This window comes from Xiphias gladius, chromosome 8 (assembly GCF_016859285.1).
Source record: "Xiphias gladius isolate SHS-SW01 ecotype Sanya breed wild chromosome 8, ASM1685928v1, whole genome shotgun sequence".
NCBI lineage: Eukaryota > Metazoa > Chordata > Actinopteri > Istiophoriformes > Xiphiidae > Xiphias > Xiphias gladius.
The window spans coordinates 18717077-18789165 of NC_053407.1; the positions used below are offsets into that span (position 1 = coordinate 18717077).

The window sequence follows — 72089 nt, forward strand, 5'->3', positions numbered from 1 at the left end:
ATCTTTCTCTTTTCCAGCTCAGGGTCCATTCAGGATCAACACTGTGGTCAACGGTGAATAATCGGAACAGTCTATGTTGATCTTGATTGGGATCTGTGCTGTTAGAACTGGCACTAAATCATGTATGATATCAAGTTTCTAATAAATGACTGTGACTCACCCACCCATAGAGAGCATATACAAGAAATATCCAGAATAATTAGCCGGCGGCTCTTTTTCCACTGATTGTCATCAAACAGTCTCTCCACATTTTGCTCTACTCTTACCCATCTACTGTTAATTTTTGTGATACCCAATCAGGCAAACACACACACACACACACACACACACACACACACACACAGACACACACACACACAGACACAAACACACACACACACACACACACACACACACAGACGCACAAACTGCATCTTTCTCATACCATCTAATGAGGTGATGACCAACCACTTGTTATAATTGCTTCAGTCTCCTTTTAATTTTCAAGCTTATTAATCATATGTAGAGTTATTTAAGAATGCATAAATTAATCTTAGATTAAAAAGCCTATCAAAGCCTCAAAACAATTAAAGAGTAAGGTAAGATTTCCCCTGGGCTGCCACTTTTATTTTAATAGAGTGTTCAGGTGATTATCATACTTTGATGCAGCACTGTGATTAATGCAGACACACTTTTAAATGAGCTGTTCTCTCTTGCACAAAAAGGTAGAGTGTGCATGAGCCTGACAATGACCTCACTGACTTTTTGGGTACTTGTCCCATTTCCCTGCCCAGGTTTGGTTGAAACACACTCGAGACACACCACTTCTTTTCAGTGACTGAGGCTGTGAATGTAACATTTAGTTTGAGGATACGGATTTCAAATAAATCTGCAGGGTTGATGGGACTGGGTTAAGAATTTTAAGGGTTTTATTTGCAGTCTCTGTAACAGTTGAAGAGTCATTTTAATTCATTTCATTTCAGGTTGAGTTGTTCACACTGGCAACAAAACTTTAAATTTATCTAATAGTAATAATGACTTTTAAGTAAGAGGTTTGTGTTGACGACATTCGAGGTTTAACAGGCAATACCCATTCAATAATCAATAGATGGACAGATGGAGGAGATTGCTATTTAATTATTTGGCCGCTCTTTTGACGTGAGCAGACGCCTCAGGTTGGACCAACGTCTGTTCACTTACATGGACCTTTCCTCTCAAATAAAAAGCATTTTCATTTAAGATTTAGCCTCCGTGTTTTTGGCATTGATCTCAGTTACTATTGATCCTGTGTATTTAATCCCAGTGGCAAACAGATTAGCGATTGTTAAATGATGATCATTACGGGACAGAATGAAGTTGAAGAAAATTACAATTTTAGCCATGGAGTCGGTGTCATGCAAGTTTCCATTTTAACCCACAAAATTTAATCCCACAAAAGAATAATTCAAGAATAATCATACAAGAATAAAATTCGTAAATTTCATATTAGTCATTTGCATTTTAATCTGCATTTGTCAGCTGTTGTAAAATGGAATTACCGACTCCACAACAGTTTTTGTTGACCAAACGTATAAAAATAATAACAATAATAATAATTATTATTATTATAATTTTTTTCAATTATTATTATTATTATTATTATTTCGGAATTTGTCGCCAAACATATGGATGGTGCCAAAGCATTTTCCTCTCTTAAACAATGATTGTGGAAGAACTGTCATCGCTGCTGCGCAGCTCCGTCCCTCTAGAGTCCAACGGGACCGACAGGAACATGTCCTGTCACCTTCATCAGTATTACACGTTGCTCGGCTCCGCTCGTGTGCCACGTGAAAATGATTCATCCAAACCTTTATTGACTTTCAACAAGTTAAATGCCCGTCTGTTGTGGCGTAGGGCTGTCTGCATTGTTCCTCTGTCTGATCTTTTTTTTCTTACAGCTTTGGTGTGTGTGTGTGTGTGTGTGTGTTTTTATTTTTTTTTCTTTTCTTTTTTTTTTGCTCAGATCACACAGTGACCTTTAGAGCAGCTGGTTATTGTCAAAACGCGTGTAGGCGAAGTGTCGCCTGTCAACGGTGAATCCGTGGGAACCCCGCACATGATGCAGGCCTGCACGCCCTGACTCCATGCACACAACAATGTGTCGATGGGTCCCCACTGTTTTTTTTTTTTTTTTGGTTTGTTTTTTGTTTTAGCGGAAAGCCAAATCCCACTGCAGCCTCCTCTATTCATAATGTCAATAACATTTGGGTTTTTTTTTTTTTTTTTACACACACAGAGAAGTGCAATAGAATTAATTAAACGCATTATGGTCAGCATGATAGGCTACAGAGTAATGAAAGATTAATGTGGATGTTCTTTTTTTAATTTGGAATTTATTTAAACACGGGGGCCTATAGGCTGCATTGAATAAAATGTTTTGTAGCTCTTTTTTTAATTGAATCGTTTCACTTTCCCCTTTTGTAGATAGCACCGCATCCACATGTGTAGAACTGCAGGCTGCCATAAGACCAAACACTCAAACCATGATCATTGGTCATGAATCTATAGTTAATCCAGGCTGCCTGTCTGAGTGGGAGTGCCTTGCCCTAAGTTTTGCCGTCACTTGATTGCTGTCGGTGTCGTAGAGGGGGGCTGTACCACAGTCTGCAGGCCATGTGGGCGCTGCTGCTGCTGCTCCTGCTGCTGCTGCTGCTGCTGCTGCCGCCGCCGCCGCTGCTGGCGCAACACAAACCGTCCGCACACACCGACCGCGGCGCAGAGAGAGAGGAGGACAGTGAGCAGGAAGGAGGCGGCGCTGCGCGGACAACTGCGTCCCTCTCCCAAAGCAAACAGCCTTCCCTCCTCCGACACAGAGCTCGCATCGCTCCGACAGTCGCTCGATCGCCGCTCTGCCGTTCACGACTGAGGGGAGCTGCGCGAAACCTGAAGGTGAGTTTTGGAGGCGGATTCGGGCAGAATGGAACAGTCCGTGTTTAGGCTGTTTTATGAACTGCCCTGACTTCAACCTACCTTAATACCTTAATAATTACAAGGTTTTTTTTGTTTTTTTTTTTCTTTTAACGCACAGTCCTTTGTGCTCATGATGCTCTTCAGAAATTTAAACCCGCAGACAGTTGTGTGTTAACAGCTTCAACAAAAACTGAAGTTGCAGGCGAATAAAATCAAACGGGGTTTTACGTGCATGTAATGTACAATTTTCCCGTCTGCATTATGTCATAAACATTGTTTAATAGAGGTCTGCTTACGTTCTTAAGGATTTGTCTCTAAACACACAATCATGTTCATACAACTTCATTCAAATGCAGGCCTTTACCTGCCTTATCCTCTCTTTTTCTGTGTTTAGCAGCTTGAACTACCTACTATGAAATAATGAACTTAAAGCGTGTATTAAATACTTACTATTAAGTTCTGCTTGAGGCTGTCATTACAAAAAAACACAACCTCACATGCTCACCTCCAACGCCGTCTCTGCAGCCTCCAGGCCTCCGAGGATGGACTCCATACCTGCGGGGCGAGACTCCAGCTCCTCGCCAAGCTCCAAGCAAGAACTTTCCTACCCGAGCACCAACAACCTGAAGCCCAACCAGGTCGGAGAGACCGTGCTGTACGGAATACCCATCGTGTCTTTGGTGATAGACGGCCAGGAGAGACTTTGCCTGGCACAGATCTCTAACACCCTGTTGAAGAACTACAGCTATAACGAGATACACAACCGGCGCGTGGCGCTGGGGATCACCTGCGTCCAGTGCACCCCCGTCCAGCTGGAGATCCTGCGGAGAGCCGGGGCCATGCCCATCTCCTCCAGGCGCTGCGGGATGATCACGAAACGCGAGGCCGAGAGACTTTGTAAGTCATTTCTAGGAGCTCATTCGCCTCCTAAACTTCCAGAAAATTTCGCCTTTGACGTGTCCCACGAGTGCGCCTGGGGGAGTCGAGGCAGCTTCATCCCGGCCAGATACAACAGCTCCCGGGCCAAGTGCATCAAGTGCTCCTATTGCAACATGTATTTTTCCCCCAATAAATTCATATTTCACTCGCATCGCACGCCGGAGTCCAAGTACACGCAGCCAGACGCAGCAAATTTTAACTCCTGGAGGCGGCATCTTAAATTAACCGATAAAAACAGCCAGACAGAGATTTTACACGCGTGGGAAGACGTGAAGGCCATGTTCAACGGGGGTAGTCGTAAGAGGACGCTGCCAGGCAGCGGGTCAGAGTCCAGCTCCCCGTTAAAATCACAAGGACCCAACCGTCCCCGAGAATCAGCCGAGATACCCGCAAAGATCCTCAGCTGCGAGGACAACCGCGGCGGCATGACGAGCACACGCAGCTACCCAGTCATCCCGGTGCCCAGCAAAGGCTTTGGGATGCTGCAGAAGATCCCGCCGCCGCTCTTCCCACATCCGTATGGGTTCCCGGCGTTCGGCCTGTGCCAGAAGAAAGAAGACGGTATAATGGGAGAGCAGAGCAAGGCGGGCCTCCCGGGCGTGCTGTGGCCCGGTACCAAGGACAGCGCCTACCACTCCTTCCCCATGTTCTGGCCCGCGGCGGGCGCGCTGCCCATGCCTCCGTACCCCCAGGCCCAGCACAAACCCACGCCGGAGCTGCTGTGTCCTCCTCGACAGACTGACATGGACATATCTGAGCACAGCGACCGGAGCACCAACACGTCAAAAGACAGCATGGTTGAAAACGACCGGTGCTCCAGCACGCAGTCCGCGCGTAACGACGACGACAAGTCGGGGGACGAGGCGAGGCCGCTGGAGGGGATGGCGCTGGCCCCCCGCAAAATCAGCTACGTCTCCGCCTTCAGACCCGTTATCAAAGACGCGGACTGCATCGCCAAGCTGTACGGCAACAGGGGCGCTTACAACGGGTGCCGCACCGGCTATTTATCGCCCGATTTTTTAAGCGAGAGCTCGAGCTACCGCTCCATGTCGCCCTGCGTGGACAGCGAGGGCGAGCCGGACGTGGATGTGGAGACAAACAAAACACCAGATGAGGAGGAGGAGGAGGAGGAGGAGGACTCCCGGCCTCTGTCCTCGGTGTGTCCTCGAACTCCTGCCGGCCTGGCGCACAGTGTTTCGCCAGACGATTCAGACTCAAAGGGATTGCAGGGGAGCAGTCTGGCAGACTCCCAGAAAACGAGCCTACACGTGGCCCAGTCCTCTGAAAGAGAACTGCAGAGCAAGCAGTTATCAGAGACCCACATAGCCGCGTCTTTTACTGAAGTGAGTGACTTCTAACTGAGAAACACTGGCGACAATACACGCTGTAACATTTCTCCGAAGTTTTTCCGCAACTGCCTTTGTTTTCCTTGGTCTGTGTGTGTTTCTAAGCAGATAAATCGTTGTGTTCTTTTGGGGAAATTTGTCTTTTATGTTAAAACAGTGTAACAGCAGCAGCAAACAGCATGTGCACAGCATTTAGGGGGAAAGAAAAACCATAAATCGCTCCTTTAAATAAAAATATACACACTTCAACTTAGAGTATATTTTTAATGATCAATTTTAAATTTCATTTTAATTCTTTACTGCCATTTAACCACACCTCTTGTAACTTTAAGAGCTGAAAGAAGTGGTGATTCTTTCTTCTTTAGGTTTACACACCGGAGAGGGCTGAGCTGCAACAAAGGAGCAGTTCCTATCAGTTCAGACCTGCGAATTACCAGACTGGAGTTCTTACGACAAATGGTCAGACGTTTTTCCTTTTTGTGCTTTTGTTCAAACAGTTAGCTGTTGAAAAAAAAAAAAAAAATCGAAAACGGGGAAATTACATCGATTTATTTTCTCTTAAGATGAGAGTGCGAGTAAAGAGGAGCCGTCTTCTACAGTGGAGGAGATCGAAACGAAATCTTGTAATGAACAAAGCAGCGAGGAGAACCAGCGAGAGCCGGAGGATGGTAAGACACACCGAGGTCAGCCGACAGGATTCGTCAGTGTTATAAGCTGTTTTAAGACATAGGGAGTCTACTTTTTTTTTTTTTTTTTTGCAGATAGAGGAATATAATTTATTTTCTGTGTATTCAGGCGAAGACGCGCTAGCCAGAGCTCTGCCAACACAAAGAAACATAGAAACTCTGGCAAAAGGTAAGACAGTGTCTTACTGTTAGATAAAAGGATTAACAGATTTTGTTATTATTATTATTGTTATTATTAATATTATTATTATTATTATTATTATACTAGCTATATAAGATTTCAAGCTAACATACATTTCACCTATTTTATTTCGCATAATAACACCAAATGTTTTAAAAGGAAGGACAATAAGCCTCCAGGTTTAAACCTTGTCGTATTGTAATTTTCCATAAAAAACAAATTTCAGCAACGTCCCCTCGTTCATCTCCATCTCCTTCCAATTTTAAGGCCTTGGGGCCAAACACTTGCAAATCCCACTGTATTTCTGACTTGGATCCACCTTTAATTAAGTGTCACTTGCAAAAACTGAACAATTTCTTACCGGGTTTAAACTAAATGAGACAATGCCTCTTTTTTTTTTTCTTCTTTTCTTTTTCTGTTTTTTCGCCTTGAGCTAGATGCTGTGGGATTTGTCCCAAAAACATAAGGGAGGGTGTGGTTTTTTTTTGTTGTTGTTTGTTTTGTTTTTTTCTGCAGGCCCAGGAAGACCTGCTCTGATTTTTCAGTGTAAATGATGATGATGTCCTCGTCACTGTCGTTGAAAATAGATAACCGACCTAGAAGGAAGCTGATACGAACGCCCTTTTTTTTTTTTTTTTTTACCTTTCCTCCTAAAACATCCTCTATTTCTGTCTGCTTTTTTAGAGGAACTACAGAAGCAGCTGTTAGAGCAGGTTGAGCTGAGGAAAAAGCTGGAACGTGAATTTCAAAACCTGAAAGGTAAGCTAAATTCTAGCAGTGATTTCATAGACAGACTCCAAAGTCTATCTGGCGCATGTGAAGTGTTCTTCCTCTGTCACGTTTTTGTGATTCAGGCCAACGCATGACCCTTGACACGCCATGACCAAATCCACCTCAACAGTGGCGCGCATGGGTTCTCTCTGCTGAGCAAAAAGCTGTTAAAGGGCGCAATTCAGCTGGTTCAGGGACGCCCTCCTCTGGGAAAATGTGTTTTCAAAACCCACGTTATCACTCATTTGAGAGGATTATGACTTTAACCTTGTGTCCAAAATTATCCACGCAGGCTTAGAAAATAGTTCTCTGCGGGGAAGAAAGTGGAGCAGCGGATGTTTTGGGGCTCAGTTTCATTTACAGAAAAACTGATACAGTGAATACAAATGACTTGTTTTAAATATATATACACAGACATTTATCAAACATTTACCAAAGCTTAAATGTCAAAAATGTTGAACACTGTCACCTAATAGCTGAGGAGACTGTCAGTTTTATTAACCTGAAATATCAGAATTGATATTAAGATGTTTTGAATGCCAACGCAATGGAAAATGTTACAGGAAAATTTCCTTTCAGAACATCTGGATGTATACATAACCTATGCGAAGCTACTTAAGACTCCAAAGTGGTGCTGCACAGATGATATTTCTTAATATGAAAATGAATCCATGCCCAGGAGAAGCAACTGACTGTATGGAGTGCATCATGTGACTCTCGGGACAAAACACCTCTCCCTCTCTGACTGCTGCAGTATTTTTTAAACTGGCATTAACTCCTAAACACCCTGCATCTTCTCTCCAGAATGCTTAAAAATGTCTCACCCTCTCAGCTCATTTCACACTCTGTTCGGGTAGAAAGCTTTTTGAGAATCTCGTGATAAAATGGAGAATGGACACTGGATACTAAGGCCAGTACTCACTGAAAAAAACAACAAAAAAAACAATCATAATATTCCAAAGATTTCTAGTTGGTAAAATCTCCATTAAGAGAAAAACAATAGACTCTTTCATGTGGTATAAAGTTATTTAAAAACTCTTTATGAAAATCGAAAAAAAGATTATTTGATCACTTCAGGTTTTTTGAGTTGTATTTTGGAGTTCTGGAAATTATTGTCCCATCAATTTCTAAAAAAAAATCTAATATCAGTTCCCAGTTCCGCTTCTTTTTTGAAAACTTGAAGCTGTGTGGCGGATCCCACTCACACCCACAAATCCACATTTTTCTCTATGCATTCACTGGTAGAATTCGGATCCAGCTATTAGGAGTTTGGCGAACACACAGCACAGTCTAGTGCCAAGACAGCACAACTGGTTTGTATGTAGCACTGGCTCCAATCTACAATTATTCCACATTTTTATTCCACTGGATACACTCTAAAGAGCCAGTGAGGTGGGCTGTACAAGGATCAGTGATCATCTGCAAACAAGACAAAATTAAAATACTGACAAAAGCAGGGTGATTACAACATCAACAAAAATGTCCCAACAGTTTTCTTTCTCAGGTAGTTCAGTTAAATTTAAAAAAAAAAATGGGCATAGTGTGTCATTTTTTTAAAGTTACACTTTATAGCTAATGTAAACTCTCATTGCTCCATTGATTCTAATTTTATGGAAAACCAACAATGAGATTAAGTCTCAATGAGAAATACAGATCATTTACACTGAGATATATATATATATATATATAAAATGCTTAGTCCTAATCTCCACTGTAAAGCACCAATGTTTGCATTTCCACACCCCAGCATGACATGCAGTCGCTCCAGTTAGGAGGCCTGGAGTGTGGACATGGAGTCGGTACCTGGGTTTGTTGCATTAGCTTGAGAACAGCGCCCTGTAGAGGCGGGTAGACCTGCGGACCAGTTCCATCCACTGCGCGTTGTCAATGTTACCAACCGCATAAAAGCAAGGCTTCATCCAGTTAAACTCGACGCGTCCCTTGTTTATTTTGAAGGTTCGTATGAGTATTCATGACAAATGTCAGAGCTAAATACTCCTGTTAATTACAGTTATCAGTGTTTTTAGGATGGATGGACCGGTTCAATTACCACGTTTCCTCCATGAAATTAGGCCTGTGTCGACGTCTTGAATAGAGGCTCCCCTGCCACATCACTGACCGAAATCTGTGCCTGCCATTTGTTCCTCAGATAATTTTCAGGATCAAATGAAAAGGGAACTTTCCTACAGGGAGGAGATGGTTCAGCAGCTTCACATCGTCAGAGGTGAGAAAAATAAAGCAGAGGGAGCGTTTGCAGCTCAAGTGCCTTCATTTTCTACCCCTGGGTTCACAGACTCGCTGGGACATATTTGCCGACGTGATTGATGACAGTCTATGCTCAAAATGGTCTGTGTAGACAAGATATCACGGATTTGTCTGGGTTTATCTGTGGGGGATCATTAAGTGTGTTCTTTTTTTATTATTATTACTATTATTATGCGTAGAACAGTTTGTTGAAATCACTTGAATCACTTGCACTGACGTGGAAAACACTTCCAACTGTACTCGATTTCTTTCCATTTACTCCTGATCAGTCTAAGAGCGTCCGCATATGAATCACACAGACACGGACCTGCAACCCAGTGGAAAAGACAAGGAGACGTAACATTTCTCCCACCGATTTAAAACAGATTACCGGTGCTCACTGTGCATCTCGCACGCGTGGTCCTCCCGTCTCTCTTCTCTTGCGCGGCGCCTTCGTTCAGCGAGTTGGACCAAGAGAGAGGAACTCGTCCCTCTTTTTTTTTTCAGCAGAAGTTGAACTCTGTTGAAATTAGTTATACGTTCAGGGGGAGCAGTGGCCAGGGTGATGCTTAGACAGACCTCATTTCTGCACCCAGAGGCCCACACTCAAGACAATTAACTGCCACACACCCAGACCACAGACTGCACAAGGTCGATCCGAACTTGCTTCACCACAAGTTTTTTTTTTAAGCGTTGAATCAGTTATTGCTCTATTGTGTATAACACACACACACACACACACACACACACACACACACACACACACACACACACACACACACACACACACACACACACACACACACACACACACACGCTGTGTTTATATTGTATACAAAACTTCTACGCTATTCAATTTTCAATAGGACCACTTTACACTCACATGCAGGGGCACTATTGATGGTTTCATCTCCTTCCTCATAGAAGCTCACGACGCTTTGCACCATTTCTCCTGCAAGATGTTGACTCCTCGCCACTGCACCGGGTCCTGCTCCTTCAAATCTCCGCTGCTGCCACCCTGAGTGGGATCACTCTCCACATTTATACGACAGAGAAACAGAGGACGCATCCGCAGCTTCGGCCACGCAGCAACCCATTGAACCCCCCCCCCCCAGAGACACTCTGAGGGCTCAAGTCGAAAGTACACCAACTTGTAATTACTTGTAGGCTGATATTTTAAAACGTGTATCTACACCCTCAGCATTTATGTAACCATCTTGCAGACGGTGAAATTTGTTTTCCTGAAATGATACAATTGATGATATTTATTATTTGTGGCAAAGTGCAATGACAATGTATGTATCTTGTAATAGCTGTAATAGGTTGTTATTTCGGTTTTCCTTTTTTTTTTCAGTAATAGCGGCTTTGACTAGACCACTCATTGTTCTTTATCCTCACGGTTTTGTGAATTAGCCTACTACTTTTGCTGTGTTCTCCTCTGCAGGCCAATAGCTTATTTTGGATGTTATGCACTTTAAACGAGTGATGGGAATTACAAATAAAAAGCCCGTGCATTGAAATAGGCCAACAAAATGATTATTTGCAGCGGTCAAACCATGCCTGCTTTGTTTTTTTTCCTCTTTTTTTTTCCTTTTTTTTTCTCCTTTTGCTTATTTGAAGGCTCTACAGACACAGACGTTATTAGGCTAAATTAGTGCACCCGCGACCTTGCAATTAGCGACATATTCTATTAAGAGTAGCTTATTTGTTCATGTAATATTTGTTTTCATCGCTAATGAATAAATCGTTTTATTCAAAAAGAAATGTGGACTCTTGCCCTGAGCAGTCTCAACAGGAATGCATCCCTTCCCCGTCGTTTTTGCTCTAAACGCCTTATTCGCGAGATGACCCACACACTGCTGTACAAATTGATCCAGCCGCAAAATACGAGGCCACGAATTGTAGTCAGACGAGGCTTACATTTACCCGTTTATGTCAGGCGAAGCGAGGAATTTGCTTCCCCACTGAATTTGTGAGTGCGGCTTTCACCTTTGTGTGTCGGATTACTGAGGCTGTCCACGAGAAAACACTTGGGGTGTCCGAGGCTGCCCCATAGAAAACAAATACATGCAACCAGCGATTATTAAGAATGCAAACGTATGTCATTTGTGCTTAGTTAGCCATTAATTTTCTGCCAGTTGACTAATGTACAGTGGTGGAAGAAGCACTCGGATCCTTCACCAGAATGTAAAAATACTCCATTACAAGTAAATGTCCTGTGTTCAAACTCTTACTTAAGTAAAAGTGCAAAAGTACCATCGGCACTACTTAAAGTATTCGAAGTAAAATTACTTGTTCTGCAGTAAAAGGATCCTTGACTGACATATTTTTATACAATATATTACATTATTAGATTGTTAATACTGATGCATCACTGGGTAAACAGCATTTTACATTTTACTGATCGAGGTGGAGCTGTTTTTTCAACTACTTTATATACTGTTAGATTGTTTAGTCCAGTGGTTTCCAACATGTGGACCCACTCCAAAAGGTCACTAGATAAATCTCAGGGGTCACGAGATAAATAATGGGAGAGGACAGAAGAAAAAGTTCTCTTTCATTCTCAAACAGTCCAGCTATAAAACCAGTTTAGAGGGGCGGGGGCATCTTGGAACAAAATATTTAATAAGCTCATCATATTTGTGTTGTAGCCTACGTTAAATCTTATCTGAAAAGTTTTTATAAACGTAATAAAGTACAAAGCGGCCTACAATATTTCCCTCTGACATCTAGTGGAATAAAAGTATGTAAAACAGAAAATGGAAAGGCTCAAGTAAAGTGCCATACAAATGTAGATGAGTCGTGCTTGAGTAATGTAGCCTATTTCGTTACTTTCCACCACTGCTAATCAAATGATCAATTGATAATTGCCGTACTGCTTTACAGCTAGTTTTATTCTTGTATATTTTTGTAAGCACAGCAGCAACAAATGAAATGGGATGTCAGTGGTGTGCCTAATAAGTATATTCAGCACACGGGTACAGCACTGTGTGCAGTTCAGTGTGCTGCGGCAGCGCCCCCTGCTGTCTGCCGCCGAGAAGCGACAGACTATTTTGAATCAGCTCAGTCCCTTGAGGATGGCTGTTACGCCTGCGCAGACAGTATAACAAGATGGCGGAGAGTGCGGAACTGAAGGTAAAGCGAGCCCCTACATTAGTTTGACAAATAGACGTTTCACACAGCGAGGTTTTAATTTCAAATCATAGCACCATTGTTACTTGACAGTACAGACCCGAGGAGTGTTGTTATCAAAGCATATAATAACAAAACAGCAAAGCAGAGGAGGCCAGACAGACTGTTAGCTGTCTGGCTAGCTCGTTAGCATTAGCTTTGTTATTGTTGCAGATGCTGCGTTAGGCTGTCCCTGCTGAGCGGTTCACCTGCAGATAAGGCCACATATCGCTTTTAGGAAAAGACGAAAGCCACAGGCATGTCAGTGTTTTAAACCCAACAGCACTTTAATGTTAGTCACTTCACAGTATCAGTAGTTCACCGGGCGAACCGCAGTGCCTGTTAAAAAACGGGCTATGTCTATTCCCTGGAAGGCAATCGCAGTTTAGCTGCCATCAACGTTTGCGTTATTTCTGACCACATATGTTGGTAATCCTTGAAATATGGTCACTGTCCACAGCCCAGGTAGCTGTCATGTTGGCCCATGTTGGCGGTTACTGTTCAAACACAGGGGATAAAGTAAATAATATAAAATTAAGTGCTGTTTAAGTCAGATGACACTAGCATCAGTCAGGCGCTGTTAGCTGCTTTACGCTATCTCCTTTCACCTTCTATGATTTTCACGTTGGTAATTACTTATTAATAGACAAAAAACACTCATAATATAATCGTGAAATATTTTCAGTTTTATCGGCTTTCTTCCTGAACGAATCTGCTATGTTAAAACTCCACTTCTTTCCCACAGACATAAGCTGTATCATTAAAATTCAGTAAACAAATGTGAGTGTTGCACAGTTTAAAAGGCATTAAACATACATCCATCAAAGAGCTCAACTCATCCATTATTTATATCTAAATGTATTACTTATGTCTGGTCGTATGAGGCCATATTTTAAGCGTCATTAGGATGTTTACTGTCACTCAAAAATGTACCTTTTGCAATTCCACGCTGAGTGCTAACTAATTAAGAAGTTACATTGATAGTTAAATGGTTTGCGAATTACATGAGCATATAGGCTTTAGGATTTGCATGTTTTCTTTTTAATGCCAACATTAAGTGTTTCATTTGTGTGTGGTGCCACATTGCAGCTTTAAACACAGTTATTCACAGGTACGGACAATAGATTATTATTATTATATATAGGGTGGACATAAAGACATGATTACCAGTGCCATATAATATTAATTTTCATTGCCTCTGTTTCACAGAGGTGTCATTCCAATGCTATAGTAATTTATAAGGCTTGTGGTGTTGCTTAATTTGACTGCATTACACTGCAGGATGTTTGTTATTTTGTCGAGAGTTAAAAAAAACAAAAAAAAAACACTGTGACTAGATTGAGTTTTGTTGTAAGATTTCTGTTATTTTGAGAATCTCCTACAACAAAATAACAAGACCCCCTTATTTTATAATGCAGTGTAATACAACATCACACACTACTTTATGAAAAATTGCCAAAGCTGAATTAACCTTTCTCTGATGCTGCCTCAAGAAAATGTCTCTGTTCTTTTGGATTTCATTATTCTATACAGATACTCATGGTATTGTGTCCACACCCTGTATTTTCACTTGCAGCATGTGATGGAGCTTCATAATTCAAGGCTTTGAAGAACTAGGTCTGCTCCAAGCATATGTCAGAAATGAAAATGTTATGGGTCTGGACAATTTGCAAGATAGTGAAGGATTTTAATAATTTAAAAAATGAATCATGTATGCTTTAATAATAATGTTTTAAGTGATAAAGTCTGAAGTCAAAATGAAAGAAAGACAACTTTGTTTCTTTACACCAGAGTAGGAAAATGTGTTTCCCAGGGTGTAATAGAGCGTTTTTCCCACTTTTAATTTTTCACCAGCAAATGGTAATGAGCCTTCGAGTTTCGGAGCTCCAGGTGTTGTTGGGGTATGCAGGGCGGAATAAGCACGGACGCAAACATGAACTTTTGACCAAAGCTCTCCACCTACTCAAGGCTGGTTGCAGTCCTGCAGTGCAGATGAAGATCAAAGAGCTCTACAGACGGCGCTTCCCAACCAAAATGGTTTCGCCGGTGGACCTAGCTCTGCCCGGTGTTCATTCTGCCTCCACCCTGCCTGCTGGCCTCGCCCAGCTGGGATTTGACAGCCACGGTTCCCCTTCGCCTCTGCTGCCTGTTTCTTTAATTGGGCCTAAGCATGAGCTGAGTCTGCCTCACCTCCCCTCTGCCCTCCACCCTGTACACCCTGATGTCAAGCTCCAGAGACTGCCATTCTACGACGTGCTAGATGAGCTCATCAAGCCAACCAGCCTGGGTGAGACCACCACTTCTTGCTCAGCTCTGTGTCTAGTGGTAACACTTCTCCCTCATGGGCTTACTGATGAAGCATTGTGACCGCAGATATCTGAACCATGACTAGTCAAAAGCCTGCTCGGTAAAAGTTCAATATCAGATGACACTAGTGACTAGTGATTTCTTTAAGTTTGCCCTCTGAACATCATGTTCTGTTTCTGATTTATTTTTTCTAGCCTCAGACAACAGTCAACGGTTCCAGGAAGCATGTTATGCCTTCGCATTAACACCACAGCAAGTTCAACAGATCAGCAGCTCCATGTAAGTGAGAAAGCTCTCTGGTGCAAACTGTCTTCAGCTGTCAAAGGAGATGAGAGTGAAAAAGAAATAATACAGTGAAAACATTGTAACTGCCAACCCCTTTTTCCAGTTAACTGTTTTCATTTCATTACTGTTTTCACAATAAGCAATCAAAGTAAACTGAGTTGTTATTAAATAGACTGTTTAGCTGTTCTCACCAGTCTGACCTGACTTTTCTTTTCATTCTTTAGGGACATATCTGGGACCAAATGTGACTTTGCTGTTCAAGTCCAGTTAAGGTATGTAACTCAAATACTTTTCTTATGAGCCGAAAAAACCTTCTGTTTTAACCAAGATGTATATTTGTTGTTAAGTGAATAGGGGTCTGTGTTTAGCTTCTCGCAGTTGTGCAGCAACCATAAATAGCCATGTCCCTTGGATAGTTTTTCTCATTTCATACTTTTTTAGTCTCAAAACTTATCTGCACATTGTAGAAATGTTCCTGTGGTCTAGTCTTGCTTTCTCACTAAGACAAGAACCAGTGTGTACGATTTAGGGGCATCTATTGGCAGAAATGGAATATAATATTCAGAGTTATGTTTTCATTTAAGCACCTGAAAGCTTACAATGAGCCCTTCATATCCAAATATGGAGCAGGTCTTCTCTCGCGGAGCCCGCCATGTTGCAACACCATGTTTCTACAGTAGCCCAGAACGGACAAACCAAACACTGGATCTAGAGAGGGCCTTTTGTGTTTTTAGTTTACCTAAAGGCCACTGTAGGTTCTCCTACACGCTTGGAAAGGGAGAGGTGAGGGGAGGGGTATTCAGTTGGTTGCAACTGCATCACTAGAGGCCGCTAAATCCTACACACTGATCCTTTAATCAGTTAAAACTTTAACCTAAGTTTTAACTATAACCTAAGTCATTTATAAGAATTACAGGTGATTATCAATGAGAAAGGTAGAAAGACAATTTAACAAGACAACAGGTTGTAAAGTGTGGAATGAGGGATGCAGGGGACGCTTGTCTTCTGAAAGCACATGCTCCAAGTTATGGATATGCATATTAGCAAACTCTTGATTAAGAGCAGTGGTGGCATTTTCACCAATATGCTTAAAAATTCATGGTTCAAGTCCAGGGGGTATAGTTTTCTGAAATCTTACAGGGAAGCAAGTATAACTGCATCCATTACCTCAGGTACAACCTTGCATACAACAAGACACACTTTGTTGGCATTATTTTTACTTGAGAAAGAATACCTAATGGGCCAAAAAAAAAAAAAAAAAACTAACATTTTTTTATTTAATATTCACTGTTTGGATGAATGCCATCCTTAAAGAAGTGCTCTCCTATATCATAGATGGAGATGGCTGTACTTGACACAACTGAAATGGTAAAATAAGCAAGCAAGCCAACCTTTTTGTGAAAGTGGCAACAGAAACAAATTACTTTTGACATTAGTCCCTCAACATTTGCACTTAAGACCTATGTAATTTAATTTCTTCATTTCAGATTTTGTTTATCAGAGACAAGCTGTCCCCAGGAGGATCATTTCCCCCCTAATCTGTGTGTGAAGGTGAACAGCAAACCCTGTAATCTCCCGGTGAGTCCAGACAGTTTGTCATTAGTCTTTTTTTGGTTTGTTTTTAAAAGCATATTTTGAGTGTATCACCAACAGTCACTAACAGTCAAAGTTACTGATGTTTGATGTTTTGACTGCAGGGATATCTTCCTCCCACCAAAAATGGAGTTGAACCAAAAAGGCCCAGTCGTCCCATTAACATAACCTCTCTTGTCCGACTGTCTACCACAGTCCCCAACACAATTGTGGTTTCGTGGACTTCTGAAATTGGGAGGGTAAGAAGATCCATGTCAGAGTATTGGCAAAGTTTTATGAAACAATTTTCATAGCACAAACTGTTTTCCTCTGAAGCTTTAAGGAAGATATTGGTCACCTCAGCGTATTCATCACTTTGTTACTCATCACTTTCACCTCTTTTGTCAGAGTTTTTCCATGGCTGTTTATTTGGTAAGACAGCAGTCATCCGCAGTGTTGTTGCAAAAACTACGGGCCAAAGGAATTAGGAACCCTGACCACTCAAGGGCTCTGAGTAAGTCACTACTTGATTTTGTAGTAAAAACATAGAACTTGCTTGCCACTGCATCTGTAAGGTAGTAGTAGGAAATGGAATAGGCAGTCAGATAAATTAACTTATTTCACGTAATAACTCCTGTGCATTTTTTGTGGCCTGTTTTATCACAGCAAATTGGAAGTCCCAGGAATTAAACTTATGACCTAAAAAGGAAGCAGGTTCCACAAAAGGTCTTCAGTTCCTTACAGGGCCATTTTTGTTTCACTACCGATTCTTTACAGACATATAGAAGTTATATTTTCCTCCCATAAACCGCAACCACGGGGCCAGCCCTATAAATGTGAATGTCCGTAGCTGACTAAGTGAGCGAGTGAGTGATAAAGTTCAACCATTGTTCAGCCAAAGGCCGCGTGTCTGAGTGCTGATGTTACACCTTGAGTCAGCCAGCTGAGTCTTGGAGTTTCTCCACTGGTCATTGCTCTTTCAAAAGGGATTGGTAAAAAACATTTTTTCTCTATACGTCATCAGGGGGATGTTTACAGACGGTGTTGGCAATTTAGCGCCTTTGTCACTAGATTTACTAAGTTTTCACACCCCTTTAGCAACTTTTCTTCACAAAAGCACATGGCTACAAATCTGGCAACTTTCCATAGAAGAGTCGCCAGTGTTACCCCGCAAGTGCTAGGTTCAGGCTGTCCCTCCAATGGTTAACATCTCTATATGTCTCCTTCATTTGACAGGGACGTGAATGAGCTTCTAAATTTTTCTCTGAGTGATCATTTTACATCGCAGTTATAAAATCAGGATTTTAGCAGAGCAGCAGCTTGGAAATGGTTTGGAAGTGACAGCTGGTTAACTTGTGGTCTCAATGGGCCGCGTTTCAGTCACTATTTCGTACTTGTTCTGTTGTCTAACAACAGAAACAGAAAAACATGTAAATTAGCTTTATTGGGAATTCGGCTGTATTAAATTACTGTATATGTGAGCACAGAGAGTAGGAGAGAAGCAAACAGATTGAGGGCGGTCCAGCCACATACTAGGTTTTGACCTAGTCTTGTTGTATTGTTTACTGTATGTGGAGTGGTACAGTAAATCCCAGTGTGATGTTTGTCTTTGCATCAGTTGTATTCTTTATGTATAAATCAAGAATTAATTAAGGTAGTTTGGGTTCCTATTTAATAAATCAACATTGCACGCTTGTTTTATTGAAGAGTCTTTATTGTTGTATTTAATCTTTATGTTTTGCTTTTTCTTTCTCACAGTCAAAGAGAAACTGACTGCTGATCCAGAGAGTGAGATCGCCACCACCAGTCTACGAGTCTCTCTCCTGTGTCCTGTAAATACTATTCTCCACTATATGGCTTAATTTTAAAAAATTCTTCGTTATAGTAATTAGTTCCCAAGAACTGTATATTATTGTGCAGCGAGACAAAAAAAGAAGAAGAAGTAGAAGTTGGGGACTGTGCCGTTGCTTTGTCCTGCAATATTTGGTCATAAAACTGAGTGGTATTTTGTGCAGTATTAGAAGTGAAATGTAACTTGTGTGCCCGTGTGTTTTGTTATAAAGCTGGGGAAGATGAGGCTAACAATCCCTTGCAGAGCAATGACATGCTCACACCTTCAGTGCTTTGATGCTACACTTTATATCCAAATGAATGAGAAGAAGCCGACCTGGGTGTGTCCAGTCTGTGACAAGAAGGCACCATATGAGCACCTCATTATTGATGGGTGAGCACAACACTGCTTCATCTACTGTATGATTCCACTTTGATGGTTTGTGTTAAGCATGTAAGGTGTGAAAAAAACTGCAGATATTTGTATTGTTTTACTTAAAGCGGAAATCTGGAATTTTTTTTAAAATTAGTGGGTTTTTTTTTTTTTTTTTTTATTGTATCCATCTGTGTGGTGGAGTGTGGTCAGAGATGTTCTCCATTCTCTGCTTTTTAGAAATGTTGATTGGGTTTGTGAGATGGCGCCTGTTGTCACACAGATACTGTGAGAAAAAAAACACAGCCCCCTCATTCATTTCATTGTGCCCTCTGTGCTTGCACAGTGGGGGTACTGACCAGAGGGCTCCAGCAAAAACACATGGGATCATCGGGCTAAAAAAATTAAACCTTGTTCAGATTTTGCTCCAATGCAATCCAATAGCATGCATTCCTGGTAGATTATGTTTTAAGGGGATAATTCTGCACTTAGCCTGGCAATTTTCGAGACAGAAAATAAAATAATTGCTACCGTTTAAACTCTCTAGATTTGTAGCATCCTTCCTCATTGTATGTACATAAAGCACTGTGTAGTGCGATAAGCATTCAGACTCATGCATCTATTACTTTTAACAGACTTCTTGAATAGTATTTATTGTCTCATGAGCACCTGAAACAATACGCCCCCACTAATGGACACATTTTTTAATACAGTGCTGTCCTCGGTCTGACTGCCCGGACAGAAAGTGCTGCTTTAAAAAGTTTCAAGGTGTGAAGTCTTAAATTATGTTTTCAATTTGCCAGTGTATTGAAATGTTATCCTATTTTCACAGGTTGTTCATGGAAATCTTGAATAGCTGTTCTGACTGTGATGAAATCCAGTTCAAAGAAGATGGAAGCTGGGCCCCCATGAGGTCAAAGAAAGAGGTGCAGGAGGTGTCTGCTTCATACAATGGTGTAGACAGCGGTATGTAGCGCGCAGATCTCGCATTGTTTAAGTGAGCTCTTAATTGTGATCAGTGAGCAGACTGTGAATTCGCTGTTTCTTTTTAGATTTGTCTCGAACAGAAACGCATGAGCAGAAACGGGGATCCTCTAATGACAACAGCAAGAAGGTTGATGTGATTGACCTGACACTGGATAGCTCCTCGGAGGACGAACTAGATGATGAGCCGCCTCCTAAAAGGGCCTGTCCGTCGCTGTCACCTGTCTCTCCACCTGCAAACAAGGGGTGAGTCTCCAAACCACAAACAGGAAGTGAAATTAGCTGTTGTGTTACTACTTTTGCCACTAACCTGATGAGCGTTGTTTCCTCTCAGAGTACTGAACCTTCACAGCCAGGCCTCTCCTGTGACCAGAGCTCCCAGCATGCCCCCTGTGGAGACCAGCTACATTCCTCCTCCTCCACCTCTTATCCAGGACTACCGCCACTATTATCACACAACTAGCGACCTGCCAGGTAGACATGTCACCGGCCTTAAAAGATCAGTCAGTCTGAATACAATAATCGCATGGCCATATTAAGTTGAAAAAGTTATTGATCACAGTAATAATTCACTCTGTCCATACTGGATGTAAGACAATACCTCCCTAGTGCAACTACACTGTAAGAAACGGGGGACCCAATACACAATGGGCGATACATTCCCTAGTAAGAGCCTTCAGCAGCCTGAGTTTGCCGAATCAGTTAGGTGTCTTTCAGTCTTTGTAGCACAAAGTTCCCTCTTTTTGTTTCCTCAGACAGTGTTTACTTGCTGAGATGGTGAAGGCATATGTCCTGATAGTTTGTGTAAAACACCAGCACTAAATCCATCACATGACTATCGAGATGAAGATAACCTCTTGATTTGTGTAATTCAGTCTGTTTAAGCAGAGTTTTATCACGGGAACGGTACAAGATGTAAATAATGTCCCTGATCTCACACAGTGTAGTCGCATTAGGAAGAGATCACTTCATGGCAAGTATGGAAGAGGAGGAATGATCATGATCATCATTCCCTCAGTGTGCATAAGATGTGCAAGTTTTGTATTAGAAAAGATTCGACAAAAAAATCCATCTTTGAACAGAGATGTTTGTTGCTTGTTCAATCCATTTGTAACTATTATTATGATTAATGTATATTCTGAATGAAGTAAATAGACTGAGTCTTCTTCCTTGTCTTACAGATCTAAATTTCTTCTCCTTCCTCCAAGGCGACAATCAGGTACATTTACTCAACTGGGGCGCTATACGCAAAGTGTCTTACCTTATGAGTCAGAGTGTCCTCTTAAGTGCTGCTAAAAGTTCCTAACAAATAGTTTCCTCTCAATAGCTATTCACTAGAACAAGTTTACTTTGATTGATAGACAGATACAGTAGATTTCATTACCAAATGTTGTAGGTATTTTATAAATTGTGTCATGGGTTTTGTAGATGATCTTGTCAAGCAAATTGTGTCTGGCATCACACACCATCTGTATATTGATACTGTGATATATTATTGTCCAACAAACCAAACCTTCATCATTTGATGGGATACATCTACATGTAGCACCAATGTAATTAGCTTAATGTATGCATTTATTGCTGTGGGTAATGTGTATTGAATTGCTATTGGTATTTAAAGTGCACTTAATGAACCATCAAACAGTGCAGCCTGAAGAACAGACTTCTGGTTTAATGAATAATTCTGACGGCTGAGATACTCTGAAGTTCAGCAACACTAACCTCTCAAAGACTTAAAAGCTACTTTTAGAGCTAAAATGCTTTGTGAATTACTCCTAGACAAATACATTGGAGTCTGAAACTTAGAACTGACAGAAACCATTAATTTTCATTCATTTTTCACCCAGCTCTGCCACTTAGGAGCTACTTTTAGCCTTATCGTTTTTTTGAATACAGCCCCTGAACTGGAAGACAGTGTCAGCGGGCAGCATCGTACTTCATTATAAGCTTGGTTGTTGAGTAACGGTCACTCTTCTCTGTCCTGTTAGCATTACAACATGGTGATGGCTGCGGCAGCAGCTGCATCAGCATCCGCCTCAGAGGACCACGACCTGCTCCTAAACCGTTTCCTGCCATACGGCTCCTCTCAGATGTTACGGGAGCAGCCGGGCACCCCGGGGAGCAGCACGCTGGCAGCCACCAACGGAGGTAGCAACAGTGGCAGCACCAGTAGTTTGGTGTCTTCCAGCAGTCTGCGGGACCGCGACAAAGACAGAGAGCGAGACAGAGACAGGGACAGCCACACCATCTCAGGATTGTCAAGGTCCTCGGTGGAAGCTGCAGCAGCGGCGGCAGCCATTTATGGCTCCATATCTGACGTTATCTCTCTTGACTAGATCCATATAGAACTGAAAGACAAGGGAGACCTCGAGAACAGGAGTTCTTTGTAAATAAGGAAGAGGAAGATGAAAGAATACAGTCCTATGTACAGAGAGGAAAATCTATTTTCAATTTTACTTATCATATGTATATAAACTTAGGACGCTTCTTGTCCGGTGAGTTACTTCAGTTGATATTTTTCTGTGAATACTGAAGACTTTTTCACACCTCTTCATGTGGTCCTTTGATTATATTGTACCTTTTGTACCTGGTTTTTACAGTTTTGTTTCGATATTCCATGTCAATGGCATTATTTCAGTTTGTTACATGCACAGAACCCAATGAGGTAACACATTATGGAACATGATATTTAGAATATAAAGAAAATGGGCATTGTTATAGATGTACTAAAGGCAACAGCAAAACAGGAAAATGTGTATCACTTTCTTTATTTTCTAAATGGCATCATTTCTGTCAAAAATGTTTTGACAGCAAAAAGATCTGGCCATTTGCCATCACTGTAGATTTTTCTGTAAGACATTCATGCTGTGGTCATATTATTTTTAACAAATTATTTATAATATAAGTTATGTTGGATGTATGCTGTTTTTTAAGAAAGCATTCCCTATGCCTCTAGGAACTGTTGCCACTAAAATTACAAAAGCAAACGCTACATCCTTCTGTTGTCATAACTTCTTTTTCTCTTTTCCTCCTCATTTCTTTCACTCAAATCAAATATGAACATTTTTTTAGAGTTCAGACTGTACCTAAAATACATATAAATTGAGAATAAGTCAGTATTGTAAGAGTGTGTGAATGAATGGCGCTAGTCCAACAAGCAGCCTTCTCTCGTCATGTGAAACAATTGGACCTTTATACACATCTGAGATTTGCAATATTGTATATTTTTCTTTTAAAGTCTGTTTTATTTTGTTAAACTTAAAAATATACACAGAAAACTACAGTGAGGTGGCCAGTCGACATCAACAAATTTCTGCTCCACTTTCAAGACAAGGCTAGTTTTTGGTCCACTTGAAGTATTTATTTAATTGAAAGGCATCAAAAGTGTTCAATGAGTGCAAGTGGGTTAATGACATTTCATGATATCTTTATGTTTGATTTTAGCACTTGCTTTTTTACATAAAGGTTGTGTGGAGCAGTGAAGCGTTGACAGTTACAGTAAAAACGTCAGAGTAGTTTTCAGCTTTGCATGTGTATGCGAATTACCTGAAAGCTCACCTGTTTGGGTGATATACTGGTCCTTAGTGAGTCCACAGGATACATAGCCCTTCTTTTGTTGTTTAGTGTATTTACAGCAGCCTTTAAGATAACTGTGATAGCTTAGTCTTTGAGTGTATCACAACATCCAGTTTGGCCCAGAAGTTAAAACCATTGAAGTTATTATGGACGCCTCCCCTCCCTTTATTTTTCTTGACTTGTGCTTACAATTAGGATTATTTATTATCATATATATTTCCAGCATTTGTTTGATTCGTGGATATGCTGTCATTGTATGTGATATTCTTTTGTAATTATATAATTAATGCTATTTAAAAATGTCATTGTTTCTTGACATGCATTGTAACATTTTTTGTTTCTCAGTCCGTTTTACTATCAGATGATGTCAATAACTCAATAGAGGCTTTGATCATTTTGAACGGCTACAAGGTCTACTGTGCTGTTTGATATTTGTAAGAATTAAACCGATATGAGAAAGTGCATCTTTGTAGTTGGCACATTCTTACAGTAGAGGTATCACAAATCAGTATCACAAAAGAAAAAAAGCTGCATCGGTGCATCCTTGTTTTAAACAAACAAAACATTTTAGACTGCTCAAAACTTTGACACGGAAAATTAAATGTACTCTCAGCCGTGGGCCACACGTGGAGACCAGATACTCAGGTACTGGCTCAGCAGGTGTTGGATTCAGTCTTGAGCTTGACTGATTTGTGTGTCCTTAACTGAAGTGTAGACAGGGCATGCTATTGCTAGTCACATCAACGTGATGTGCAGTCCATGTCTGGTGAGTGTGCCAAATCAATGATTTCAGAAGATGTTTTTTTTATTACAGCTTAACTCTGGTTAGGTTACTACAGTAAAGGCCATTCAGGGCAAAATCAAGAAGGAGCTTTACATCTCCTTTCTCCAGAAGAAAAATAATTAATTATTCAATTAATAATCCATTTCCTTGTTTTGTCTTTAAAATATTAAGTATAGTTGAACTTTAAAAAAGGAATCTCAAAATAAATCTTAAAAAGGCTTTTAGCAGGAGCTCCTGCTGCTGCTTTGTATGTGAAGACATAAATTGGATAGCAAAAAGAACACTTTTAAAAGCCTTTTCAAAATGTATTTTTATTTTGTGATTTCATTTTAAAATTCAAAAAAATGCTAATTAAACTTTTCAGTCTATAGTGTCATTTTTTGAATACATCCGTTCATTTATTATAATGAAATGCTGTAAAAGCTGATCATTTGCCAGTGGCACACTCCTGGCTCCATAACAGACTGCCTTTGAGCTTAACTGCAGCACACATCAGCAGGAAAGGCAGGTCTAACTAACTGTGGCTCAGCTCCAGTGAATCTGTGGGCCAAACTAGTATGCACCCACCCACCACTGACACAAAGCCATTACTAATGGTATTAGTCACACGTATTTTTGCATGTATAGAGTAACAATGTGAACACAGGAGTACATGTGGAGGAAACATTAATGTCGGTTGCCAGTATGTGAAACACTGTGCTGGATTTGCAGACTAGGTCTGATGATTGCTCTGCCTTGGCAGGCCCAAGTGCACCCTTGTATTCTCACATGAAGGTCCAATATACCAAGAATGCGATGCCATGCGATCCTACATGTAATGGTAAACACATTAATATGTGGTTCCATGGCAGGAAAAGCCATCATGAAGCCTGTAGAGTCACCACTAATGTAACATCTGTGAACGCTGAGGAAAAAGGCACAGGGGCAGGGCTGTAGCTGGCTCTGCCGACGCCACGTATTGTTTCTGAAAATTTGGGGGGGGTTATTTTCACATTTTAAAAAAACCCATTACAAGTAGAACTGCAAATAGTTTTGTAAAGTCTTTTAAAATCTCCAGGTGGGATGAGAGATTTTCCATTGCATTTGTAAGCAGCACAGCAGCTTATCTGAAACCAGGTCTTCCAAGTGGTAGAGCTCGTGTTAAAATACAGAGACCTGACATTGTAACTACTGTGTTTATGAGACCAGAGAGCAGAGAATGAGGCAGAGCCTTATAGATAAATGACATGCAAAGCAGCTCCCTTCTTTAGACCAACATGTGAGGAGATAAAATTTGAAAAAAAAAGAAAGAAAATCAATTCAAAAACATTTAACTAATTTTTCCTGCGGATGACCTGAATTTAAAAACTTGCGTCAAAACTAGTTTTAACTGTTTCACTGCTTTCTGTTTAGCCAGGAAATTACTTCTGTAAAATGTACCACGGATTGCGAACTCCGCAAGAAGATTTGGACACCTGATGTAAAGTAAAAACCCATTTAAAGGGAAGTGTGACTCATTTTTATTTTCATGTCACCCGTTTCATTTCGAGGCGCATCTTTGGTCGCGGTATTAATGCGTCACCGCGTTGGTCATGACGTTTTTAGAGAGCGGCGCCGTTTCAGACTGGAATGGGAGCTGGCGATTTTTCCCATATTTTGATAGTTTAATCCGTGAATGGCGCCGAAACAGGACCCGAAGCCTAAATTTCAAGAAGGTAACGAGCTGTCTGTGTTCTCTCCTGCTCGATCTGCGGTTCCGGTCGGTGCCGCAGCCGCTGGAAATGTTAGCTAGCTGTCGATCGAAACCGACTCTGCCGCCGTCGAGCAGCTAGCGCGCTTAGCTTTCATTGTTGTTGCTACGATCACACAAACCACGTCTTCGTCATGTTTATTCGCCAGTTTAGTTACGAATGAAGTGTTTTGCTTTGCAGCACATTGTAGCGTTTGCGGTAGCCGGACAGTAGCACAGTCCATGGCTTGGGTTTTAGCGATGTTGTTGGCAGCTAGCTGAAGGCAGGAGCTTCATTCATGCGGTGACCGGTCGTCACTGACTCACCGCCGCCTCCCTGCTTTCTTTCAGCCGTGGATAACTGCTGCTCTCGCATTAATGTACCGCTTCATAATTGTATAAAAAAACCAACAATTGCACGTTTTAATGTTACTAGAGCCAAAGTACATGGTACACAGTATCTCAGACTTGTAGAAAATAATTATGGCTACCTCAACTGTAACTTTATTTAAAAAAATTAACGGAATGCAATGTAAATAATTAGTTGATTAATTATTGATTGAACTTTCGACAGAAAATCAATCCTCGGCGTTCCTGATTATTGTTTACCAAACAAAAAAAATTCCGGCTTCTGAAATGTGCGGATTTTGTCTATTTTACATAATTGTAAATTCAATATCTTTGGGTTTCAAAGACAAAACGTTTAATTTAGTAAAATATTTAACAGATTAATTGATAATAAAACCTAATCACAAAGACCTACCCCTCATACATCAAGTCAGGTCTTCTACTAACCTGAAGTCTGACTCTAGTAAGTCATTCAGTCATTTAACGCGATCTTAGTCCCAACGTATGTGACAAACGCATCGTAAATCTTGATTTTAATTGTCGTCCTCGGCCACCAGAAAGAGAACCGGTGTTAGTTGCTGATGTTCGAGGCATTCGAGAATTCAAATTTAAGGTGGACTAATTGTTTCTGTTCAATCTACCCTAAGCCTCGTCACGAATTTGCGCAAAAGTAGTGTAGCTGGCTTCAACATTTCAGCAGTTTGTTGTACCTGGACTGCTCTCATGCTGGTTTTAATTTTTTAATTGACCACCACCCTGTTCAGGTGAAAGAGTGCTGTGTTTCCATGGGCCATTGCTCTACGAAGCTAAGGTAGGCCATAGTTGACCCGTCTCTCTGGTCATATGATCCCCCTCTTTGTCTCTCTTTTTTTTTTTTTTTTTGACCGTCAATCCTGTCTCTCTTTGCAGTGTGTTAAGATAAACATCAAGGACAAACAAATCAAATACTTTATTCATTACAGTGGATGGAATAAGAAGTAAGTTTTTTTTTTTCAGTCGAATCACGTCTTCAAGATTTGTACAGTAAAGATTTCACAAGTGCTTGATTTCTTTCTTGGTGCTTTCTCTTCCAGCTGGGACGAATGGGTTCCTGAAAGCAGAGTGCTTAAGTATGTGGACAGTAATCTGCAGAAACAGAAAGAGCTTCAGAGGGCAAATCAGTAAGTCCATTCTCTTTTCTTTTTTTTTTATGTCCGTTTTTACAAACTTTACTAATTACAAATGCCACTGTAAGGAGTTCATTATAAGGTCCATGCAGAGGCAATTAAGACAAAATATGTTCATCATCTAATTGTCGTAGAACAGTGTAATATTATTTTAATATTCAGGAAAGCTGACCTAATGTTTTACAACACACAGAACAGTTTATGTTGTCATGGGGCATTGACAGCACAAGGGAAACAAAAACATAATAGAGATGAGGTTCGCAACAATACTCAGCTCAACAAATCCACTGCAGTTTGTGTCCTGAAGTCTCCTGAAAACAGATTAACTGACTTTAAGACGAATGGTTTATTGTTAAGTAATTGATTTTGTTTTTGTTTTCTTAATTTAGAGACCATTATGTAGAAGGAAGAATGAGGGGTGCTGCGCCGAATAAGAAGATACCTGCTGCATCGCAGAAAAATGATGTGTGAGTCATTTGTTATTCCAGCTGTCACCTGCTGTGATGTCTCCTGCTAAACAGTTTTAGAAGTGTAACACCAATTAATGTTTTTAAAAAAAATATATAATTAATATTTAACACCGGTAAATTGTTTGTTTGTTTGTTTGTTTTTTTCTCTGCCTTGTAGGAAAACCAAAAAGAACAAACAGAAGAGTAAGTATACAACGCTGGGTATTTACATAATCGACACTGTTAAAATGCATGAACTTACAACTTCCAAATTATCATTCAGCAGGTAATTTGCAGGAATGTGTTTCCATCATCATTACAGTAGAAGCTGTAAATGATCAAGAATTTAAAAGCATAGCTAGAGTCAAAGCAGGGTGTCACAATAATGTCATCGTGATAGTTTTATTACTTTTATGAGTTAAATAACGGTTAACTGTGTTTCTGTCTGTGCAGCTCCTGGAGCAGGAGAAGGGACAAGTTCAGGAGGGGACCCAACCCACCCTCCACGAAAGAAGAGGGCACGTGTCGACCCAACTGTTGAAAGTGTAAGTTCACGAATCTATTAAGTTGTTTTTAGTAATGTTTTTTTCTGGTTGGTGGTTTCTTTAATTTGCCAGTTGATGTCAAATAATACGGTGCCACACTAAAAGCAACTGAGTAAGAAGTTTAATTCTCTGTAGCTGTAGCTGTGCGTTGGAAAAGCTCAGATTCGTTAAATATTTTAGGAGGTAAAGAGCTTCCTCGTGTGCCTTATTTCTTAAATCTGTTCCTGCCTGCTCAGGAGGAGACCTTCATAAATCGAGTGGAGGTTAAAGTAAAGATCCCTGAGGAGTTGAAACCATGGCTTGTGGATGACTGGGACCTGATTACGCGGCAAAAACAGGTTAGTGACCAGTGACTTTAAAATTTCAGTTCATATTGTATATTTTTTTATATTGTTACATCATGTGTATTTTGCCTTCTTGTTTTTTTTCTTTAGCTTTTCCACCTACCTGCCAAAAAGAATGTCGACGCAGTCCTTGAAGATTATGCAAACTACAAGAAATCAAGAGGAAACTCTGACAGCAAGTAAAAAATACATATTGTTACTTTTCATTTTCTTGCACCAACATGGGCAGTGTGATAGTGTGCTTGTTTTGTCCTTTTCCAACCTCTGTGTCTCGTAAAGACATAACTTGTTTTTCTCTTCACCGCTCAGGGAGTTTGCGGTGAACGAGGTGGTCGCTGGTATCCGGGAATATTTCAATGTCATGCTGGGGACGCAGCTTCTCTACAAATTTGAGAGGCCACAGTACGCAGACATTCTGGCCAACCACCCAGATACATCTATGTCTCAGATCTACGGTGCTCCTCACCTACTCAGACTCTTTGGTACGGAAACCTACACAAGATCACACTGTGGCATTATTTATTGTAGAGATTGGCAGCTTTAATGTGGCACATAACAGCACAGTTAATGAAAAACACATTTCCTAGACTCTTATCAATAATGGCATCAGGCTCAAAAATCATTGGGGCTATAATGAGAGAAAGGAGAAGTGAACCCCAAAATGTAGATCCTCATCCACAAAAAAAGATTCAACATGCTTGTGTCTAAGCTTTCTACGTTGTTAGTGTAAAACTCCAGATCTACAAACAGACTTCTGCCTCTTTAGACATAGGGCACATATCTGTCCTTCTACTGGTGTACAACTTAAGCCTACAGCGCAGCTTCCTAACCTGCTACTTTTTTCTTGTACATAGGAGGAAAAAAGAAAAAAGGAACATCACATAGATTTTAGAAACAAGAGCGCAGCTGGTTGCAGCCGCTTTTAGCTACATTATTGGGGGGGAAAAAAAAATCAATATTCCTCTATCTACCACTATTACCTGTGTTCTGCACTGCTTTATACACTTGGACCAGTGAAGTGGAAGGTGGTGGAGGAATGAAAATGAAAACAAGGTTAATATTGTGTGGTCTTTAAAATTCTGTATTCGTTTGGTTTTGAAAGTGAGAATCGGAGCCATGCTGGCATACACTCCGCTGGATGAGAAGAGCCTTGCACTGCTGCTCAGTTACTTACAAGACTTCCTCAAGTGAGTATTCAAGACCTCACAAAGCTTTTAATAAAACTTGTATTGATTCACCTGCTGCAGAAATGAGTAAAATGTTGCTCCATTCCAGGTATCTTGTAAAGAACTCTGCGTCGCTGTTCAATGCAAGTGACTATGAAGTTGCCCCTCCAGAGTACCACCGCAAGGCAGTTTAAGGTTTTTTATTTTGGGAGCCTTAAGGAGCCTTTGTTTGGTTCTTACCTGTCGAAAGGATGGGATTTCACAAAAAGCCTTTTGGAGAACGGATTGTGTGAGATCAGTTGGTTTTTATTAAGGAAGAATCAGAGCAAGATGTCACACTAATCCCTGGACAAAATTAATTTTCTTTCATGTGGAAAGCTGCTGAGTACGCTCTTCCTGTATTGGTATGTTTTTCAGTACCACCTTTTAGTTTCTATGATACTTGTTTTGTCCGGTATTTTCCAAGATCTCTTGAACAGGAATTTCATCATGATTTTAGTTTTGTTTTGTTATTTGTTTCCTGTTTTGGTTCAGATGCTGGCTAAATTTGTCTTGTAGGCTGTCATCATTTTCTAATAAAAGTCTTTCATTCTCTAGTTAATGGTCCATCTTTGTTCTGAAGCTAATTTCAAAATAGTGAGCTCAGGCTACAATTTATTGGCCTTCTCCTCATCTACAGGGAACTGCTGTTGTTACTGACAGCAGTTGGTTGTCCTAACACGAGCATGTTGGAATTTTTTTTCTCAGCTTAAATGCCTTAGTCGCTTATTTATGAAAATGCACCAGAGTGGATTTGGAGAGAACAGTTTGGCCAAAAAGCCAGATGTTTCAGAGGAGGAGCCATGTTTGGTTCATCAAGGGGAAATTATTGAAATTGTCACTCCAAAAACTGTGCACACATCAGTTAAGGCTGCAAGTATGCAGTGGTAATTTCATATTACTCAAAGAAGAACTTATCAATTTGAAACATTAACTACATGTTAACTGCTTATCTCCTGCTTGCTTTTGCATCAATTCTCAATTAAATATTACAAATGAGAACGACTGAAAAAAAAAAAAAAGGAAATAGAGTTCAAAACACAAATGTCTCAATCATAAATTAACAGTGGATCAAATGTTAAACTACAGCAATATGTCAATAAATGCTCATTAAATATTTAAAACCTAATTGAAACCTGAAGAGGATTGGATGAAAATGATGATAAATGAATGTCATTCATTTATTGATTTATTTTTGTGTGCATTTCAGTCCTTTTCCCTATCATTACCCTAGGCTTTTACTACTTTCTTTTCCACAAGAGCTGAGGAATAAAACTGATCACAGTACAGTGTCACCACTTTAAGCTCTAAAAAGTAGAAAAATTAACAATTAACAGAAATGAACTTAGACATCAGTACTACATTAAACGATAACACTTTAACTACCTCTATTATTAGTATTTATAATCAGTATATAAACTGATTATAACACTATAGTGTAATTGTAAGTACACATAAGTGTTTATTAGTGTATTTGTCATTACGCTAACTCCCCCTGAGGACACACATAAGTGGAGGCTGCTGTATAAACATAATGAACAACAGTATAGTAAAACACAGTTGTAACAAGATAAAATATGTTTTCATAGTAGAAATGGCAAATGCTTACAAATACTGTGCATTAAAAAAAACAATAAATAAACAATTACATCTGCTTATGACTACATTATAGTGCGTTATGTAAGGGACAATACCCCAGAGGAAAACAACCCCGGTTCTCAGCCCCCGCATCATCCATTACAATCATGAACGTACAAACTGGGAAGGTATTATGATCTAGCTTCCTGGTTTTAAACATGATAAAATATAGTTCCTGAGCCCCACAGCTTCTCTCGCCTGCGTTGCTAGGCAACATCCAGCCAAAGAGAGAGAGAGGGAGGGAGGGGGGGTTCACAAGTCTTGGCCAGGAGTTTTAAAACCAGGGAAGAGCTCCAAAAACTGCATGTGGACCTTTGAGACTACATTTGGCCACCCACATATACTGTTCCCGACAGTCAGTGAAGAATGTCCTTGCTTTAATCACAATCCAGTTAAAATCAGCGTGTATTCATTATATACTGTAGGATTCACGGGTCCTGCACGCTCCCTCAGGAGTTTTCAGTAAACTGGCTGATGAGAGCTCTGTTCAGGTTGAAACTGGGCAGAAACATGCTGGGACGACATGAGCTCACCAAACTATCGGGAGAGTGAGGCGCAGGCCCGAGAGGTCTAACCAACCGATAAGTGAAAATACCTGTGTGGATGGAAGTAGGTTGAGGCAAAATACCACGTTTTCTTTGTCTGTCCCTCTGTTGTTGTGTTGAAATGAGAACTCCAAAGAAGCTTCTGGGAACTTGGTGTTGTCACTGTTTTGACTGAGTGTGGCTCGCGCAAACTCTTCACACTATTCTGAGAGCCATGCTTAGAGATGCTCAAAATTAGCGGTTAGTGATATACAATTGCATCCATCGTCGCTATGCAACACATACCGTACGCGAGAGTAAGCGGGATACAGCAATCGATCATCAGATTGTTTATGTACTTAAAGGCTCTGCACACCCACACACGTGTTTTCAATCACCATGATTAGACCTCAGTCAGGTGGATGTTGGATGGAGTTGCCACTGCCCTCATTACGTTTTTGGTTTGGTAATTTCTTAGGTTAGTTCCGTTCATTTGTGTTTTTAAGCTGTGTGATATGCTGTAGTGAACAACATTTCAGCAGGAACCTGGGACAGTTGTGAGTGTGACAGGTGTAACTAGTGCAGCGGCAGACTGGAAACGCTGCAACCCAGAGTGACTGGAAAAGACATTAACCCAACTTGACAAAACTCAGTTTTCATTTTTTTCTTTTTTTTTTTTTTGGAGGGATACCCTGCACACAGTCTTGAGAAGAGATCTAGTCAGTCAAGTGAAAACACCTGTGTGAATGGACTGGGGCTTTAAGCATTAATATTTAATTTCAATTCTGGGTTTTAATAGTTGCTTTAGTTAAACAGTCTGCTTCTTACTATCCTGTCCTCATTCATCCGCTTCATAGCTGTGCTGGATATAACAGGTACTTGATTGATTGTCCAAATTATCTGCTCACGTCCCCTCTCTGCCTGGTTTGTTTAGTTAACCTGGGATGTTTGAGCAGCATCATAACACAGACTGTAGCCCACTTTAGTTCAGCTAATTGTGGCTTAGTGACTGCAGCCAAGACCCATTCCTTTAAAAAAATATTTACAATAACTGGACATGTGATCATAATTTAAACACTTACAAGACACAATCTTGGGCCTGTGCTGTAGTTCTGCCTCAAAGCTTTTATTGCTCCACTTAAAAATAATTTCAAACAAATTGATGAATATGTGATCAGTCCCTGGGGTTACGTAGAGGCATGTGAGCTTTTCCCTCTTATTCTGGCCGAAATGATTTTCCTGCTCTGATGGTTTGAACAAGGTGGACTCAGTGCCAGTGGTGGAATGACATCCTGGTGATGGAAAGCATGTGGTGCAGTATTTTGTTGAGGAAAGAAATGTAATGGGCTATTGAAGCCATGCCGGAGCACCGTCCTCCTCTCGCCTCTCGGCTCCAAAATGTGTTCAGCAGATTCCCCTCCAGCTGGCGCCTTTTTCACTGTTGTGGCTTAAATGACATTAAAAAGGAGAAGCGAAATATTAGTTTCAGACTGATTTGTGGTTCCATCGGTGTCAGCTGCTCACAGTTGTTATGGCAAGAACAATTCAGACCATTTCAAGAAGAATTTCTTTAATCCTATTTCCCCCAGCCTTAACCAGGACCATATGCATTTTCACTGGAGTGTGCTCTCAGATCACAGTGCCCTGATAGCTTTTAACAGCCCATCAGAAAGACTGACACACACAGGACTTCTCTACAGACCCGGTCAGGGAGACATCTCAGTGCCCGCTCCTTTCTTGGCTCCATTTACTGCTGTGATTAACACTTAAAGCTCAGCATTAGAGGCCGGGTCACCCAGAGGCCTTCCTCTGGTGTGAGGGCTTCCATGTGACCCTAGTGACACGGAGCCTTAGTGCTGTCAGTACCCCATAGGTGACAGAGACATGGGCAGGATACGGCTCCGGCTAATGCAACCGGTGCAAGTCTGAGTGATGGTTTCAGCAGGTTCTTCTCCCTATGTGTCTGTTCTGGTCTGCCAACCAAAAGACACAGGTCTGCAGGAACCGCTTGGATCAGGCATCAGAAATGCGCTTAGTTCATTGCCCTTTGAGGATGATCCTAGACGGGATTTAACTGAATATTTTAGCATCTATATGTGGTTCTGTTTCATATATCAGAGTGAATAAATAAGCTTTGCTCTTTTAAGTTTTTTATGCGTATGAAAAATCAGTGGTGGAAAATACATTCAAGTCAATCAGGTACAATTTTAAGGTACTTAACTTGAGTTTTTTCCATTTTTACTCCACGTAAATGTGTAAAGTAGTGAAAAATTAAATGAATTGTAGTGAATGCATTTGAGAGGAAAATATTATAGTCCACTACAGCTATAGTTGCTTTACAGATTCAGATAAAAAAAGATATGATCATCTTATAAAATCTGATGCTTTGATTCAACTACCAAAAGTTTTCAAAATGATTCAGTAACTCATCAATAAAAATCCATTTATGTAAAATAACATCTGATAGGGGCCATTCTCACACCTAATGAGTATTTTTAATTTTGACACTTCAGGGACATTTAGCAGGTAATACGTTTTTACTTCTCCGTAAGTGCAATGAACGCAGGACTTTTACTTGTAATGGAGTAGGTTTTTAGTGTAGTCTTTCCACTTTTAGCTGAGGAAAAAGTAGCTTGCTAATTCGCTTCTTTCCCAAGATTTAGCTGTACACTAAATATGAAGCCATCGCAGCGGCTGACTAACTTAGCTTAGCACAAAGATGGGGGAACAGCTAGCCTCGCTCTGTCCAAAATCCATCTACCAGCATCTGTAAAGCTCACTGATTAACACATTGGATCTCGTTTGATTAATCAGTACGAACACCGACAAATCAAAATCTAAAGTAAAGTTGCAGCCGGACAGCTAAACAATGAGCTGGAACTTGCTAGAAAACCTCCGTGAGGCCGAGGAGAGTGGCAGACTCAGGTGACAATTCTCTTTAGGTTCATCACTACGAGTGACACCTTTCATGTTGTCACACTGTCATTTTATACATTCATATATTACAAAAACTATATCAGTTAAAGCTGCTTTAAATAAAAGTTTTCAAACCTTCCTCCACCACTGAAATAAAAGTTTGATCCGGTGTAGTGCTGAGTGAGAGCCATCAGATGGCAGGATTGCACAGAACAACTGTAAGGCCACACAGTGCTAGCAGTCGCAAATTTGAGCTCTGTGGTTCTCATTGTACAGTGGTGTTTCTGTGAGCTGCTGGGGAGTTTCCAGTGTTGTCACTGACTCGGTTGGCTCCTTTGATTTTTTCCAGAGTCATTTATTCTTCTAACAGAAGCACATAAGAGACAGTCACTCCAAGGAAAGATTAAGTTCCTGTGGAGATGTAAGGCCAATAAAAAGATTGTCATCCAATTCCTCTCGGTCTTCCAGCTTCTTTCAGACCGTAAACTCAAGACAAACTCCTGCAGGGATTGCTGAGGACCCCCCCCCCACTCCTTCCTTCAATAAGACAGCAAATCTTATCAGTTTAACTGACTGATGAAAACCATTTGTGCTCTATATGACTCCTCTAGAGCGTATCCATCCGCTTCGGGGTCTCTGAGGTGAAAAACCGTCAGTGTTTAATGTGGTTGTGAATGTTTCCCCAGCCTAGGAGTTAGTGGTAGACTAATTACACAGTGGGCACGCAGCCTCAGTAGCGCTCTCCTGCCAAAAGCCTTGTGTGACTGTATGTCATTAGTATTGGAAAAGTGCATTTGCCACAAAGGGCTGCGGTCACTCGGAGCCATTAAAACATGAAAGAACATACCTCGCTCTTCTGGAGAAGGAATTTGCCAGACATAAACAGCCTGTAAAATGGAAAACTACATCTGTGTCCATTTGTCTTCCTGTAAGGCAGCCAGATTTGGTAATTCTTAATAAAATTCTTTCCAATAACACAGAGCAGTCCAAATAAAAGGGGAAGGACTGTTTGATCCATCTGTTTTCAATGCGGCGTAATAGTGGTTTAGTGCACAGGATCCTAACTCAGTGGGAGACTTAAAAAATTGTGGAGGCTTCAGAGTACGTTGGGGGCCTTTACTCAGTTTACACTCTGGGTTTATCATGTGTGTGATGAGCCCCCCCTCTCAGCTGAAACACGACCCACCCCAGTGCAAAACTCATAGTACTCAAGTACTGTACTGAAGTACAGTTTTGATTCTGCACTTTCCACATTCCTCCACACTGTAGGCCGACAGTCCTTAGTTGCTTTGCAGGCTTTAGGAACAGAACATGATGAGCATAATATATGATGTGTTGTTTTCGATTAAACTTTCTAACAAAATATAAAGCAGTAGAAATGAGCCCCTCCATGATCAGCTGCTTACATGTTACCACATCTGTAATATAATATAGGTAATACTGTTACACTCTCATACCGGACATTTTGCATAACTTGTACCTTTACTTTTAATACTTTACTTTAAAACTACATTTTCCTGATAATACTTCTGATCCTTTACCTAAGTAAAATTCAGAATGCAGGACTTTTACCTTTTTTCACTGTGGTATTACTGCTTTTCTCCTTTTATTCTGACAGGTATGTAATTGAGGATAATCTCGGTAAACGTTTGTGGGGTCTTTTTCTTCTCTTTCAGGTATTATTTTTGCTTGTTTTATTGGGTTTTTACAATCTGTCAAAGGAATGTAAAAGTAAAACATAACCCTCTCTTGTGAGAATCAGCAACTCCCTTAATATTTTGCAAGTCCATTAATAAGAATGTTTTGACAAGATTAAATATAGAGTCCATAGTCCTTTTTATGATCCCCTTTACTGGGAATCAAATTCAAGAAATTGAGGAGACTTCAAAGCAAGCTGGGGCCTTTGCTCAATTTGCACATTTAGTTTATATCTGTTCGATGATGAGTGGGGTCATTTTATCTTGATCAGAGTGTAGTTGAGGACTTTTTACTACTTATGATCTGACAAAGGAATGAATAAGTATAGCCAGACACTGTCACTGTCCGCAAGTTGATTTCCTCCAGCCAACATTTTAGCTTATGACCCGTCAAAAAAAAAGCAATGTCCACTTGCAACCTCTCTTCATTGGTTGTGTTCCAGTTACTGCAACCAACTTTTTTTTCCCCCCTATTTTATTTGAATAATTTCTCCTGTATAAGTAAAATAACTAGTAGTTCAAAAGAGAAATCGCAAAGATTCGCGGAAAGTTGTAGCAGAAATATGCTTCCTCAACCTTCAAATTTACCTTACGACCCTTTGTGGGGGTCCTGACCCCCAGGTTGGGAACCAGTGTCCTAGAGTTACAATACACATCACGAAGTGTGAATGTGTTGAGACCTCACTTCAGCTACCTAGCGCCAGAGTACAAGTGAGCCTGTTAATGAAATAGCTAAATGTTAATTTAATCTACCGGGACCTCACTATTATTAGACATCATCTTGCTAGAAAATTGAGTTTTCTTTTGACGTCGAGCAGGGATATAAAAGGCTGCCAACTGCCAGCTCTGAATATCTAATCAGATAACCCTCCATTTCTCTCCCTCATTAGGCTTAATACTGAGCTAAAACACCTTTTCATGTCACCTTAGTAAACAGCTTAATGTGTACCTCTTTCATCTGCTGTTCCCCCATGTCTCCCCACAGCTTTGATCCAGGCCTGAGTGTCTGCGTATAGTCGCACCTCTGTGCTGTAGATTTGTCTCTATCTTAATTTAGATTTTCTGATAAGCCACTTCTGAAATCACCCCCTTCACAAAATAAATGTGGGGAAGAGGTGCCACTTAACCTTTGAAACCTCTCAAGAAGAAGGGATCCCATTCCCAGGATTTTTCAGCCGCAAGTCTTGTCATTTTTTAATTTGCCTGGCACTTCCAAATTGATCAGCATGCTCTTTTAATTAGTTTATTTTTCACTTTTTTAGTTCATAATTTTACAACAAAATACAACTCAATATAACATACATATTGCATTACTTGAAGTCTCCCTATTTAGAATTTATAAGAACAATACAAACATTTAATAAATTGTTTATATCACACTATAATGTAGTTGTAAGCAGATATAAGGACATTTTAAAACATTTATTAAAGCACGGTATTTGTGTGAAGTTATAATTTCTCCTATGAGAAGACATTCTTCATATTATTACAACTGTTTTACTATAGTGTCATTTATTATCTGTTTATACAGCAGCCTCCAAATATGTGTGTCCACAGGAGGAGTTAGTATCGTTGACAAATACATTAATATGCACTTATATCTGCTTACAAATACAGTGTAGTGTGTTATAAACCTCTGATGAAGTTTTTATGCACTGCTTATGAATGCTACATAGGGGAACCGGAAGTAAAGTGTTACCTAAAAGTCTAACATTGTGATAGAAATATTCAAAGTGGAGGCATGTAATGCAATATAAACACTAAAATAGTAGAAAAACCATAAAAACACCGTGTATTTATGTGTATGTATGTATGTGTATATGTATGTGTGTATATATGTGTAAATGTATATATATGTGTATATGTATATATGTGTATATGAATGTATATATGTATGTGTATATGTATATGTGTATATGTATATGTGTATATATGTATATATGTATATGTATATATGTGTATATATGTATAAGTATATATATGTGTATATATGTATATGTATATATGTGTATATGTATATGTATGTGTATATATATGTATATGTATGTATGTATATGTAGCTCTGCCTTCCCAGTTTTGTAATATTGTCTTCTTAGTTATGGTTACAGGGCTGAATATAAAAAAAATCAGGTGAAATCTGTTAATAAATAAATAAATAAATAAATAAAGTACAAATAAATCTGTTTCCACAATACACCAAAACACAGAGTTTTCATGTTTTAACCTGCAGAGGGCAGACATGGCTGAGAAATAAGCTGTTGAGCTGAAAGCAGACAGCAGGAGAAGCTACACTCAGTCTCCAGTTTATTAGGTACACATAGCTAAAACTAAGGCAATCAAAAACAACAGCCCTGCAATGAATCATACTTTCATGAATGTTGTAATGTTCTTTTTAATGTTCACCTGATTTATATCCCAGGGTACACTAAATATTAGAAACACCTTTCAGTTCAGCATAATACAAAAAAAATCTCCTTAAAGTTGAAATAAGACCTCTCTAAAACAGTTTCAACAACAGTGAATATTACAACATTCATGAAGCTAGGATTTACTGCAGGACTGTTGTATTAGACTGCCTTAGCTACGTGTAACTAATAAACTGGCAACAGAGTGTATGATGCATTACCAACAAGGTAACGAAATACAATTGACTCTTACACTCTGGATTCCATTAAAAGATCAGAATTAGAATAGAATGAAGAACACAGTATAATGTCAGTTGTAACCTGCTTTTTCTAAGTGATTTTCACAGCAGGACAGGCAGCAGCATATTGTAGATGTGTAGGAATGTAACGTTGGTATCTCATCAGGAGCCCTGAACGATGACAGTTACACCTCCTCCAACTGTGCTGTTGGTCAGTTCTGGGTTGAGTGATTCCTCCTGACCTCGGGGTGCCACAGCATTGCCCTCAATGTTCAAACTATCCGTGTTGCTTGTTGACAGCAGCTGCCTTCTGGGGCTGCCAGGGATTGGCCTGATGCTGACCTCTTGCCAGTCTGCTGGAGGACAGCAGGAGAGCGGTTCAGCCTGTGAGGAGAGGGTGACGACGAGAGGAGTAATGTGGAGGGGAGGACAGTTTCTTGACAGCTTTTTGCCTCGCCTTATGCATACATATACACACAATAACTAACACACACACACACACACACACACACTTGGCAGAGTTAAGAGGTTTTCCTAGGCTTTCCTCCCACACTTCGACTGTGTGAGTCAAAAGGCAAAGTGTTCATTTATTAAATTACTACTTTCTTTATATTTCCAGGGATTCTTTTTTTTACATTATAATTAGTTTTCAGGTGTATAATGACAGAAATATTTTGATAGTTGTTATTTCTTTTACAAGCTGATATAATGGAGTATGAGTTGGCCTCACGTCCAACAGGGTTTGTTGACTCCAGGAACAGAGAGCAGTGCAGTATTATAATTTTAGTGGGAAATGATAGGTTCCCTCTATGCTCATAAATAGTCTCGCTGTGATCACCGAACAGCTCATAGTGGAGCTAAATTAGCCCAGAATTTTGTGCTGTAGATCAAACAGAAATGGCAGAGAATCAATTAATGATTAATATGCCATCTGTTGGAGGCGGCATTTTGAATATCAATACGACTCCCATCGGATGTTTAATCACCTGATACCATCGTGTTGGAACACAACAACAGAGCTGTTGGAAGTGCAGTAGTGTCAGCGAGCTCAAATGTTTTGATCCACCTCCATGATGCTCATAAGATATTCACTGCTCCAGCTGAGAAACATGTCTACCGGGCCCCAAAAGTGAGGCATGCATGCAGATATCTGCTCTGTGTCTGGGGCTGCTGCGGAGATCCCACCCAAGGCAAGGCTCCATTCATGCTGCAGCGTGGAGGATGTTATGGATATGGCCTTGACAGCGCGCTCTAACCCTGAGGCCTGAAGAGGGACAGGAAACAGTTGGCTCTTGCTCGACTGAAGTGGTGCCTGGGACTTTCCCACACGCCTCAGGATCCTCCTCATTCAGCCTGGTCTGTGGTTGGAGCGTGTGTCTGCACCACTTCACACCAGGGAGTGGAGGGAGGGAGGGGGACACGCAGGCTTACTGTAGAAGTTGGAGAAAACTTTTCAGAGGGGATTCACTGCCCCTTAGCTGAGAGAACAGCATAAATTATTTGCACTGGCAGATGTTCACAGACCCAAATATGCATGAATTTGTAGAGCTGGCAGGCTTCCCTCAGCCAAACATACTGGTTTTCACGATGCGTGCAGGAGCAGTTGTTATTCTGGCTGTTTTACAGAGAGCATTAATCTGGGCTGTCAGCACCACCAGCCACTTTAGTGGAAATTATTTCACTCCTTAATAAGGGAACTCTGGTGCTGTATTACATATGGCGGTCAGGGCAACATTCTTGGTGGGTCTGGCATCATGTAGCTGTTCTCCAACAGTGGGCCTTCTGTGTTTGGCCTGTAACACACTCTGTAACCCAGAGTTGAAAAGAATACACAACTAGACATTAAACGAAACCACTGCCTCTCACGTCCTCTGTGCTGGTGAAGATGAAGTGTACCTCCCGCCAGGAAGTGGGAATAATCCATTATTACATCGACATGTCTCTGGATTTCTGTTGTTTCTGTTCTCCTTGTTTAGCTGAAGCTGGGGAAATTATTTTGACAACGGGCTGTCCGTCTTTGCTTTTGTGCAGACATGCAAGCAGATGCGCTACAGTTTCGGGTCAGGTTATAGCTGACCATCATCAAGTCTGTAAAGAGTAATATGATACTATCCATTATAGAAAAAGCACAAACTGCAACCCCTGAAATCACTAGACTTAAAACCCGGGTAGTTGAGCCCAGATGGGAACTGGAGTGCATGGTTTTTCTTCATTCTTCAAAATTTAGTGTTGTATGATTACCGCATGTTCAGTTAAATCAGCACTTCTCTGATACATTTTGAACAAATACTGCATGACAAATGTAATATTTTTGCAGGGCTGTTGTTGTGTATTGCATTGTATAGCACATGTGTTTATGACTTAAAGTCTCTCTGTATGACTGTATTGGAAAATGGATTAAGAAAATACCCGTTTTGCCATCCTCTGTGGTCATTTATGCTGGCTATACCGAGCAGTGATCATTATATTTGCTCTAATGTACAATTTGTGATACATTAGCCAGTGTTTGTGGAACGTCATGTGGCTATTTTCCAGTGCCTTTCATAGGTATGTAGTCACAAACTAAAATTGTGTCACACCTGCATATGAAGCACATAACATGAGGCATTGTATAATCAAGCTATCATCAGGGCTCCAAGATGCAAATAACAATAATAAAGGTATTGTGAGACAACCTGTAACTGTCACGCTGTATCTAACTGCTGAGGGAGAGGTGACTTAGAGCCATTCCTACAGGAGGGCTTTGGCAGACTGCCACTTAGTGTGGTCCCCCTGAGGGCTCTTACTCATGAATCAGAGAAAATGGGAATTACACATATTAAAGAGGGTAAACGTCAGTAATCACAGCACTGGGAGGATGCTTGAGGACTCATCAGGCCCGCTGATGCTTTTTTTAGAGACACTTGTTTCAAGGAGCCCCTGTGTTTAGCAGCTGACAGCACCGCGGCGATGGGCAAAATGAGATGTTTCAGGAAGGCTTCCATCTATGAGATTCACCATCAACACACCTGTATTTACTCTCCAAACGTCTCATACCCACACACTTGTGGCATGTGCTGCTATGATAACACCATTTGACCTCCTGATCAATGAGTCACGCAGCAGCCAGGTAAGGTTACCGCCTGTCATGTCCGTTATAGTTTTCTGTCCATTGATATTTCCAGCATGTTTGTCCCGCATTGAGTGCATTGTGGTCCCTGGCAGAGGCGGGCTTGGTGGTTTTGACATGGAAAAGTTTGTTTGTTTGTCTGTCTGGTCAGCAGAGTTCACGCACCGGCATGTTTGTTTGCTGGGTCAATGGAGTCCACTAACAGAGGAGGTCGGTGAGGAGAAGTGATGGAGGGAGAAGCGCTCATTAGTGGCCCTTCCTCCCTGTGTGTTCCTCTTCTTGTGGGGACGGCCAGATCACCAGGCCCTTTACCCTGACTCCCTGATAAGATGTCTGGAGCCGCTCCACATGACTTAGTGCTGTTGGTACTTTGACAGAAAACAACCCTCAAGGGAAATTCAGGCAACCATAAATATTTAGGCACCAAAGAGCTTTATGGAGTTTGTTGTAAAAGGATTTATAGCAGCCTCGGAGGCGATGCATCAGTGTCAGAGGGCTTGAAGCAGCCAGTGTTTACAGCAACGCATATGAATCCTCCCACAACTCTTGGCCAAGCCTGGAGAGCTGAACCAAATAAGCACTTCAGCGCTAGGAATGCAAACACCACAACTTTTCCAAACAGGTTTCAGAAAACAGGTGTGAGTTCTGTGTCCTCTTGGCTCAAAGTTGTAATTCCCCGCTGAGATGATTCATAAACAAGACAAGTCAGTGGCCTTATATGGACCGATTGGGATACGTTGGTGTTGTGCCTCCTGAGGATTTGATACAATTAATTGCTCTATAAAACTGAAAATAACAGCTTGAAAGACAGTAAACAGGCTTGTAAAAGATACTACATCTGGAGTCACAAATAGATCTGACGTGAATTAACATTATAGATAGGGAAGATAGTGTGTATTTTCATGGAATAGTTGGACATTTAAGAAAAATACACATTCACTTTCTTGGTGAGGGGTGAGATGAGAAGATTGATACAACTCTTACACAGTATCTATCTTTGAATTATGCAGTTACAGCCACCACCCAGTTATCCTAGCTTAGCATAAAGCGTAAAAACATGGGGGAAACAGCATCCTGCCTTTGTGTAAAGATAGTTAAAAAAAAAAAAAATCTGCCTTGTGAGCTGTAGAGGTGCTGGTAGGTGATTTTTTTTTTTTTTTTTTTAAACCTTTGAACAGAGTCAGACTAGCTGTTTGCCCTGTTTCCTGTTTTTATGCTACACTAAGATAACCAGTGACTGGCTGTAGTTTTCAGCAAGTCATCCAAATTAAAGGACAAAATTTGTTGTTGGTCCATGTTCTCCAGAACAACACATATAAGAGTTTTCTGATCTGATGCCACTACTGCCAGGACGACATTGCCGTTTCAAAACATACAGCTGTTTCCCATGGCGGAGTCCAACATTTTTTTTTGACCCATCCATCCACCCTGACCTCCTCCTTCTGTGGACTTGGTGGCTCTATAACAAGGTGACACTATGTGACACTACTTCCCTCCCAATGGCAGAGAGTCAGAACTCCTACCGGCAATTTGCCACTTGAACGTAAACATGTGGTGATTTGGGGCATTTGCGTAAACAACTGATGCCCTCAATTCTATTGGAAGGACAGTCGCCTAGCTTGATATTTGACTGACAGATAAATAGAGTGGCATTGATGTTCTCATCTAACTTTCTGGAACAAAGCGAAAAAGCGAATTCCCAAAATGTTGAACTATTGCTTTAACCCTCGGAGAGCTGATAAATATTTAAATGGTGCAGCAGCATGTGGCATGGTGATCTGTTTTGCAAAATTAATCAATTTATAGACATATGCTACTATAATACCAGCTTACATAAACAGGCTTCAGTCAACAATCTTCCTGGGTAGCTTGTTAGTCATTATTTCCTCAGTGGCAATCTAATGTTGCACAGTAACATCTGCACTCTTGTATCCCAACTAAACAAATCACTTGTAGAACCAGCCTCTCTAGGCAGCCTCCACCACTACTCTTCTTTTACCTTCAGTCTACTCATCAATGTTGCATGAGGTGTTATCTGCATCCCTCTCATCTCTGCCTTCCACCCCAGGTTTTATCTGCCCCGTCTCTTTCATCTGTACCCTGCAGGGCAGCCAGACATCTCGGTCCACCATCCACGCCACCACTGCTGTCCTTCCTGCTGTCCATTCATCCTCCCCTGCTGCCCTACTTTTTCCCAGCGGGGTCACAGGGCTGCTTTGTCCCAGATTTCTGGAGGATCAGGATTCCTCATTATCCTGTTAACTGTACATTTATCTGACAAGACAGAGGAGAGAGAGCGACCCTCGGCATCATTAAGCTTTAATGGACAGCCTAGAAATGAGGGAGAAGCCATAAAAGCAGGAGCCGAACCAGAGTCTCTCTTTAATGTCTCTGATCGCCCTGACAGGATTATTAATCAGGAACTAAAGGAATTTAAAACCTTTGCTCTTGGCTTCCTCACTTAGAGTCTTTAGCTTGCACCATTACATAGCAACCCAGGGTCAGGAGGTCTGCAGCTAATTGGTTCTACAGGGTTTTGAATAACAATGAGCTGAGCCCAATTACTGAACTACAGAGAGGCGGAGATGAGAGGAGAGGGAGGGGGACCCAGTGGAACAGGCACATGGAGGATGGAGGGAGGAGGAGGAGGAGGAGATGGAGGAGGCTGTTCCACGGCTGCTGTCTCTCTCCTCCTCAGAGCAGGGATATTAATGAGATCAGTAAATGAGTGCTGGCAGAGACGGGGATGTGCTGCTGTAGAAAAACAGCCGCCCTGCCCCTGCAGGACAGCAGCAGCAGCTCCTCATTCTCTATTCCATTTGACTCGCACAAAATACGAGCGCCTCATTCTTTTTGTCCCAGATTTTCCTTTCTCTTTGTATCTCATGTTCATTTATTAGTGATGTATTTTCTTTTCTTTCCTCCAACACAGGGGATCTGTTTCTGGGGTCCTTTGATAGCAACACTGTATTCCAGTCTGTCTTGTAGAGCCTTTAATGCTGTCTTCAGGGGTTTGTATCCAGCGATGGCTAATATAGTTAGTCCCAGCAGTTTAGAGGCAGTTCGGCAGTAAATGCGTACTCACTCTAAGGCATAACAGCTACTGCTTGTTCTGTATTTTTGTGACCCCTGCTGCTTTGGTCCACATCAAGGCTTGCTCTTCATTCTCTTACTCATCCATCATTACATACTGCTGTATATACAGTGGGTAGATTAGGCTGCACAGTATCTGCACAGTGTCTCTTCTCTCTAGTGTGTCATGTAGTGTCCCCCTCGCCCTGATATTACTGATGAAACGAGTTTGGATGGACGCATTGTCAGATTTAGAGAGCTAATTTGTTCCAGCGGCAAAAGGGCTTTTCAGGCTGTTGAATGGATGTCTTTTTTTTTTTTCACTTGGTCATGCTCAGTATTTTTTTGTGCCCTTGAAACATTGCATCAGTGTTGAGCTGTAGGACTTTCAAACTGATCTCTGCTTAAATAATCTCTTTCAAATTCATGAATTCACACTGAGCAATCCCCTCTTCTGAGCATTCATCACTTTCAATAAACCCCGGAGAAGCTGTCATTATGCCTCAACCTCCTCATCCTGCTCTAAACTGCTGTTCAAGAGCTGCAAATTGGAAATGTGATTTAAATATTGCTTGAAATGGGTAGCTCATATTCACCTAAGCCCCCCACGCCAGGCTCTGTCATGCAGTGAAAGCCGAGGATGTCGGCTGATGATCACTGTACTTCCTGCACCGTGAGTCGAAGACATTAATTGCTGCTAGCAGAGGGTTTAGCCCTGACCTTTCCAGATCACAAGGCAAACAAAATTCTCTGTAGGTCTGCTTCTCCACATGCTTTTTTCACTTGTTCTTCATGGTTGGATTTCTCAGAGATGAGAAGGATTCTCTTTGCTTACACTTTTAATCGGCTATAGAGCAGTGAAATACTCCAGCTGGAATGAGAAGGAGATAAATGCCCTCTTAACTCTAGACTGCAAATGAACTACAAATCCTTGAGCTAGATTGCTGTTCATTCCTCAATTATGTAAGCCTCCATCTGTTTTTCTTTTTTTTTTTTTTGTTACTCAGTATTGTCACTGTGTGTATGCAAATATAGTCTTGACAGACAAGATTTATAGTCTCTCTCAAATTTCAAATACAAGCATTAATAAAAGTATGAGTCCATTTTTCCCTGGGCTTCTAAGCAATACAAACATTAAGTAAGCAACACATTCTCTGCTGATGATCTACTGAAAAAGGCTTTGAATATTTATCACTATTGATTGATTGGCCTCATATAGATTTGTGCAAGGCTGTCTTGCAAATACACTTTTGAAATTCCTCCTCAGCACTGTGCTTGGATGTGGATTATGCGTTGGATCTCATCATTTAAAAAATGGTTGCCAACGCCATTCATTCCAAACAATCCTCTGAGCCTGTAATGTATTCTGAACTCTTGTATCTGCATATTTGAATACTGTAACAGAGTTGCAGCTGTGGTCTCAGAAGAGTTTATCATTATTTCACATTTATTTTGTCTCCCTAATTACCTAATTAATTCTGTTGTTTTGATTGTGGTGTTTACCGTTTGCTTTGTGGAGGCGTAATCCTGTTCTATTTGTCTGTTTGAAGAAGGAGCAGTCTCAATGAATTATTCATGCTGCGCTCCAGCGACAGCACAGCCGTTTAAATGATGAAGGCATTCGTGAAATCCTCTCCCTCTTTTTCACACACACGCACAAACACACACGCACACACACACACACACACTCACACAGACATACACACTTTCTCCCTTTCTCTTTCTCACTCTCACCTCTCTTTCTCTGTGAGCGCCCGAGGCAGTAGAAGTGGGATGTAGGGAGGGGAGAGAATTTCACGAGGCTCACAAGCGCACCTCAAATGAGGCGATGTGAAAACATGTCCCTCTAATGTGTCTGACCGAGGTCTGAGAGGACCGGACTCAGAGCCATGTCTAATCTGACACCATAATGTGACCTTTCATCTCCACTTCTCACAGGAAACAGTGCTCCACCCTGCTCATTGTACATGCCTGTGTCAGTTCGTGTGTGTGTGTGTGTGTGTGTGTGTGTGTGTGTGTGTGTGTGTGTGTGTGTGTGTGTGTGTGTGTGTGTGTGTGTGTGTGCGTGTTACTGACCGGACTGAGTGCCCACTGAGCAGGAATGTGGACACTTGAGTCGACACAGGCCCTCTGGAGTGCTGCTGATGTGTCAAATTGTGGTTCGCTGATTGGATATCGCTGTGTCATGTGGTGGGTGGGTGTCCACTTCACACCTTCAGCTGTGACTTTTTCCAGTGTTGAGGATACTTGATAGAGCATAAGTCAGCAGAACCGGCGGATCTATTCGAGGGTTCCTGGCATCTGTTTTGACTTTTTTCAAAGAAATGCTGCGTGCCAACCCTCAGTGTGGTCTTAATGGTGTTCTCTCTTGAAGAGCACTTCCTCTGAGGCAGAAGGAGGAGGAAGAAGAGGAGGGAGGTGATGAGGCTCTCTGGGGATTCTCTGTTTGTAGTGTTTACTGACAAACCCTTAAGGATTTACAGGCACTTTCATCAGCACTCAGTAGTACATAGTAGACACTTCCCCGCTTGTGTTCCCTCAGCTTTTAATGTCTTATTTTCCTGTGCATTTAAAAAAAAAACTATGTATGACACCTTTGAGTGCCAGGCGTCACTTTTCTGTGTCTGTAAAGACTGATTGCCATCTCCTGGTGGCCATGCAACGCCATGACACATTCATCTACATGAAGAGAATCCTACACCAGGAGTCAATTGTTTGCAGCCTCTTTCATGGTTTCCCCTCAGGACGGCATTGTCCTTAAAACGCACAAATCACAACCATTAGCTTTGGTTTTCAGGACGCCTGTTTCTTTTGATGATAGTGGGCTTGATGGACGTTATCAGCCGCCACGACTCCGGGCTCAGACAAAGCCTCGAGCATACAGTATGTATGGTTTTATTTAAAATCGTATTTAATGTGTTGTTTTCTCTCTGCAGGCCTGTGGATTCTGCATTCTATTTGATCTGCCCTAAACATACATCTTTAATCTTTGCTGCAGGCTATGTGAGAGGGAGTGTGTCACTGCTTCTCCTCTGAGGCTCCAGGCCTGGCTTCCACAGCCCTGCAGCCCCTCTGAGGGGCCTGCAGAGGGCAGCATACTAAACACTGCATCACCTCCAGTGGCAGCTCCTTTACACCTGCACCACCACCACCACCACCACCAGAGCTATCTTTATTAACATACATCTTCATTACCTCACTAGAGGAGTCAGAAAAAAAAAGAAATTAAAAAACAAAACAAAACAACAGGCTGAGAATGAAACCATCATGGGCCCGCGGGGTGTTCTACTGTTTGTACTGACACAGAGGACGAGTTATGCTAATTGAGAGTTCTTTGCATAATTAGGGAGAAAAAACTTTATAATTATTATTAGTGGAGAATAGCTAGACAGAGGGTAATTTCAAGTTTCCCAGCAGGGTGCTGCCAGAGAACAGAAGAGAAAAGGACACACTCTCAATGTTATCCCTGCTGTCTTTTGATGCAGGGAGCATAATTCATCTAAGATACTTAGCCCAAGTACGCTTTAATGATGATGACTTTTCCCAATGTGATTTTTCAAAATGTTTTAATGTATTGTCTTCATAGCGGATGTGTTTGCCGTGGTAAATTTGAGGGCCGCATATTAAGTTATCCACCAAAATGAGATTTTTCTTTCATGTTTAATGAGCCTTCACTTTTTGCCACTTTTTGCAGACGTCCTCGTGCTTCTTCAAGTGTATTGTGGTTGCGGCTCGGGTACAACTGTGTGTAGAGACTGGGGAGCGTTGGTGCTGTGCGTGTGGCGAGATCATGTGTGATACCACCGAGGGACGGCTGAGACGTGATGCGGCTGGCTGGCCGGCCGGCCGCTCAGCTACACAGAGCTGTGAGTAAGTGGGCCGTGGTTGTAATGGGCACACAGGACAGTCACGACAGAGTGCTGAATCCATTAGTCCCTCAACAGGGTTTCAGCAGGTCATTAAGGTTCAATAAGATCCTGTGATATCCTGTTATACACTTTTCCTCTTCACCTAAATCTGATGATGCTACAGCCAGTGGATGCTGCATGCAGGAAGTTCTCTTTCCCTCAGAGCACAGAGACTCATGTGCTTGCTTTAAGACTGTGAACGATAGTTTATGCCGCAGTAAGTATTCCTTTTAAAGGCTTTACAAGGCACTGGGGATTAAGAGACTGTAACACACTCATCTCATTTGTGTCAGGGCTGGGAAAAGGGAGCACTCTAAATACACGCTGCACCAATAAGCTGTATGGGGTAGAGTGGAGACGAGGGCTCTCAGATGTGAGAGAGAAACACATTGCACCTGCCCCAGTTGTTCTCCGCCCACATGGCCGTCTTTGCAGCGCCTGCTTCACGAATGCAGGGAATATTCCCTTGCTTCAAAGGTTCCCCTGCTTTTTTTTCATCTCTGTGCACCAGCCCACGGCCAGAACCATGGATTAATATTTCAAAACATGTTTCTTGCGTGCACTCACCCTCTTCTTTCTCCTTCTCTCTCTATGCCCCCCCTTCCTCCTTTGCCCCCATGATTCTCCCCCCAACATCATCTCTCTCACACACAGCCCATTCCCTGTTCACCACTTATTCTCCTTTCTACTTCCCCCACCACAACCCCCCCAACCTGCCCGCCTGCCTGCCTGCCTGCCTGCCTGCCTGCCTGCTTGCTTGCTTGCTGAAATGTGTGATATTTTTCCATATCTCATGTTTTGCTGCTCCAGTGCTCCCTTCAATCCAAGCACCAGTGCAGTATGTGTTATGGATTAATAAAAAATGATCCTGGAAGGTCCAGACAGGCAGTTGAGGAGCCAAAAGCAGTAGGATGAAGCGATGAAATGGAGGGGGAGAGGGGCAGGGTGCCATCTGCAGTTGAATTTTAATGAGTACCAAGGGGAATATCCTATTTTTTTTTTTCTTGGGGTATCCTTCTGGTGCATCGCTCTAAATCACTGTCACACAAACAAGGTATTTCCCATCATGTCTCTGGTTTGGCTTGGTAACTGTGTCATCCTGTGGCACGGGCGCCTCATCGGCACACCTGCTCTGCTATCCTAATTGAACAGATGATCTGCCAATTTGTCATGTTTATCTTCAGAGGCGTTCTGGCGTCAATGCCCTGCTCTGCTCAGCCCTCTCAGAACACAGTGCAGATGTTAGCAGAGCTTTTTTTTTTGACAGATCTTGTAGTCATTACTGAATAATTCATCGCTGCATTAATGTCTTTAGATAGCATCTCCAGCATCTTGCTCTGCTTTTTTGGGTCCCTATCTTTTCTTCCTTCTCCAGCTTCTCACAAGGGAAAACTTTATTATTCTCTCCACTGACAGCAAAGTATACAGATAAAAGATAATTGCCTGGCTTGACTCAGTCATTGATATGAAAATAGGATTAAAATTATTCACTGTGGTTTAAAGGTTAGTTGAAGGTTATTATTCAGGGAAAGGCGTGGAGAAGAAGAGTTTCTACATACAGCCTGGTGGCAGGTCTGACAAGACATTTTGTAAAGGCTAATATGCTGCGCATGCTGCAAAGGCCATTCGCTGAATAAACCGAGAGGGTCTCCTGAGATCTTAACACTGGAGAAGTCAATTATTTAGGAGCAAATTAAGGCTCACTCTGTGCATAAACATGATATGTTCCAAATAAGATTGTGAGCTCTATTTTCAACACACTCCAGTATCTTTTATTCAGATTATTGTTTGTCCTTTCATTCAGCCTTTCATGCATGGTGGAATGTAATATGAACACCATAATGAAGAGGGAGACGGCTTTCTCAACCAGTTTAATGTATTCGATCCGTTGCATGCTTATAGGCTTGTTATGGTTCGGATGGACTTTGAACACGGGCTTAATAAATCACCTCCGCCAACAGTCGTCTGATGTTTCTGCTTAAGAGCCGCTCTGATGTCTGTGGTTGGCCCATCACTACTTACGCCAGTCTCTATTACCATGGCAACTGGGGGGACGTATGCAGGTAGCGTGCTGGAAGCTGGAAGAAGTCATGGTGTGCTGTTTGATAGCAGCCATACAGGGGCGGACGGCTCTCTCTCTCTGTCTGTCTGTCTGTCAGCAGGCAGATGGTCCTCTGTACAGCTGCTTCCACATCAGTATGGTAAGGCAGCTCACTAAATATCCCCTCCAATTCATCTTGGCTCGAATAAACCCATTAGATCTTGTTGGACTTTCCTACCTTTCTTTATTTTGTGTAATTCTTGAAAGAAAAATTCTGATCTCTTGTTGTATATTAATGGTAAATTTACAGTATTTATTTATTTATTGACAACATATTGCCAGTATTGTGATGTATGACAATAAGCTCTCCAACATATCACAATCGGTTTTCAGAGATTTTTACCTTCATTCTGAGTCTGACTTGGTGATACTTTCATGTGAACACATCAAAGACAAGAGAGATGAGAGGCAGAAATGATAAGACTCCTGCTGGGAGAATGCGATAGTTCGCACCCCCTCTTCACCTGTTTCGTCACTCTCCTACTCACTTGATCCTTTTTCTGTCCGTCGAGGTTCGGCGTCTTCATCCAAAGATGCAGGTGTGATCATTCACCCGTTCCTTGTTAGTCAAAACCAACTCCCCTAAAAATAGACAGTTATTCAAATTTCCATCATCGGAAAGCCTGTCATTTTTTCCGCACTTCTCACAGAAAATTCAGAATTTGTCAAGCCATCTCTTCATCTACACTGATGATTTTTTAATAGAAATGCACAAGCGCACACTGAGCAAGCAGCATTTCTTTTTGAAAACAAGACACCTAGAATGTCAGGAATGTGGTTCCTCAGTTGGTTTTTATTCATCAGCAACCTGATGCTCCTCTTGAAAATACATACGTATTTTAACACGTGGCGCTATTCCTTCGCTTGACTGATTGAACCAAACCGATTTGGCAGCAGAAAACTGTAAGGATTGGTTACTGGTCTGTGTGCTAAAGAACTCCTGCGGTGATGAGGTCTCACACAAGTGTTTGCGCTGGGTCGTACAGGGGCAGAGTCAGGCATCCAGTGCTGATGATAGACCGCACGCTGTCGATATCTGTCTGCTCTTTTGTTTCAGGCCTGTAGTAAAGATCACTGACACCGCATCTCTCTCTCCTTCCTTCAGTCCTCTCCTGCGCTATTCAAAGAAATTGGATCCTGTCCTTAAAGCTAAGCACTTCAGGATGAAGTTTTTCTGAAGCCCAAACTGCTCGTGTGATTACAGACAGATCGATACCTTGTGGTGTCCCCAGCCAGCTCACCCTGCTGGCACAGGAAATGATGCGATGCATGCGGCTCTGACATTGACAGGCCCCAGAGAGGCGACAGCTTCACTTACTGGAAAAATGCTCTCCATTAGCTCGGCTGGTTGGCTCTGCCCTGTTATTGTTATGCTATCGAGGCAGTGACATTTTTGTTATGTGGATGGCAAATGCCTTTTTAATCATCTGCTCGTAGGGGAGTTTTGAATTTTCATCAACTTTGATGGACAGCTCCAGAAGAATTATCATCAAGAAAATGAAATCTTCTCTGACCCTAAATGCCACGGCCGCTGACACTCCCTGACGGTGTCCCACTGTGCTTCCGACAAAAGCTGTAGACGGTTGCACACCGTCTCCCTCTGGGCTGCTGCCCTTTAGCTGTTGTGTTGCTGCTCAGAGGTTAACCCCCATGACTTTTCTTGTAGTCATGGAGGGGCCTGGCGATAGGCCGCGTCTTTTCACACACACCCTCTGCCCTCCCCTCTGCCCAGGAAGTGGTGCTTATATCCATGTCAGAGAACAGCAGCACTTTAGGGCACAATGTGTTTTTTTTTATGGCTGAGCCAGCATCTCTTAAACCCAAGCACTTGTATTGACCCAACTCCCATCTCTCTCCTCGCTCTCTCTCATCCCCCACTGTTTCCTTGTTTGAAACAATATAGCCTGCCTGTTGTTATTGATTCCAGAAGATTGGGCCCCGGTAAGTGCTCCTTTGAGTCTGGTGTTATATTAAGCAATTGTTCCAACAGCAGATGACAGGGCTGGGAAGGTTTTGGCCGGCTCTAATAGGCTTGGTATTACCCATGTGTTAATTGATTGGGCAGCAGAAGGAGGGAGGAATTGGCTGCACTGAGAATTCAAGATTGGCAGCTGATAAATAAACACTAACTCAGGACGAACACTCACAAAATATGACAAAACAGCCCTGCTCCAAAGAGTTAAATGTAGTCCTTTCATAATACCAAGCAGTCTCATCTTTTTATAACAATGAAAGCACAAGATAACAACAAGCATGATTGTGTAAACAATGCAAGTCTGAAAGTTTGCTAGTCATGTTGTTAGGGTGGATCCATTCATACTATTTTATTGGCATTAGTGTAGCCTAACTTTTTTTTCTGGTCAGCCATGCTGAATGTATTTTCTAAAGTGTCTGTGCTGCACAGTCAGTAGCCAGACATTGTCAGCAGTACAGGCACGGTATTGCATGGAGGGCTGGTTTAAGGAAGCCACTTGAAGTAAATGCCCCATTCATCCTGTCTGTCTGCACTGGCCTCCATTTCCTCCTGCGTGATTAAGACCAGCTTGAAGCATTTATCACAAGACCAGAACATCGGAGGTAGGCGGTAGAGCGTAGGAGTTCAAGCAAAAGGAAACAGAGCCCACCTTGCTTTTTGTTCCTCTTACATCAAAACATGTCTCACTTCTCTAACTTGTCAATAAAATGCCAACAGTTAAATCCCCCCTCAGTTCTCCTGCCTGCTGTCAAAGCTGCACAATGATTCAGCATCAGCGCGGTGTCTGTGGAAGTGATGACATTATTTTGACAGCCATATTGCATTATGCATCTAATTCCATTAGTAGCGAGCGGTCATCACTTGTTTTCGATGAATTCAGTGTGTATGTGTGTGCATGTGGGTTTTTATTTTGGTCGAGCAAATCCCATTAGATTCCATTTCCAATAACAGCATGTTCTGCTGCAGTTGCATTTCAGTAGAGAGGTAATTTGCTAATGGCATGGCCCTTATTAGAAAGCAATTATTATTAATTACCAGTGGGTGATACAAGAGCTGATTTAGTCTTTAAAGCCCAATGTTTTACTGCCAGTGTGACCAGTGTGTGAGCATACTTGTGTGATTGTGTGTGTCCGTGTTGTCTTTCTAAGAGATGATTGCCAGCCCCACACCACCGCCCTCACCTCCCACTGGCCTGCTGCCAAGCAGCGACATTGTCATTATCAGTGTGCCAGAGGGCTGGGTAAATGTCATTATTGTAGCTTGTGGATTCCTCAAGGGAATCAGCAGCTACCCGTTTAATTTCTCTAACAGCCTGGGAAATATTTGTTGCATCACCAGCCCGGTTCATGGCAAACATCTATCGCTGCTATGCAATTAACGACATAGATCATTTACATAGTCACAGAGCTCATTTTCATAATGTTCCTTTTATTATCAGAGGAAGAAATTAACCCAGGAATTTATTTACACACCCACTGCAAATGGTTACAGTGTGCTAATTGGCTGTTAGATGATTAATAAGCTTATAGCACATGCTAATGAATGGTGCACTCACTGTTTCAGAGGTGCTCCAGCACTGTGCTTGTGTTTTGGCAGCTTAATTAGACAGATAATTATATACTTGTTGCTTTCGCTTTCAAGCAAATACCATCAAACATTAAAAAAATAAAACCGGCTCACATTGTTCTGTGTTTGTACTCATTCTCTGAGTTCTGTTTTGTTATAAATGGGAATATCACGTCAAGGCTCTGATTTGTTGGCATCTAATTGTGTCTCTAAAGTAATACAGTATGTTGTCTGAATGATTGTGTGGGAATTAGGAAAAAAAGCACAGGCCATTCACAAAACAGGTGCAGTTTAATGCATTAATTAATAATAAATAATGAAGAAATGAGTGAATATAACCAATAAAAGTAACAGGTGTTCTTCTTATTATTGCATAATTTTGTATGTAAAAAAGCTAAAGCACTAACACTCTCATTTTAGTCTAAAATGCCTTTGCAATTTGCTGATAGTACATGAAAGACAAGCAACTACTGCTCTAATCTCCAAAACTTTTCACTTTGGTAATACAGTGATCATTTATTATTCATTTTGCTGTTACACTTAAGTTATTCTTCAGTTCTTCGGAGGGAGATGTGAAGCAACGACCAAATACTTTCTGAAGACAGGGCTGAGTTGGTCTAAGGGGACTGCTTTCATTGACTGTATAATACTGTTGTGTAACCATGTTTAACATGTTTTTCACTTGCCATCCAAACGCTGGTTGCAGGGAGGATGGCAAGAGAGCCCCATTTTTTTCTCTTTAAAGTTCTGTCTTTTCTGAAAACATAAAGCAGCACTTTGTAGATAATTACCGCAGTTTGCAACTTTCCTTACATAAGAACCAATTTGGACCAGCTTGTTCTTTACAGAGAATTCACTTGGTGGTTTGGTTTCCCATCTGCTCTGTATGGAATAAAAGTCAGTGGTTGTCTGTGGTGGTGAATCCTCTGGGAAAGCTGGGCTATGAATATTTGATGTAAATCCCCCTTTTTATCACTGACACGGCTCATAGCAGGAATCCTCATTGATCTGGTGTTATAATCACAGATTAAAAGAACTCTCCCCAAACAATTTCCTGATTAAAGCTCTGTTTATACACTCCGCTCATGACCAAGTGAGATTCACACACGGGCATTGAAGAGAGCCCCCATAGGATGAGCAGAGCTGCGAACACAGTCTTTAATGTGGCTCCCACTGGCTATTGTGATCACCAAGTCTCTGGATCTGTTTCAACTCATTAGCTCCCAAACTTGGCCTGAATCTAACATGTCATGCTTATGAATCGAATCCACAGAGAGATGAAGAGATAGAACAGAAACAAAAATAGAAAGAAACATTCTCCAAGAAGATCAACAGATTTGTTTCCTGTGGATCTTACCGTATGCAAACTGTTCAACAGATGATACAAGATATATTCTGTAAATTAGTTTCACATGTACAGTGCAGGAAGACAAGTTCATATCTTACATTTGCACAACTGCATATCTTTTCCTGCATCTAATTTCAGATTCAATTATGGCGTAACTGTTTTCTGCTTTCTGTGATGGATTACTGTTTGATCCCAATCCTGATTGTTGATTGAAGAAACCTAAATACTGATTCCTCCATTCTGCAGAGACAGATAAATACCTAAACTGCAAGGCCAATGGCATTTCAGTGGGCTCTTGGCCTCCTGTCAAACCTCCATTTGTGAGTTTAAATGATTGGTGAACTTCATCTTAATTACATCAAAGACGAACCAAGCCAAGAGTTCATTCTCATCTTGTTCAGTTTGCCAATTATGGATGTGGCTGGCAACGCTGTGGCTTCCACCTCTCATTTCTCAAACCCATACTGTCCCCAGAGCAGAGAAGATTGGCACGTGTGCCGCATCCCACCGCTGTGCTCAAAATGAAGTAGATGAGATTACTCTGTGTGCATTAAGACGGCTTCACCTAATATCAACTATGAGCCTGTCCCATGCATACTAATCATATGGATGCGTTCTTTCGTACGAACTGGCTGTCACCTTCATTAGTGTCTAAAATGAAACGTACTTTTTTTTACTTGATTGATATTCTGCAGAAGTTTCCCAAGTGAGAGACTTCTGACTGATAACTGTGACAAAGCTAGGCTCACTATCTTCTCCTGCTTCAGTCTGTCAGTACTGAAGCATAAGCTAGCTCTAGAGCACATTAATACATGAGAAATCAGGATAACGAGAGGTATTTTTGCTTGCATTCAGTTACTTTAAGAGGGACTGTTAATTCTTGTTTTCCCATATCAGATTAAATTTGCTTTCTTCATGCGTGTGCTAAAGGTAATCTGTTCCAGTGCTCAGAGTTATGATTATCCTGGTGGCAAGGACAGAAAGATAGAGAGGCTATAGCAGCCCCAAGTAATTAAATTAGCCCTGAATGGCTAATTGGATCAATTTGGAAGGCAGACACTGTCAAGGATAAGAGTAATCATCTATGCAGTAGCAATCTTTTATTGCTTAGACACGTCTTGTAAAAAGACAAGGTGTGATCCCAAAGGTTAATGTAATTACTGTCCAATTGTCTCATTCACTGTGCACAATAATGCTAATTAATCTGAGATCTCTGGACTATAATGAAGCGCGACAAGCCAGGTAATGCTGATTATAGTATTTAGGACATGACTGAATATTCTCAGTTATTTCCTCATCCCAGGCGCGATGATGATGCTGCAATTAGCCCACTCATTCCTCACACTTTTACAAGACTATTGGCTTCAAAGCATTCGATCTGCTGCAAAGTGAGTGTATTTTGTTCTCACCTGCACTGCGTTTTAGTATGATAGTCATGCATTTTACCCCAATAAAGCAGTGATTTACATTTCATCCAAGGCGAGCTCTCCGGGCTCAGCGAGGCGTAAAGCAATGTAATGAGAGAGAGACTTGCTTATGAACAGAGCATTCATATTCATTAGCAGCAGGCATTAACATATGATGCCCGTGACAGATATGTGATGCATGTTTTATGAATGCAGTTAATGGCACGATGACAGCACGGCAGGCCATAAAGGACCAGAGCAATCCACCAAATGAGAGCCACAGAGTAGTGGGACGATTATTGATTCTCCCCTGTGTCCTATTGATCTCTGACGTTTTCATCTGGCACAGAGCTGCTAATCTGCTGTGTATCAGAGAGACACCCACAGTGCAGTCCATTGACTCTGCTATCAATAGACACAAAGCTGGATATCATTAAATCCTCATCACTTTGTTTCCCCGGCCAGCCGCCACAGACAACTGAGCACTCTGCGTGACCTCTGAATAGCCACTGTCCACTGGCTTGTTTATGGCTCCGGCTTCTGGTGTCTGACATTTACTGCCTCTTTTTTAATAGGCCAGTGTAACAGCTCTGCTGTACAAGGAACTGATATTGACCACTCCCTCAAAGCGTGTGACTGGGCGAGGTTTTAACCCATCAAGTGAGCACATATAGTAGGTGACCCACCGTCAGCGGAAAATGTACTCAAGCTTTGTCAGCAAACATGGGCTGTATCTCTCTATTTGTCATCAGGGGCAAATGTTGAAAATAGATTTCAAGCTTACTGAACACTGGTCTACTTATAGTACAGATTTTGGCTAAATTCAAAGGGGCACTTGACTGATTTTACACATCCAGATCAGCTTACTGGTAATGGATAGTCTTACTCACCCTGTGAGAACAGTTTCATAATGTCTCCTATGGATCTAGAAGGAGCGATTCAAAGTCTGTCATCTGGGGCTTGTTTCTGAATCCTGGTCCATACTGGGGACTAAAACTGAGGGCCTTTTTGGCCTCTGCTGCTTCAATTTTCACCATTCTTTTTTTCAAATCTCTCTCTCCAAAGCCCCCAAACTTTATGAAACTGAGGGAGTAGACTGCTGGAGTAGCCCTTTAACATATGAACAGAAAATTGTGATTTTTTTCTTGTTGGTTTATGTCTCTTATCAGATTATGATTAGTATGAATATGTCATTGGTCAGAGTATGATTATATGCTTATCACTGTTTCCAAGTTACCAGGGTGATTTCTAAAAGGACACAGGAGAGTCAGGAGTAGCCACCATCCCCCAGAGACCGGGGCACCAGCGGGACAAGGGCGGGTGATGTGGGGATCGATGGTGCTTAAGGTGTAGGGGTGACAAGGACAGGTGCAGGGGAGCGCCGTACCACGGTCCATTAGCAACGGAGGCTCCCTCCTGAGAGCAGACAGCATGATAAACAGCTTCAGCTCTGATAATAGTCCAGCTGATCAATAGCCTGTCTGCCTGCCGTCCCTAAGGGACAAGCAGGAGAAGCAGCCATGACAGCTGACCCCCAGCAGGTCATGTTTCTGTGTGTGTCTGTGCGTGTGTGTGCGTGGGCGTGTGTATGTGTGTGTGTGTGTGTGTGTGTGTGTGTGTGTGTGTGTGTGTGTGTCTGTGTGAGGGTGGGGGAGAGAGGTTTGGGAGAAAACTACCACTGAATCAGATTGAGCATCACATTGCCCTCTTGACCTTTCTGCCTAACCTTATCTTCATAGTGTAATAGAATCAACCAAGCATATCCAATTAGTATCTGCATGTCCTTCACTTAAACTCTAATGGTTTATTCATAGTAGTACATGGGAGACATTTTCACATCCTCTCCTGTCATTCTCAAAGAGCGGACTCTCTTCCAGCTGCCTCTGTCCTGCAGAGAATTCATCCCAAAGAGCCCGGGGTGCACAGACAGGTGATTGTTACACTTATCTATTAGAGCCAGAGCTGAGACGACTAGTCAGTTTATTGATAGTATTTTGATAATCGATATATCAATTCAGTAATTTCTTTAAGTAAAAATGCCAAATATTCTCTGGCTACAGCCTCTCAAAGTGGGGATTTGTTACTTTTCTTTGTCTTTTGTGACAGTAAACTGAATGTTTTGGGGTTTTGGGCAGTTGGTTGGATAGAAAAAGAAATCTGAAGACGCCACCCTTGGTTGCTTTTTTCTGACATTTTATAAACAAAAAGAAAATAAGCATCAAATATGTAGATTAACTGATGACAATATTAAGGCAAATTGTGGCTAGCACCACGGTCCTGTTGTTGCGAAATGCAAATTTCTACAGTAATAGAAAAGTAACTAAAGTAAGTAAGAACAATTTTGAGGTATTTGTACTTTTTTTCCATTTTGTGTAACTTTACAGGTTTGTATATTGTGCTTTTTATGCCATAGCATGTATTTATAAGATATACAAGTTACTTTGAATAATCTCCATTAAAATCATATGATCATCTTATAAAACATGACGCGCTGATAGAGATTTAACCACCCAACGATGTATAAAGTAGTTAAAATGAGTTCCAACTCTACCCAATACAGCCTATAAAATGCATCATTAATATTATATATAACAATATTCTGAGAGGGGTCCTTTTGCATAATTAGTACATTTAGTTATATTTTGCTCATTCAACTTCTGTATGTCAATATAATTTTAAATGCAGGATATTTGTGGCATTTTTTTTTTTTAAATTAAAGCACCTGAATACCTTTTCCACCACTAATTTTCTATGTATATTCACTCATATTGTGCAGTAAAAGTGCTTTCGGGTGTAAACTGTTAAGCACTAGTTGTTTGTTTGATTATACATAGTCTTTGAGGGTCACCGCTGTGACTGTGAGGGAATCTAAAGGATTAGTCCCACAGTGCAACAATGAGGGATTACAGAAAAAAAAAATCAGACTGGAGGACTGGATACACTGGGTGGCTGTCTGACAACCTTTGACCTGTTGTGGCTGAAATACAACCACTTTAATCAGTGAAACGCTGATCTGAGCCAAGATTTTCGAGACATTATTGAATTTCAGAAATCAAAGGAGCTGTGTGGCTTAGTGACCTTGTCGTGGAATATGAGTATTTCCTCATCTGTTGCACAGAAGCACAATTGCATATCCATTTTTTTATTCGTTATTCATCGTGTTTGTGTAAGTACAAAAAAATGTATCTCCCCAGTTCTGTCAGGAAAGCGTAATTAATTTATTGTCTGAATGAAAAGTAGAATAAAAACTGTTTTGCCATAGAAGAACCTGGCAAGTGTATAAACTCAAGTAGAAAGAAGAGGGGGCAACAGTGTTTGAGCAAGGGTTTTTCAGTGCTGCATCAGTAGGCGGATGCGGAAAAACAACGTGAACCGAGGGAAACGCACACACAAACACACGCAAACCTGTAGTGTTGTCACTCACTGAGTCAAGATCACATGTCTGCTCTGAAGTCCTTTCTTCTCAACGTGCCTGCGTTATCTCACAGCTTCAGTTGTGGCTTCAATGGCTGTGAGACATCCTGACTTGGAAAGTGAGACTCCATATCTTGAGCAACCCTACAAGCCATAAACCACAGGCAGCAGCTTCTGCAGCCCAGCTTGCTGTGACTTCAAACACTAACAAGCTGGAATAACATTTTCTTTGGGGTGGCTTCCCTTGACGGCTCCCAGCTGCTGGCAAGCTGATGGAAAGAAGACAAGATTTATTACAGGCCTTGTCGCATTTGGATAAAAACTAACCGCATCGTATAGAAATTGTGGGATCACAGAATGTGTCATTACTGCTTCTTTCTCTGTGGATCAGTGCAAGATCCGGGGTGGAATCAATCCCTTGGAAAATCAATTTCCATGTCTGAGCTTGCGTCCTGCTGTCAGTGGCTCTTGAAAGCTGTGTCTGGAATTAAATTGACATTTGAGGTTGATAGTGAGTTACTTTAAATCCTGCTTTGATTTAAATGATACTATAAAGACAGTATAAAATGCTTTAGCGTCAGCATAAAAAAACGGGGAAAAAAAAGCACTACAGTTGAATCTTCTCACTTTGAGATAAAGTTCCATCCTACGTAGTTTCCACTCTCATGGTTTGTTAAGCTCTGTTTTACACTGTGTCGGGTGTCATGATATTTCATAACAGGAAATGTGAGGTGACGATGAACCAACGATCTGACCCACAAACACCCTCCCTGTGGGACTATAGGAGTACAGATGGGATGACAAAGTGCAGATCTGTGGGAGTCTGGATTTGAAAAATTTCTGCATATCGGCCTAAGGACGGCGGGGAATTGTCTCCATTGAATAATTCCCACTTAGGAATGAATGTTAAATCGACAAAAAGGACACTCACCTTAAGTCAACAAGTCTGAACAGATAGTGCTGTTACAGTTCAAAGTGTTACTTCATACCTGTAAGAAAAGGAAGTGAAAACACAAGTAAGCGGCACAGTTTCACCACAAAAAAAAACAAGAAGTGGGTGGAAAGTATATGATGAGATTTTCAGTTACAAGAGAAGTTTGTGAGCTGTCATCGCTGCTGTTGAAAGGTCAAGTAGGGTGTGTATGGTAAGACATCAGCTCCGCTCGGCTGCAAACACTCCAGTAAAGCAAATCTATCACAGATGCACCAACAGACAAGCAGCTCAGGGCGAGGAGATGACACAACACTCTAACCCTGCCTCCATACAGCCGTGTTGTTTTCTCCACATAATCTGTTTTACCTTCTGTCACCCTGACTTCAATGTGTAATTCAATACAGCAGTGGATCAAATTGCCATAGAGGCTATAGCTGCACGTCTAGTTTAAACAGCAAACTGGCTTGTTTCAATTCTAATGAAATTATAATTGGGTGGTTTGTTTTAAACATAACAACAGGAGTTGATTGTTGCAGGATACGTGCTGTTTATCCTCCCCTGAAATGGACATGAGAAGACGCTGAGACCACCCACCTTGACTTGAATATGAGGCAGTCAGACTGTGGCCGCAAAGCAACGAGCCCTGTCTAACCAGATAAATCTCTGCTTTCATGAACCACATTAGAAGGGCCTACATCTGCAGAACATTTCAGACTACGTTTGGACTTAGTGCGACTTACAATTTAAACATCAGAGAGCTGTGAAGAGGTGGAAATTAGGGATTTGGGTCTGTATGATGGAAAGTTTTGTGGCTAGAAAAACAGGATGAGTGAAGGACGGTTATTCATCTGAACTGGGTGGATTAAACAGAACACCTGCCCACATCAGCAGTCTGTCTTTCTTCTGTCTGTCTGTACTACAATCTTAACTGTTCTGGAAGATGTAGCCAAACTGCAATATATCATTTTAGACAGAGCCTGTCTTGATTATTAACACACACCTATGCAGAGTGTGTCGGGGGTGAATCATCATCCGTATGTCTCCCAGACAGGCTAAATGAAGTTAAGAAATTGAAGTTGATGTAGGTGCTTTTTTTTCTTTCCACGTTATTTTGATTTGTAACTGCAAGTCAGGCTGCATTGCACTAAAAATAACAAAGGAGCAGAAGCAGCACTCACAGTTCTGTGATTGTATTGATTTTGATAGCTGGCCCTAGTGTTTGTGTGGCTTGGGGCATATTTTATCGAGAGCAGTAAAATAACAAAGGAGATTGGCTGGAAGTTCCCTATGTATACCAATCAGAATTTATAAATTGCTCCATTACCTTTATTTCCCTTGGTTACTCTGGGAACATTAGCAATTATTCTCTCATGGGCTTGGCTCATAAAACTAATAATCTGGTGATTTAGTGCCTTGTGGCACGGTGCACCCAGTCTAGCCCACTCTAATCCATTCATCTTGCCACCTATTAGTTTTATTTTGGAGGGACAAATTGCTTTCCAAGAGAAAATGGGTCAATAGGTGTCCTCTATTAGAAATTGCTAACAATGTAACTGTTTTTTTCTGTGCATATGTGTTTGGCAGAGTGGCGCAGGCTAATTATCATTCTATTTGCATACTGGGAGGTTGCCTCAATTATCTTTCTTGGGCTTCATGACAAATTGCAAATAGCCAAGGTTATATATGCAATACTTAATTTATTCTGTATTTGCTTGTGTGCGAGGGTGTGTGCATTGTTCTGCAATTGTGTCTGTGCATGCCTGCAAGTGTGTGTGCACATCTGTGTGTGCAACAAAATGAAGTCAACTTTGTTCTATTTCTTTTTTTCTTTTTTTCCTTTGGTGTGTGATCATGAAGATGGATGTCAGGTCCTGTGAGCTGAGAGGACTTCTGCTGCATGGTGGCTCCATCCCACTGTCCCATTTGCAGCTCCCCAGGGAGACAAAGACCTGGAATCTGGAGAGACAGACCCAGATTAGCTCATAAATCACTGCCCTGGGGACCGAGGCAAAACAGTGACATCATCACTCTGAGTCCCTCCGTCCTGTGATCTGGCTGACCGCGCAGTCAGCAACAGTCGCTTTCAGCTGATATGAGTTGGTAGTAGGCTGTGGTAAAACACATTCCATCCAAAACTGCCAGGGTTGTTTAACATCTGTATCATTTTACTACATTGGTCATTTCAGTGACTCAATCTGTTTAATTTGTCTATGAAACAGCAAATTTTATTTTTATTTTTCTATGTAGAAATGAGCCAGCCATGCAGTTAGGTATTCATCGAAAACATTAGATACTAGATATGCTTGGGACTGATAGTAACACACAGGCATTCACTCTCATGCTGTCACAGTACCAGTCTTTCAGTGTTACTGCTGCTACTCAGCGGCTGCTGCTGGCTGTAAAGTAGCTGTTTGTGAGGCCCAGTGTGTAGTTGGGTCTGTAATAAGGCCTGTGGATCCCTCCCTCCCTCCCACATACAAACACTCAGAGGTCTGTGGTCACACAGCTGGCCCTGTCTGGCCAACCACTCCAACCTCACCACTTCCCCTCTCTGGGTGGGATGACAGATGCAGGGAGCAGGGAGAGAAGATGGAAGGGGGATAGCCTTCCATTGGTTGCTCACCAGATGTGGCCTTTCTGTCTGTCTGATGGATAGGGAGACGTTTAGACAAACAAGGAGGATGTGTTTATGTATCCCAAAATGAACCTCTCTCAGTCACATGGCACCTCTGTGGCCTCTGAACCGCAGAGGGCCTGTCCCACGTCAGCTGGTCTGTTCCTCTCCTGTCAGGACACACACCTCCACATAGCTATAATACAGCTGTTTATCCAAAGTGATGCATGCTGTCCACCAATATCACTATCAGCGTACAGTGCACAGTGTGCAGCTGACAGCGAAAACAAATGCTATAGGGTGAACGTTTTGGACTAAATGGAAGTTGACAGTTTTAATTCCAGTTGCTCTGGGGACTGACTTTAACTGGCTGAGAGGAGCCGTCTCCCACAGTAAACTCTAGTCCTGCTTTGTTAGTCCATGAAGGGTGGAGAGGATGCATTTGTCGCATAAGGGGAGTCATCATGGTCCCCCGGCGGCCAGCCTCTGTCCCCAGCAGGCTCTGCTGATGTAATCTGCCAGACTAAAACTTACATTTACACAGGATCCACAGATGAGATAAGAGGCCCCAAGGCCGGCTTATCTGCTGCTATCAGAGGAGAGGAGCCAGGCCAACTTTCCTTCTCCTTCTCCCTCTGTGTCCTACAGCCCTGTTGCTCTGTCAGACTGCAGCAGATTTGTGTAATGACATCAGAGGGAGACTGAGGCCTGGCGACAGTGGCCCAAAGGCGCCCGAATCGTAAACCTAATTGGTGGCTGTCGCAAGTTAACTACATAGCAAATTTCCACATTCTCCCTGTGCTGCTTCAGTATTTGAAGGGCTGTGAGCTGGGAATAGCTATTTTAAACAGCTTGTATCATTTGTAAGCAGCTTCTGTATATAGGGGGGGGGGTGCATGTTGTCAAAAGGTATTTACACAGATTATTTAACTATTTCAGTACAAGAATTTTGCTATACCTTTATTTTGGCAATGGTACGATCCACAGCCTTTGCTCAGCTAGTTACATGGTTAACTTTGTAGTGAGGATTAGGGAACACGATGAGAGGTACCAAGGACATAATGAGGGAAATGATGTGCATATTTATGAGGGATGTTTGGCTTCTTTGCCTGAGGAGCCATTCTAATGATGTGTAGGCTGTCTTGGTTACACAGCACAGCTAGTCACTGCACACAACCACAGTACCTCTGCCGGAGGTACCCACCACGCCACCACATTCAAAAATACTGCGTTTGGCCTAGCCAATCGGCTGGCTCCACAGCCCAGAGTTAAGCGGCTTCCCGACCTCAAAGCAAGGGGTCAGTGTGGAGGAATAACATCACACAAGAGCCACAATTGCAGCCCTCAAACATGAAAAGTCTCTTTTTATTTTTGACAGGCTTCCCACTTTTAATGGCCGGGTCTACGTGCTGCATAAACAAACAGTGAGGCTTGGTCTGCGCAGGCGGCCAACAGCGGTGGCTTTGGTGGTGAGTCGGATTACAGGCTACGATGGAGCTGTGGTTTTGATGGCACACAGTGAGCTCCACTCAGACTCTGTGACAGTCAATTGAGCGCTCTCCCACTTTCTAACAGTTCAGCGGTGACTGCAACATTTCCAGATGTCAGAGATGTGGCTTCTACAGGAGCCAATCCACACTGTAGGCTCAGTTAGGTGTAAAATATTTCCTGCATCTGCTGTATAATGTTATATATATATATATATATATATATATATAATCTGTGTTGACTTTATTTCTTTATACACTTAATTGAGTACTGTATATTATGTGTAACCCTATACCTCATATGCCCATATTCAGTTTTTTTCCTGTAGGAGTGGAAATATTGTTAATCTTTTGCTTTAAAAGAAAGTAGCCCCTGTTTTTGACTAAGTCAGCTCTTAAGAGGATTTGTATCATCGTATAAAACTTAAATGCAAAGTCAGGAGTTCCCGGTATACAATAAAGTTATATCTAATCCCCCTTGTCAAATATAGCTTCTGTTTGTGTGTGTGCTGCTGCTCTGATAGATCTGCCTGTGTCTGCTCCTCCCATTCCTGCCGCAGCGACTCCTCATTCCAACACTGCTAATGACAGTGAGTTTAATTAGTGCCAGCAGATCCCCCCCACTAACTGTAACTTCATTAACCGCTGTCAACAGGCCAAGCAACGCTGCACATAAATACAGCTCATTATGAATCTGCCCTGTCTTTTGTCTCCTCCCCGCTCCAAGATCCAACACTATTTATCTCTATCTATCTGTCTCTACATATACATGTATAAATCTCACACCATAATGAGGGTCCTCCAGTTGGGAAGGATGGCAAACCGTAAGGTCATTTTTCGCTCCCTGCACAGACTGTGAAGCAGCAAAAGCATGCGAAATGCAGGCTTTTGTTTTAGCTTCCCATTAAAAGGTAGAAACTGCTCTGGTTTGGTGTGTGTTTTGTCGGAAAATCCAACATTTGACATTAATTATCCAAACAGTAAATGTGATGGTTCATATCAAATGAGTCTTAATCATGAGACAGTAAATTGGAGTCAATCAGGCTGTGTGAAATCATCATGTGTGTGAAAACCACCTCATATTGATTTATTCTCTGACCCATAAATCTAAAGCATACCGCTATTAACTTCACAGCTCGCATCAAAATGCATTGACTGACCCCTGCACAACAAGATCCATTTTCCCTAATAAGGATCAGTGATGCTCTCTGTGTGCATCCCCAACAGTGGTTCCGGCAGTGTAGAAGTAAAACTGTGCCAGTAAATCCAATCTCAGTCCACAGAGAGGTTATTTATGAGACTGCAGAGGGTAAGCTTTCATGACTTCAGTTTCTTTTCTGGAGAGCTCTGTATCTGACATGTAAATGTGATCATTTGCCTGGTCACTTATCCTTCATCTTTCCTCTATTTGGCTGGCACTGTGCAGTGTTTCAGTACTGTTTGGCTGCTGATAGAGAGATAACCCCAAGCCTTGTTAGATTCTTGACAGGCGCGGCTTGTCAGTCTGTGGTTCTGAAACCTCCCTAATCAAAAAGTCTTTTGGAGCGAGCCAGTGGATTCTGCAGGGGTGAGTGTCACCAAAGCCTTTCCTTTTCCCCGGCTAAAGGGAGAGACAGGGAAGAGCAGAAAGCTTCAGCAGGTAGACTATGCTCTTTGTTTACCCTTTCTCTTACCAATCTGGTGCACAGATGGCCAACAATTATTTCTCTGTGTGCGCATTGCCGCTGGCGAGCCACCAGCTTTTCAGAGATTGGTGTAATCCTTTATTATTTATGATTGTCTGGGATTTTTGGATCAAGATTGAACACAATCTGCTGAATAACTGAGAGGAGCGAGAGGCAGCAGAGTGGAATGAAATGCAAACAAAGAGAGTGGAAATGGAGAAGTCAGGGCATCCATAAAGAAGATGTGATGCTCACTGTTAGTAGAACTGCTCCTGAATCCCGCACACTTTAATCCCATTAACACTGACTAAATATACCATTTGTTTTAAGCTTGCCAGTGGTGGTGTTTATGCTAATAGCCTGACCGCTCCAGGCAATTTCAAAAGACTTTTGGAGGGCACTGGCTAATAATTAGATTTAATAAGGAAGTCAATTTATATCTTCATTTGAAATAAAAATAAGAGGCTTAGCCTCTCGTAGGAAAGGCATTAATTTGCTGATTTGGTCTCACTTTCTTTCTCAGGGCTTCTGTCTCCAAAATTCTTTAACCCTTTTGTGTCCTTGTTTAACGAACAAAAATACACCGATAGCAACATTCTGGGGACCATACACACCTGTGAAATCAATCACTCTAATGATATGGGAATAGGACATTGATTGCCAAACTATTCACTGATATGAAAGCTGGTGAACGGCGAACAGTGGTGGAATGTAACTGAGCACCATTACTTTACTTAAGTACAAATTTGAGATACTTGTACTCGGGTATTTCAATTTTCTGCTACTTTACGCATCTATTCCACTACATTTCAGAGGGAAATATTGCCCATTTTACTCCACTAAATCTGTTTGATAACTGCCAATTCAGATTTTACATACAAACAATAGGATCAATTTATAAGAAATGACACATTGTTATACATTAAACTACCCAACAGCATATAAAGTAGTTAAAATTATCTTCAGCTCAGCCAACTGGAAAAGTAAATTGCTGCTCAAGGGTTAATGCATCAGTAATGATAATATAATATAATATTGTATAACACTCAGGGGGACATTTTTCTGCATTGGGTACTTTTACTTTTGATACTTTAAGTATATTTTGCTAATAATACTTATATACTTTAACGTTTTAGTAACATTTTCAGTGTAGTATTGATACCATTCCTCAAGTACAGTGGTGGAAGAGGTATTCAGATCTTTTACTTAAGTAAAAGTACCAATACGACAATGCAAGAATGCTCCATACAAGTAAAAGTCCTCCATTCAACACCATACTTGAGTGAAAGCAGAGCTGTATCATCAGCAACATGTAATTAAAGTATAAAATATTAAAATTCCTCAAACTGCAGAAAAATGTCAGACTGGCTGTTAATACTGATGCAGCAATTCATAACCAGCATTTTACTGTTGTATCTGGCCCAGGTGCAGCTAGTTTTCACTGCTTTATATACTGTTTGTGGTGGAAGTGCTAAAAACTCAGACATCTGAAAACATGACAAGGAACTCCAAACAGACACTGATCATTTGTAAGGGCTCACGAGCCAAAAAAAGGTTGAGAACAAGTGGTTCAATATGTAACAATGTCCTGTATTTTATAAGGCTTGCCAAAATGTTGTTTTTTTATGTAAAACCAGAACCTGCAAAGTAATGAGTAGCTAAAGCTGTCGAACACATGTAGTGGAGTAATATAAAGTAGCATAAAATAAACATACTCGAGTAAGTAACAAAACTGTACTTGAACACAGTACTTGAGTAGATGTACTTAGTTACTTTTCACCATTGCTTGAGTAAAGGATTTGAATGCTTCCTCCACCACTGATGATGATGTGATGTGGTGTAGATGTGGAGTTGATACATGCTACAGTATATAGGTGCTTCTGTTCTGACCCGTCCCGTTCGGCAGAGCTCATCATCCCAGTCGACTGATGGGCTCTGCTCTGCTGGGCTCATGAGCAGGGGTTCCAGCTGGAGGAGCTCTCGGATCTGCTGTCAGACAGCAGGCTCGCTCTCCCCTGCCCTGATAACTTCCTCAGCTCTCTATTATTTTTCGCTACCCAAGCTTTTTTTCTCTCAGCCATCCCCTCACTCTGTCTCTCTTTTTCAACTTAATAATGGAATCAAGTACCCCTCCAGAGCAAGCAGCAATGCTGGCTGCTGGTGAAGGGATCATTTTCAGCACGCGTGTGTCAGTCAGCAGGTGTAGGAGGACTTGCGGAGTCAATTTGGCATGGAGGAGTAGAGCTATATTACTGTGTGCCAGGGAATATGAAATGCTTCTCAGTGAGGCAGAAGTGGTGAAAGTCGGTATATGAAGACAGAAGTCTGCGGTCTCACAAGGTGATTTCCGAGATTCTACACGACTCACATTGTCATTATGGGGCTAGTTAAAGGGCTCTGCTTACCGTTCATTACGCTCTGTGATGAACTCAGCTCAGCACTTGTTGCTACATCACATTTCTCACTGTTGAGGTTTTGCCCTGCCGTATACTGGTACATCTCTGTTTGACGTAAGTGAATATAATGTTCACCCTCATGAGACACTCAACAATCCACAGACTCTGACCTCAGTAGAAATTACGCTTTTCTTGCATGGGCTGTTACCTTGACAACATATTTTCTTTCAAGACAGTCATGTGAAGTCATTCCCATGCCATGTGAATGTAATCAAGAACCATAACTGAATTTAGGCCCAAAGAATCTTTTTAATCACATTAGCCATTTAGAAAACTGGATTAGAGTAACAAAATCTTTGTTGAGCAGCTCAGGGCCTTTTCAATCAACTGGTACCACTTGATCCTCTGATCAGTTTAATGTTGACTCTTTTCATAGTATTTCTGCCCTGAATTATGGTGCAACTCCAGAAGGAGATTGTCAGCGGGAAATCATTCAGTAGGATTTGTGAGCCTCTAGCATATAACTAGCTGTAATCTGCAGTTTGTTGCCAAGTAATAATGACGCAGCTATGCATTTCCTGAGCTAAGGGTATGTTGAACAAGCTCTGACTATGGCGATTCTGATTCTTGATTATGCAGTGTTAAGAGGTTCGGAGGGACTACCGTGTGCCAACATAACCTCTCTGAAAGTAGTCTTTCACAGAGCAACAATAACATAACAAGACAACAACTTTGTGTGTGAGGATGAGCCTGAAAGGAAGAGTTTACTTATCAGCTGCATGATTCCTGCTGGTTCAGCAATGAGACGTGTTACAGATTGAATGCAGAGCAGACTTTCTGAGGTTCTCTGTATTTTTAGTTCCGCTCTGTATTTGTACGGTCTCAGGTTGTAAACATGAAGATTCGTGAATATCATGAGCCGTGTGCTGAATTAAAACACTGCGATTTTTATGACTAAACTTTAACTGAAAGACGAGGACGTCACACTTCCCAGTGGCATGGCGAGGTTAACAAACACAGCCAATGAATGCTAAAGACAGTTTTATTGTTACCCTGACCCCTTTTTTTTATTGCCACGTGAACTCTCTGGATATTAACAATGTGCTGTCAATTTCATCAGCTAGTTTTCTGACAGTTGTGTCAGATGAATTCATAAAGTCGTGGATTGCTTTAACTTTTGCTTTCTTTTTTTTCCCATTGCTTTGGTATATTTAGTATGTATGTTAGCATGTTAAACCACCGACTGAGGTCTCTTTCCGCAAACCAGATGACTTTTTTTTTTCTCTGAATAAATTTGGTTGTGACAGAATTGACTCCTCATATAGAGCCACAGAAGAGAAGAATCCTGGCCAATAATATCACATAAAGAGCTTGGCAGATGCACTGAGACTAAATAATATTTTTTAATCATTATTTTTCAAGATTCTGTAGTTAACGGTGAATTTTGAAAAGTTAAAGAAAGTGGATGATTTAAATGTAACAATACACCACACAAGTGAATTAATTTCAAATTAGAATCGCTACATATCTCTGAGTGCCTCATGATTGTGTTCTATATTGTGTTGTATTAGATCTTCTATGACATGTTGTTGTTTCCAGATTTAAAACCCCAATAAAAATGTAAGTATATAAAAATGACAGTTCTCTGTGCAAATGTTATGACTTATGTTAAAACATAAGCATAACATATATGTTTACCAATTCTTAATCCTAAAGCAAAATCACATAAACTTTAAGCAACATCTGCAGGCAAAGTTTTGTCTATTGTTATTAATGTCTGTACTTATCTCTATCAGTGAAGGACTGTTGACAGCGCAGAATAATAATTTTAGAGTAGCAATTGGCTCTATGTTTAAGCTAAAAACAGCTCGGGATCCCTGCCAAAAACCTTGTCTTTTTGTTTTGAGACACTCTTCATGTCTGCATTTTTCTCC

The 72089-nt window shown here is 41.5% G+C and overlaps 3 protein-coding genes across 3 annotated transcripts; all 3 read left to right on the forward strand.

Moving 5' to 3' along the window:
• Positions 1-2823: 2823 nt before the first annotated feature.
• skor1b (SKI family transcriptional corepressor 1b) lies at positions 2824-10117 on the forward strand. The gene is made up of 8 exons (XM_040133708.1): positions 2824-2907; positions 3454-5210; positions 5579-5672; positions 5777-5881; positions 6009-6068; positions 6765-6839; positions 9001-9075; positions 10020-10117. Exons 2-8 carry the CDS (start codon positions 3471-3473, stop codon positions 10115-10117), a joined length of 2247 nt encoding a protein of 748 aa, XP_039989642.1. The 5' UTR covers positions 2824-2907; positions 3454-3470.
• Positions 10118-12183: 2066 nt separating this feature from the next.
• pias1b (protein inhibitor of activated STAT, 1b) lies at positions 12184-24138 on the forward strand. The gene is made up of 14 exons (XM_040133718.1): positions 12184-12230; positions 14121-14553; positions 14768-14852; positions 15083-15130; positions 16346-16436; positions 16556-16690; positions 16839-16944; positions 18189-18262; positions 18494-18654; positions 19466-19599; positions 19686-19863; positions 19952-20091; positions 20799-20836; positions 21606-24138. Exons 1-14 carry the CDS (start codon positions 12207-12209, stop codon positions 21951-21953), a joined length of 1995 nt encoding a protein of 664 aa, XP_039989652.1. The 5' UTR covers positions 12184-12206; the 3' UTR covers positions 21954-24138.
• Positions 24139-25521: 1383 nt separating this feature from the next.
• On the forward strand, positions 25522-30299 carry morf4l1 (mortality factor 4 like 1). The gene is made up of 12 exons (XM_040133782.1): positions 25522-25671; positions 26798-26844; positions 26943-27010; positions 27107-27193; positions 27589-27666; positions 27827-27852; positions 28102-28193; positions 28430-28531; positions 28628-28716; positions 28847-29019; positions 29640-29724; positions 29813-30299. Exons 1-12 carry the CDS (start codon positions 25632-25634, stop codon positions 29895-29897), a joined length of 972 nt encoding a protein of 323 aa, XP_039989716.1. The 5' UTR covers positions 25522-25631; the 3' UTR covers positions 29898-30299.
• Positions 30300-72089: the final 41790 nt, after the last annotated feature.

Excerpts from the sequence above, each read along its gene's own strand:
- skor1b (XM_040133708.1), top strand. The coding sequence starts at position 3,471 with ATGGACTCCATACCTGCGGGGCGAGACTCCAGCTCCTCGCCAAGCTCC. Across the intron at positions 5,211-5,578 it reads TAGCCGCGTCTTTTACTGAA|GTTTACACACCGGAGAGGGC; the intron begins GTGAGTGACTTC and ends TTTCTTCTTTAG. Across the intron at positions 5,673-5,776 it reads TGGAGTTCTTACGACAAATG|ATGAGAGTGCGAGTAAAGAG; the intron begins GTCAGACGTTTT and ends TTTTCTCTTAAG.
- pias1b (XM_040133718.1), top strand. The coding sequence starts at position 12,207 with ATGGCGGAGAGTGCGGAACTGAAG. Across the intron at positions 14,554-14,767 it reads CATCAAGCCAACCAGCCTGG|CCTCAGACAACAGTCAACGG; the intron begins GTGAGACCACCA and ends TATTTTTTCTAG. Across the intron at positions 18,655-19,465 it reads GAGCACCTCATTATTGATGG|GTTGTTCATGGAAATCTTGA; the intron begins GTGAGCACAACA and ends CTATTTTCACAG.
- morf4l1 (XM_040133782.1), top strand. The coding sequence starts at position 25,632 with ATGGCGCCGAAACAGGACCCGAAGCCTAAATTTCAAGAAG. Across the intron at positions 28,194-28,429 it reads TCGACCCAACTGTTGAAAGT|GAGGAGACCTTCATAAATCG; the intron begins GTAAGTTCACGA and ends CTGCCTGCTCAG. Across the intron at positions 29,020-29,639 it reads TCACCTACTCAGACTCTTTG|TGAGAATCGGAGCCATGCTG; the intron begins GTACGGAAACCT and ends TGGTTTTGAAAG.